The sequence below is a fragment of the Mya arenaria genome, chromosome 2 (genome assembly GCF_026914265.1).
Source record: "Mya arenaria isolate MELC-2E11 chromosome 2, ASM2691426v1".
Classification (NCBI taxonomy): domain Eukaryota; kingdom Metazoa; phylum Mollusca; class Bivalvia; order Myida; family Myidae; genus Mya; species Mya arenaria.
Genome location: NC_069123.1, coordinates 7,940,057 through 8,001,586, shown reverse-complemented (window position 1 = coordinate 8,001,586; position 61,530 = coordinate 7,940,057). Strand labels below are relative to the sequence as shown.

Genomic DNA, 61,530 nt, shown 5'->3' with positions numbered 1-61,530 from the left:
GCTTTAGTAATGATTGGTTTAGACTGATTTAATAATTGGAGTGCTTACAATTTATAAATTTTCATATGACATATGATAAACAATGTCCAGAACTGCAAGGAATCACGTTCATTTATATACACAATATATACACAATAACTTGATGTATAACTTCGTCTTCAAATGAGGATATTTAAGTTATGCTTGTTAGGCACAAACGAGACGCACCGACTCGAGACTCTTTGCTACATTAAAAAAGAGTCTTAAGTGCCTGAACTGTTTAAAGCTGCACCCTCACAGATTGAACGTTTTGACAACTTTATTATTTTTTGTCTTGGAACGAGCGAATTTTTTGCGATAATCCATGGAAAGCGTTTAAAAAAGACTGCTGACAAAAAATTGGATCGCAGATTTTTATATTTAATATAAAAAATTGATGTGTTATGCATTTTTCTTAAACCGTTAGTAGCGGTTTAGGCCATAAAACATTAATTTCCGAACGGAAATATGAAAGCAATCTTATATCATTGGTTTGCAAATATTTATGCAAAAATTTGCTCTTTCCAAGACAAAAAATAAAAAAGTTGTAAAATTGGTAAATCTGTGAGAGTGCAGCTTTAATTTACAGAAACGCATAAAACATTTCTTTTTTGCCCGTAATATCTTGTACCTTAGGTCTGTTAATGTGAAAGTATAATATTTGGCTTTGAATGCCTTTCGGTAAACATCTGAATATATAAAACATTTTAAAGTCCACAAGATAATATTGAAATAAATAAAACAACCGCGTGATAGATAGACCATGTCGTCACTCCTCTATTGTAATCAAAAGCTTGATGTATTGTAACCACCTTGTTGCTATGGGTTTGCAGCTGCTTTATTATTAACATAAATAAGAAAATAAACAAAACATGCCCTTAGCAAACCTTCAAAATGAAAACAGATAAAAGATCCATTTGTGTTCGATTTTTAATATATATTTCAAATTAAACAATTTTATTGATAAATGGCTAAGACTGATAGAAAGATTGGATTGTGAACTATTTACAAACTAACAAATGACATACGAAAAATATCGTCCACACAAACAACAAAGAAAAGTAAAAACTTCGAGAATCATAATATAAATCTGAACTTAATGTTACTGAACACCATATCAATATGAATTCATCTACTTTCTTATTTCAATGACAAGTTCATTCCACAAGGTCTCAAGCTTATTCCCGTTCTCAGATTCGGGATACTTCTGCGACCATTTATCTCGCAGAAGCCTAAGAACTTGAAGTCGGTCCACATTTAGTCCATCCATCAGAAGAACAATAATCAGCTTTTTTTGGATGCCACAGATTCAACCAACGCAATGATTATGCCATACTCGCACCACATGTCAGTAAGATATTCGTTGTCAATAAAGCGTGCCTTTCCTTTAGGGGCAGAACTATTGGCGTCATTTGAAAACGTTTTTTTAACAACAGGTTGTTTTTTAAGACGGTGTGCTTTCCAATACAGCATGCATCTATCAATGTTATACACTTGTATGTGTATTTTGGTCGTAATCACCCATTTTTCAGAATCCCAGAAAGGAATATGCACGATCCAATTAAGACAAGTTTAAGTAACATATAGTTTTGTTGACTGAGATTCCAAATAATTAGTTTACTGGCAGAAGTGTAAGTTTGTTTCCTGCAATTGATAACAGTATAAAGTAATCACTTTCCAAATCACAGAGGCCACAAATGGTCCAATTATCAAACTAATGCCCGAATTTGTCATGTTTTAACCCCTTTAATACATTTTTTTTGTAAGTTTACTAATGTTATTTTAAAAGTTAATCTCCACTGCAGTTGTAAATTTCTTTTACATTTTAGCTTGGCCACAATGAGTAAATTTGTTCTCAAACGGAAAGATAGTTTCAAAGAATGTCGAGTCGGAAAAACAACAACAACAATGTGCTGTCAAATCGTTGTTTTCCATCAATTTCATTATTTGTGACCATTATAACGTTTACTGTAAACTTGAGCATTCTACAACAAGTATATCTGAATTGTTTCTTATATCACAATATTAATATAAATTATCTCTTTGAAGTGTTAAATCAATTTCAGCATGATTGCCAGAAAGGTCAACGGATCTTAAATTGTAACTGTCCTTTGGACTTGACGGATTTTTTTATGGCCTATTGAAGTAATGTATACAGATAAGGTTAAAAGAACAATAAAACAAGATTTTTATCTTAGTCTTCGATATTTTTTTGCCGTTTATTCAAGGCTATATTTGACAAGAATAAGCAGTTGCTGGGACTAATACGTTGTGAAAAAATCAAGCATTAGGTAATGATATATGATATGCTGTTATCACTGTCAACCCATCTAATTCTGATATATTATCAAACGAATTAAGCTATAACAGCAGATACTTTGTTTGAAATGAATGTTTTAAAAAGAAAAAACATGTGATAAATTTTAAAGGGACTGTACACCAGATTGGCACCAATAAAGTTTTTTTTCTCTAACGAATCTTTGGACAATCCACTGTGCTACGAAGGCTTACCCTACGCAGTTGGAATATTTAAGCAATATACCTAGCTTGGTAATATCACGTGATAACATCGACTAGCCAATAACGCATAAGGAATGAATTATAATAGGTGACATACCTAGTAATCTTTTTTAATGAAAAAAATACGAAAAAACTGCGAAATATAAATAAATTGTTAACTATGTTGTATTAAAGTTAGAAAATTTCAGTGCATTGGACACATTGATACCAAGTTTATGTCAGTTTCCGACAATTTTATCCTTTTTTTGTCGCTATTTCATCATACCGAGTACAGCCCCTTTAACATGAACATTATTTCATTAAACTGCTTGTTTACGGGCATATCTGGAAATTTGATAAACTTGAATGTATGCTATCTCTTTGAATGCTCTATTTGAACCTCTGAATTGAATTGTCTTGATCAATTATCTCAATATTTTCATGGTGTGCATGAATTAGACTGAATAAATGTGATGAATTCGATTACCATTTTGGGACAACCACAACAACAACATCAAAATCAACAACAACAACAAGAACACGCGTGAATTCAATATTGTTATAATGATCGTGTTGTTAATAATTAATCTAGAGCTTGTATCATTTGACCATTAAATTAAAAAAAAAAACAGCCGAACTCCGTTTGCTCGAATTCGCTTGGCTCGAATTCTTCGTTGGGTCGAACTTAATGTAAAGAATCGATTTCTTTTAACTGAAGGTAAAATCCCGCTTAATCCGAAATTTTCGAGGCTTGAGGTATTTTCGTTGGTCCCTTGAAAATTGAGCAAACGGTGATCGACTGTATAAGTTTTAATTTCTGTGTTCGTGATATAAAATTTTGATAACAAATGAAGAAAAAAATCCACCCAATTATTTAGTCGATCATCCAAGGCGATGAGGTATTTATACAATATTTTTATTGTTGAGGTAATGTCAGTGACGTGCACAAGTAAAGCACTTTAGATAATAATGGCCTCAGGCTAGTATCCTGACCGGAATACGTACGGTCGTTATCATTCGCCTGTGGCATTTATACTTGCAATACGATTCGTTCTACTTTATAACCAATATTGTTATTCGTTCTACATTATAACCACTTCTGTTTAATGCTTCTGACTGTATATATAGCCAGTGAAGCCATCATCCCTTCATTGATGAATTGATTAATTGTGTTACCACTACAAATAGAGTGTTTTTTAGCCTGACTATTATAACGTTAAAGTAAGCTGATCGCAGTTTACCTGTAGTTGTGCATTAAAGTTCTGCTGGTTTTATAAATAAAGTAGCATACAGATATTATGGCGAGTGAAATCAAAACCTTATTTGAAGGGAAATGGACGCATACGAAAAGTGAGAAGTTTGAGGAATATCTTACCGCTATTGGTATGTTATTTGCATTCGAATATTTCACTATAATGTTATAAAGCATACATATTTATTAATGAAGCCACAATTGTAAAAATTATTACTATCTTCTTAGTTTTCTAAGTCATAAACATTCCTTTTTAAATTTAGGATTAATAACAGTTTTAGGTGAACACGCTGTATGCATGAACGCAGGAAGGCACGCTTGTAATTGTCCAAATAATTGCTATGGGGTAAATGGAAAAGAAATCTGATCCTGCATTCATAGAGCATGAACACATACACAACCATAAAAACACGATTTGTCTGTAATAGTAGTAGAGGATATTTGTGTTAATCTGACATTTAATGAGCTGTATAGATTAAATACATATTTTTTCGTACTCATTATTCATATTCAGTCATTCACCTGGGTTTCAGGTATAGGTTACCTCAAAAGGAAGATGGCAATGTCCCTGAGCCCAACAATAACAATATCGGTAGATGGCGAGGAGATTTCAGTCAATATATCGGCCGGGCCTAAGGGAAATGAGTCCAAGTTTAGACTGGGTCAAGAGTTCACGGTTGGAGGAGAGATGGAGGGACAGGTGAATACATTAAAAAAGATACATGTAAATGACAAAACATGTATGTTACATTATTTAAGTCCATTTCGATATATTTTTGCTCGCTTGTGAAAGTGAATGACTAAATTATACAAACGTCTTTTCGACGTCTGTCCAATTAAAGTATAAAACAGTATCGCTGTACGTAAGACAAAGCTCCTGGTGGAGATTGAGGCTTGCATAATTAACATATGCATTTGACTCATTCTTAATGTTCAACAAGAAAAACCATTGATTCGAAGCATCAAAGGGCGCATGAAGTGTATGATAATGTGTATATGCTGAATTTGTTTGTTTTCTTTTATTTTATCAATAAAAAAGTATTATAACCGTTCCATGTTTATTTAACCGTTTTTAACAGTATCATTATTTATTCGTTACTCAGTGTTGCATGCAACTTATATTTACACTTACATACGAAACGTACTTTGAAGTGGTGCACAGAATGCATTCATCTTTTTATGATCGAATCAAGTCTTAGCCAACACTTCTTCGAAGGGGGGTAACTGCCGTGTCGTTACATGAAACACCAGACACCAGAAATGTTGTCTGCTACGCTTTTTCGATTTATAAATACACATGTAAATATAAATGATGCCGTCATTGTTTTAGGGCAAATTACACCAATTCAGAAGTGTCTACTCATTGCAACATGCCTTTTTTCTTTTAAATGACACATGACAGAGAATCAAAGCATGGTTATACCATCTCAAACCTTTTGCTACTTTCCATAATTATTTTTAAAGTTGAGTAGTTTGTAACTTCAAAACCATTCTGAACATGCTGGATCTACTTGATCTTAATAAGATTGGTTAACACATTCGGAACTCCTCGGCCATTTTTATCGAAAACAACCTCGGATGTATTTGGACGGTTCACATACTCAAAAAGCGGTACATTTAAGTCCGCTGCAAGTAGAGCGCGTAGTAATTTTATTTGTAATCTTATACTTCATTGGTAATCAATTTAGACTAAGATCAATAAATACAACTCTAAAACACTACATTTTATTAATGCTATGATTAAAAAAAATAAACACTACTTCAACTGATGTACCGAGGTTGTTTTCGATAAAAAAAATCCGAGGAGTTCCGAATGTAGTTAACATTTTCACCGAATTGTTGGTATACCTACACCGGATTTTGTCACTTTATCGATTACACAGTGGTTACGTTAAACTATTTTTTTTCACAAGAAACGTTACTTTTTTCTAACTTTTTTTTTAAACTTAAGTACACATGTGGAACTTATAATATAGTGCTGGGGATCCTGAAGCACTGTTAATCATTGGTATTTTGCGTGCAAATTAGCCAACTGCCTATAGAATATTATAGGAAATTTATTTAGTAGGTTGTGGCCTTTAAAATATACCATCATAACAAGGGGACACGCTGTTAAACATATTGGTCAACTTGTTTGTGTGTTCTCTTTCAGCGTCCTAAAGGAACAACAAGCAACTCTTTATTATATTTACAATGTTTTTTTCTGGAATTCAAAACATTTCATCATTAAACTTCGAAAAAAATGATACACGATTGATTATCATTTTTTACGAAAAGCTCTGCCTTCAATATACAACCGTAGATGAGCGTTTCATAACACATTGTTTATGGGGGGGGGGGGGGTGTCTTCCAAATACAGCCTGGTTTTTATACTTATATTGTATTACATCCGTGTTGTATTTTAATTTTCTACTAAACACCGTCATACGTCTATGATTTAGTACGATTATCATTGCTAAGTCACAGAAATTAGCATAATGTAACCATAGTTATAAAACCATATAAACATTGTGAATGATTTTAATCAGAAATGTGACCAAACTATGTTCAGTTTCGCACATTGTACGTTATTATTTCACTTACGATAATAGCACTTCGTTCTTTTCAGGCAATAGCAACATTTGAGGCAGGGAAACTGTCCGTGAACATAACCCCTAAAGATTCATCAAAGAAGAAACAAACTGTCACGAGAGAAATCGTTGATGGAGGGTTAGTGCAGGTAAGTCATAATTGTGTACTAATTCATGACCGCTTCAACACATTGAATTGCAAGGTATCATTTAATAAGCACCAATTCCTGTTTTTAATGAACAGCATTTCATGTGCCTTATACGATATTGCGGAAATTGTACGCAAAATACAAATACTGATTTGTTTTACCAGAAACTCCTCTTTGAAACAAGGAGTGTTTTATAAATAGAATGTCATGAACTAATTATATATATGCATATGATATTTGCTTGTCCATGCAGTGTCCATTCTTTTATTGATACATTTTCGTTTAATGCCCTTTTGGTTATAAATCCTTAAAGTTGAAAGAGAGAATGTGTACTGATCGTAATTGTGCCTCTGAAATTCGCTAAAACAGACTTTAAGCGATCTAAATAACGATGAAAGCAGACATATAGCGATAACAATAAACTTTAAGCAGTCTTAAGCAGACTTTAAGTGACCTCATATGCGATAAAGGCAGATTTCCACCGATTTAATATGTGAGAAAAGCAGATAACGAATCCAATATGTGAGGAAAGCAGATTTTAACCGATCTTATATTTGAGAAAAGCAAATTTAAACCGAATTAATAGACTTTAAGCAATCTTATATGAAAAAATGCACATTTAAACCGATCTAATATACGAGGAAAGAAGATTTAAACCGATCTTATATGCGAGGAAAGCAGATTTTAACCGATCTTACATGCCAGGAAAGCAGATTTTAACCGATCTAATATACAAGGAAAGCAGATTTTAACCGATCTTACATGCGAGGAAAGCAGATTTTAACCAATCTAATATTCGAGGAAAGCAGATTTAAACCGAAATAATAAGCTATGAAAGCAGACTTTAAGCGATCTTATATGAAATAAAAGCAGATCTTAATCAATCTTACATGCGAGGAGAGCAGATTTTAACCGATCTTACATGCGAGGAAAGCAGATTTTAACCGATCTCATATACGAGGAAAGCAAATTTAAACCGAATTAATAAGCTATGAAAGCAGACTTTAAGCGATCTTATATGAAATAATAGCAGATCTTAATCAATCTTATATGTGAGGAAAGGAGATTTAAAACGATCTGATATGCGTGGAAAGCAGATTTAGACCGATCAATTATGCGAGAGGAAAGTGGGCTTTAATCGATCTAATATTCGAGGAAAGCAGGTTTTAACCGATCTTATATGCAAACAAAGCAAATTTTAACCGATATGATATGCGAGGAAAGCAGATTTTAACCGATCTTATTGCGAAGAAAGCCGACTTAAACGATTAGATATGCGAGGAAGGCATGCAGGCTTACATTGATGATGAATGCAAGCTTAAGTCGATTTAAAATGCGATGAATGCAGGCTTTAGTCGATTTAAAATGCGATGAAAGCAGGCTTTAGTCGATTTAAAATGCGATGAAAGCAGGCCTAATATGCGCGGAAAGCGGGCTTTAACCAATCTTATACGCGAGAGGGAAGCAGGATTTAATCGATCTAAAATGCGATGAACGCAGGCTTTAGCCGATCTTATATGCGAGGAAAGTTGACCTTAACCGATTAAAAATACCGATTAAACATTGTATCTTACTACCATTAAATCTCTATTTCAGACGATGGAAGTAGACGGAGTTATATGCAAGCGCTTCTTTAAAAGGAGTTAGAATGATAATTAGTGGTCCTTAATTCGAAAGATCTGAAATGAAATATGCGGGCCTAAAACGAGGAACATTCGTAACAAATCGGAAAAGCAGTCAGGGAGAATCAGTTGGTCTCGTAATATTTGCTCTACGGTTGTAAATTGTGGTCTTCTGTTATATCATTTCTATATCATTGACGTTATGTTGACATTTTCATATAAGTATGTTGTTGTTAAAGTATTTTCTGTCAGATTGTTTCAGGGTATGTAACCATTTTTAATAAACTTATGATTCTGTTGTTTTTGTTCAAATAGTTTATAGTACCCTGATGAAGAGAGAAATACTACACTACCGTTTAAGAATGGTTTGATGATATGGTCATTTTGTCAATTTTACATTGTATTTTGTGCCTCAAGTGGAAATAGAACTATTGATATGCCAATATAAACATAAGGAAAAAACAGTAATTGTGAAGAATGGTCGATTTTATGAAAATTTGCATTTCAGATCCAGGGGGCGGGGGGCATTTCAGTTAAGATCTTAGTCGATTTAAAGGGACTGTACACCAGATTGGCACCAATTGTTTTAATTCATTCAAGTCGTTATTAGTACTACTGAAGGAGAACGTCATATATTTGTCAGTTATATAATGTTTATGAAAATCTGTTGAAGTATTAAGCGTAAGTTTATTTGTTAATATATTTTTAGTGATATTTTGAAGAAAGCAGGTTTGTGTGTAAAGCTAGGTTATTGAACTTATGTGATAGTAAATGCATGGATCATAGATATATTCTTACGCACCCTGTCCTACCTTCCATAGACTCTCAATCGTGTCGAAAAAGTAATCAGTGTAAAGCCGAACAATATAGATGGTTCATTATATCAGTAAATGAACACATTCTGACAAATCTATTGTAGTGCCTTTACAGAACAATGTAAGCGTGTGCAGGCATCCGCACCATATAAATGTCTGAATATTAGAAAAATTGTCATTGACATACGGTGCTAACACCGCATCGCCGCAGTGATAAACAAATACGGTGTTACGGTGCTAATTTCACGTACATTGTAATTGTTCATTTAATCAGTACTTCAACACATTCTGACAAATTTACTGTAGTGCATTTACAACGCTCTTGGAGACTTTACCCTCAATCATGTTTTTACCAACCTGATCATTTATAATTCTATAATTTTACCTAAAGGGGCACGCCCGACAGTCCAAATAAAAAATCGTAAAAAAGAACAATATGGCACATTTTGTGCAAACCAATGGGTTTTCGTTGCTGTGGCGCGCAGTGTGATCAGCTTAAGGCGACGTGGTTGAGCATTTCTTGCCATAGATCGCGCATGTTAACTCTTAAGCCGCGCTCCAATGCTTTTTCATGCCTGGAATGACAACAGTTAAGATGCAACTGCTTTCCATAGAAAACACACAGGTGTTATGACTAGAACGAACAAGCAACACCAAAATCTAACATTATAAACGTTCAATTTAGAGGGTGTGCATGTGTGTTTTCGGGATAGTGAAATGCCATCAATGAATAAAGTATATAAGTCCGCCGGGCATTCTATTTTTAAAAACATGTCAACCGTGTATTTTTTCAGGTATTTAACTAAAATACTGAGGAGGAAAAAGAACGACATCTTTTCTACAAGTTTAACTGAGAAATTTGGCGTATCGGGCCTCTTGAAATTTATAAAGCAATCATTTTGGTTGACTTAAAACGAAACACATATACATTGAACGGAATGGATGCCTGTCGAACTAAAACTCTTATTCAACGTTCAGGTTTATACCAGTCTGAACATGTACGGTCTTTATTATAATTCTAGAGATGTTTGGTGCTCTGTGGCTTTCATGTAAATATGACGGGAAATAGAGTAAACAAATGAGGACCATTCGCTGTAAAGTCGGAAACCGTTTTAGAAAGTGCGGGTGGGACCATTTATGATATTGTCGATTTATCTAATAAACATGTTTAAATGAAGTATGACTTTGATAACATTTGTTATTCAAACAACTTCACTGAACGTTTCATTTTAATTTATAACTATGTGTATATTTAAATGTGGCAAATTGCAGTCATCGTTTTGCAGAGTAAATGTTTTGTGTACAGGTGTATCTAGTCGCAAAATAAAGGGTATTTAATAACATTATATCTTAATATCCAAACAAAAATGTTCTATTAAATATGCAAATGTTAATACATTCGTCAACTTGTTAATCACATTCATTGATAATTTGTTCCCAGTTAATCGAAGTTCGACATCAATGCATACATACATCGACTCCATATATCACTATGTGACTCACTAACTAAGTTACAAAATGCATACAGTATAATTGTTTTAGATGTACACCACCTCAATAATATGATCTGTTTAAGTACTTTGACATCAACTATAGGTTAAATTGCATTTATAATAAAAGAAATGTAGTTAAGGACCCATAATTATAAATATTGCTGTAATTACTTTATTATGCAAAAATAGAATGAATCAAGTATAATATGCATGAGCACAATCTTTAGACAATGTTTAAAGAATACATGTACATGTATAAGAAAACAGCAATTAAACATCATTAACGTTCAGGTTCAGTTGTGAAAAACCTCATTACATGTGGACATTCAGGACATCACTATAAGCATCTGTCCTGTTTGCCTCCAGTGCATCAAACACGTCATAATAAACGGCAGATTTTTGGAATGTTTTAAAGAAGTCACCAGCTTCCAGAGTATTTGCAACCCCACTCTGCAAACCTACCAGGCAAACGTTGATGCCCATTTTCTTGTATACGTTAGTCACCTGTTGCAGAACCGCGAGGCCAGCCATGTCAACATAATCGACGGAGGATAGGTCAATCAAAACTGTCTCGACTTTTTCACTTTTAATTCCAGCTGCTGCTTCTAGATCAACACATGTGATAGCACCATTCACTTCTTCTTTTGATTCCACGACATCATTATTTACATCGACTGTTTGATCAGTTGCTTTTGGGTTAACAGTGATTTTCTTGTTTGGGTTGGTGATGTGTTTATAGATTTGAGCTTTAATTCTCTCAGCTGTAGCGAAATACAGATTCGTGGGAACTTTAAAAATTCTCAGGTTCGATTTTTTCTCGTATCCTCGTGCATTAGCATTGACTAGGATATCTTCATTTGATGCCCGTGCATATATCTTACCGATGGCATAATGATCTCGAAGAATAACAAGTAAAATGGAAATCCCTACTCCAGCCACGATTCCATAATTCAAGTCAACAAGAAGGCTAACGGAGTTTGTCACAACCCAGATAACGAAGTCGTATTTGTTAATTTTCCAAATAAGTGGCAAGTTTTTGTACTGCAACAAAAGATCCTTCATGGCTATGATGATCATGGATGCTAGCACCGATAAAGGAAGTGACACAAATAACTGTCCTATAACCAAAATAACAAGCAGTATAAACACAGATGTAGGTATGGCATTTAGTGTGGTTCTGGCCCCGAGGGTACTTAGAATCATTGTTCGTGGAAGAGCAGTTGCAGAGGGAAAACTATGAAAGAATCCTGACACAAAATTACTTGCCCCGTAGGCAAATAGTTCCTGGTTATCGTCAATAGGAATTCCGTGTTTGTTGGCACATAACCTCGCCATGGAGATGCTCATTGTGAGGGACAGGATTGCCATAACAAAAGCGTCACTGACGAAACTTCCGGCATTCCGTAACCATGGCAGAGCTGGTCGGGTAAAACCACTCGGTATCTCACCGGCAACTTTCACACCAAATACGTCTTTGAAGTTTGCAAAATGAGATATTATTGTAACGGAAATAACGACGATGAGATCGATTGGAACGGGAATTTTCATCTTGTCTTTGAACCTTTCGTTGATGCAAATTTTTACAAATAACAAAGTTAACATACACACAATTGCAATTATAACTTCTGTAACGTTTGTTTGTGCAATTTTACTGAAAAGGTCTATGTACATTCGAACTAGCTTCCCAGCGCCTTCAAACGTTTGCACTTTAATCCCAAATACTTTCGGTATTTGACTTGATGCAATGTGAAAAGCCGCGGCAGTTGTAAACCCCCCAACAAACGAAACAGAGAAGCATGTTGTGATGACACCAAGTTTGAGAAGACTCATACCCATCATGATTAATCCTGCAAGAAGACAGCAAGCCATCGATGTCTTGATCTTTACCTCCATAAGTTCGTCGTCAGTCGGTATAGATTCGTTAGCAGCCCGACGAGCGGCAGTAAAAGCGTCTGCCTCGCGATCAACTACTGTGGCGGTGAGCAGTGCCATTATGGCGTTGGAACCGATAGATATGTGAGGGGATGTTCCAAATATCATGTAAACGAGAACAGAGAAGAATGTACTGTAAAGGCCATGGATCGGTCGTAAAGAAGCTAAAATACCGAGGGCCATTGCCAATGGTAGATGCAGGAAACTGACTGTCAATCCTGCGATGAAATCGCCAAGGATGTATTCCTTTATTCTATATTTTCTAGCAAAAACAATTACCGGAAAGTAGGAGAATACGATTCCGATTATGTCCGCAACTGTACATGTGCAGTTCGTCTTGAGTGTCCGAACAATACTGAACTTCGGACGGTCTGGGATGGGGTAGGTTCGATCGTAGTCATCTTGTGTGTAAACCTGCCGAGACAACTGCAGCTTACTCCTGATAATATTGGTGTTCCTCTCGTCGAATGAAGCCTTAATGAAAGTAGATAATGACATGGTATACGCTTATGTTTTTGATTCAGAACAAGTTAATCAAGTAACACTATTTTAACACCTGATTGCGAGAATGTTATAAAAATATGAAGGAATTATACAATAGAACGTAACGGTGCTTGTCCAGCAGTCAAATATTAATTTAAATATGACATGTTTTAGATGCACACGAACCAAAGATAGACAGACACTCAACGATAGAAACACTCATTACATGCATATTGCTGGCAGTTGTATAAAGATTTAAGAAAGCAATATTTGTAAACATATTATATTTCTAGATGTATTGCAGTATTTAAACAAACATGTTATTGTAAACATTTGCTTTCTCAATTCTGGCTGTTGAATGCAAATTGATATAGATATCTTCCGCCATTGGATTCTATACTGAAAACCTTCTCAAGCGCGAAGGGTTATTTGGTTTTGCCTTATGTAAAGGGTATAACAAAGGGTATAATACTAGGTAAAACTTGCAAGATGTTCACCGGCGGTTTACCGAGTTCATTTGATTTATGCATCATCAGGGCCGGCATTTACTTGAAAACAAAAATGTATACAGCAAAATAACATATTCACTTAAAATTGACTTTAGGGGAGCTTAAAACGTATTATGCATAGTGATACCTAAGGCCGAGTTATTGATACCAAACTAGTTTAAGTTTTGGTTTCAATGGTTTCGTCGGATCGAAAACCTGTTTCTCAAGTTTTCGGATAGCACGAACCGACGAAACTGTTCCCGGAGGAGGTTTCGATAGTTTAAAAAGCCTTTTTCGGTTTTCTTAAAACAAACGTTAAGACTGGTTTTCATTTTATTTGAAACGTCCTAGGTCAACGTGTGCGATTGAGTACATATAAGCTAGTTGACTACCAGTGAACTTCCTGTTTCGCTGACTGACCGCTGCATTTCTAAATACAGATTTCTTATGTATGCATTTGTTATATGCCTTTGTTGCATCGTGTGTTTCTCGTAAAGTATCTGTTAGGCATGGGTCCTTGTGCATCTAATCAGGGTCATAGTCCTTGTTTTTGAACTTATGATATATCAATTGAAGAACTGATTGGTAGTTATGTATGTCAAAGTTGCGTCTCAAATACAGTGAATGGTATCAGAAATACTGTGAGAGATTTACTCACCCTTTTAAAATCCATTCTGCTGTGTCTTTAGATTGTACACTTTATGCACAAAGCAAACTACTTAACTTTGCTAAATACAGTATTTCATATTCCAGTATATGTATTAACATGATCGTATCATACTATTTTCACTCACAGCTAAAACATCTCAATGTACGCTACAGTACTTTTGTTAATCTCCTGCCAGTAAAGCTTAGTTATAAAAGTGTGTTTATTTTTTGTATCCTAATGCGCATGGTTAATTTAGTACATCTGTTGAATAAATGAACTCTATCTTATAAAAAGAGCCACTATCTTAAATCAGTACTCCAGTACGTTTGAAGAGCTATGAAGAGTGTTTAACACGAATTGAGTTTTTTCGATCGTGCTAGATCATGATATGTTTTAGCCTTGAGGCAACAATCCAGTATCATAATGATGTGGAAATTGTTGTAACACGTGCGTGAAATTTCTGACATGCTAAGGCACTGTTCGTTGATGTTTTAGTTTTATGAGAAACTCTACGATACACGAATGGTTTTAATTATAGATTCGTTTTACACTGAAAATTTGCCTCGTTTTTTATTTGCCTTTCAAATACGATATATTAATGTTTTATATGGTTGTCTCATATGTTTGGTCATGATTTGCATATTACATTCAACTGTTGTTACCATGCCATGTGTTTTTAACGATGATCTTTTTTCATGTTCGCACAGCAAATGTTCTGTTCTTTTTTGTTCCTGTTTTGTTGAAGTTTGGAAGGATGATCAGTCAACAATAACGATGATGCTAATCGTTAAATGAACGGTTTGGCTGTAGGAACGTTTTACAATAACGGAAATAAATCATTGTTAAATTAAAGAAAAATGTAAAGAAGCTTCAGAGGTGCCCTAAATATTTAACAAAAAGAAAATTGGCTGCCGTTGTTGGATGATTGGTAAATTAAGCGACACGTCAGATAACGGTAAATCAAAGCGTTTATAACGCTGAAACGCTTTCTGCCTGCTACGTTTTATGAGTATAGTCATGTAGTTGTAAAACAAATTAACATAAACATTTTAAGATAGTGTATGCATGCTCATGAATTCCTTCGCAAATACATAAAGATTTTTTTATGCTGGAACTCATGCATGGAATATCATTTAAAAAAGTATGGATTAATACGCAATTGCATTTGAAACCTGCTCAAAATCATTGCACAGCCACGGATAAAGCATTTAGGCATTTTTAGCTCACCAATGCACGAAATGCTCAAGGTAAGCTATTGTGATCGGTCTTTGTCCGTCGTCCGTCCGTCAGTCCGTCCGTCCGTCAACAATTACTTAAAAAATATTTACACTGAAACAACCTGGGCAAATTCAATGAAACTTCACAGGAAGCTTCCTTGGGTATCCCTCTACAAAAATACAACAAGGGGTCACGATTGGTCAACAACAACAGCAACAAGAACAAAATGGCTGACTTCCTGTTTTGCTTTAAAAAAAAGTCTCCTCTGAAACTGCCTGGCCAAATTAAATGAAACTTTACGGAAGCTTCCTTGGGTGACCCTCTACAAAAATACAACAAGGGGTCATGATTGATCAACAGCAACAACAACTACATCAACAAAATGGCCAACTGCCTGTTTTGCTTTAAAAAACATCTCCTCTAAAAATACCAGTCCAAATTCAATTAAACTTTACAGGAAGCTTCCTTGGGTGACCCTCTACAAAAATACAACAAGGGGTCACGATTGACGAACAACAACAACAGCATCAACAAAATGGCCAACTTCCTGTTTTGCTTTCAAAAAACATCCCATCTGAAACTTCAACTCCAAATTTAATGAAACTTCACAGCTTCCTGTAAAGTGACCCTCTACAAAAATACAACAAGGGGTTACGATTGATCAACAACAACAACAACAACAACAACAAAATGGCCAACTTCCTGTTTTGCTTTAAAAAAACCTCTCCTCTAGAACATCAGTCCAAATTTAATGAAACTTTACAGCAAGCTTCCTTGGGTAACCTTCTACAAAAATATAACAAGGGGTCGCGATTGATTAACAACAACAACAACAATCTGGTCAACTTCCTGTTTTGCTTTAAAAAACATCTACTCTGAAACTACCAGGCCAAATTCACTGAAACTTTACATGAAGTTTCATTGCATGACCCTCTACAACAATACTACAAGGCATTGAGATTGTTCAACAAAAACAACAACAAAATGGCCGACTTACTGTTTTGCTTTTTAAAAACAATCTCTGAAACTACCAGGCCAATTTCAATGAAACTTTACAGGTAGCTTCATTGCATACCCTTTACACATATAAAACAAGGCATCGTCATCAGTAAAGATATGTTTAAATTGCAACATTTTTATTAATTCTTTATCATAGAGCTTTTGCTTAGGTGAGCGTTTTAGGGCCATCATGGCCCTCTTGTTAGTAAAATCTACTGTACCTCAAACATGACTGAGTCGTATTTAATTTACTACAAGGGTATGCTCGCAAACCAAATGCATCCAGCAACATGCGTTGGACAAGTTAATAAAGTTTGTTTAAAGCTGCACTCTCACAGATTTACCGTTTTTACAACTTTTGTATTTTTTGTCTTGCCGATTTAAGGCTATTTTAAACTATTTTGATTATAATATGAATAACAATCAACAAAAAGTCTATTTTTAACTGATAGTATCTAGATCACCGCCAACGGTCAAACTGTAAACACAGATATAAACATGTATTTATGTTGATTCAGTACGCGTTCATTTTGAAATATATTTGCGAATTCCGCTTTTTTATTGTTTTTTTTTCAATTGTCTATATTATTAGGATATTCGCACTATTTGTATCCGCACAACATATTATGAATACTAACGACAACGCTACATTTAGCAAGCTCCTCATGCAGAACGCAGCTCCCCGTGGCTATTAGAGCAAGTTGGTAATTAGGTTTTTGACCATCGCAGTCATAACAGCGTTTGGGTTGATACGCCCGTGTGCGCATATATACGTGAAATGTTCAAATGTCATGTCGATCTGACGATGGTATATTCCGTTATATGGTTATAAAAGTATGCAGAGCTAGCGGCCTTACAGTCTGATACTAAAACGAAAGTTACTTTAAACAAGCTGTTATAAATAAGCAAATGAACGAACAACTCCGCAACGTGGAAGTCAACTAGATTTTGAAAGTTTTTTTTCCAGCATATCACATTTGCGTTCTTTTGCTCACTCGAACCTTAAAACCAATCACGCGCAAATATTGGGAATACTACCCGTATAATAAGAGGTAAACAAGTGGTGAGAGAAAGAAAATCTGAGTATTAAAGTATCTCAGTATCTGAGTGCTAAAGAAGCACGACCGTAATTCAATTTTGCACCGAAACACTGGCAATTTATAACGCCTCAACAGCGGCTTCGAAACCAGTGTTTGTCACCGCGTCGTTCTTGCGAGGGTAATTTAATACTAGACTTAATTCTGCGACTGAAGATTAACCAACGCAAACTATACATGTATGGATGCTTTGTGGGATTAAGAGCCTGCATGTTCAGTAGTTAGTTCATCGCGATACGTAACTATATTTGATAAATCGCTGATGGCGGCAGTCAATTTCTTTGAATTCGATCGACAGGTCATATAGGTTGCACTTGATTTCAAATACACATAATTGATTGCAGCGGAGTTAAAGCCACGTTAAAAAAATCGTTACGGCCCCTTCAATCCGAGTTAATACAACTGTACCACCCCAGCGCAAGTGTGTAATTTGAATCACGAGAGTAGAGCATGGGTGCTTTGTATCATGTTGTCAAGAACAAAAAATACGCGGTATTAGTTTAACACGTTGCAGTTTATCCACATGATAGTTATTTTCTCTTGTCTTGTTCCCGTCCCGGTTTGAGAGTTGTACAAAATAAAACAAAGAAAAAAATGTCTTGCATGTTGAAATATAACGTAAACAACAATGGCTTGCCAAAATGGATATTTTGAAAGTACTTCACTGTTTAGTTTCATTTATATTCGTTAACTAATCTGGCCCCAATATCACGAAAATACTCAAGTCAAATCTCAAGCTCAGTCTCAACTCATTTAACTATATTATAGCATCATATAATTCAAAATTGTAAATGTTTTACCCTTTTTTTAAAATCGCATTCTCTCATTTATTATGTTGATAAAAAAATGGTCAATATTTTATAGAAAACAAAATTGAGAGCAAAAATTGTACTTGAGTCCAGTTTATTATTTTTGAGTTTTACTTAAATGCATTTTGTGCTGCATAATTTTTTTTTATTATATTGAGCAATCATTTTAATCAACATAATGCATGTAAGTATGTGCTTTTAAAAATAGTAAAACATTAGTATTTTTAATAATGTCATACTGTTGTGCGGAAAAATGAGTTGAGATTGAGGTTGAGATTTGACTTAAGTGTTTTCGTGATATTGGGGCCAGGTGTTATCGACGGAGACCGTAGCTCAAGGAGCATACCACTTATTCAGCACAAAATCCTTTCTTTGTTTGTAATAATCTCGGCTATATGTCATAATACCATAGTCTCTTCTAACAGATATATGGAAAATAAGGTGAAGTTTTTAACAATAATTACATGATTATGATTATAACACATAATCATATAAAAATTGTGTTCACTAAATGAAGCGATTCTATTGGTCAATACAAAATTTATTTCAATCAATATCCCAAAAAGGCAACCGTTTTCAGTATAATATATCAACATTACAATGAGGCAAGCATATCAGATAAATGTTAGATGATAAAGATTTTTAAATTGTCGAACAGAAAGCTAAAAGCTACCTAATGTAATGTCTCTCGTTTGTCACTTATTGAAGCTCTTTATACAGTAATTTGATTAAGATATTATAATATAATTGTGATTGTTCAAACAATGTCACTGTAAACAATTTCCAATTTAATAAACAAGGTGTATCTTAATATGTTGACAACCTTATAGTTATTTTCCGTATACATCCAACCTGTTGATATCATGCATGTTGAAAGTTTGTTTTAAATTAATGAAAGTACGACACCACAATATGTTTTCACGTAACTGGTTCTTTAATGCATACACCTTTGTTTTAGATATAATGGAGTTAAATAGACATACATAATATCATGTGAACAATTGTTTTGTCAGAATTACAGAACCCTTAGTTTAAAATCTGTTTATAATATATTTAGTACAGCTATGACCGCAACTGTAATATTTTTGCCTTGAGTTCATTATACAAATACATAGAAAATTACGGACTGAATGCATGAGCAAAAAAACCGGCACTATTTGATTTTTTGTTAGAAATAGAAGTCCAGTTGTGATTATACTCTGATGTGATTATTACATTACATTTTTCAGAACATTATAATTTAGATTCTGTCATGTTTGCCTCCAGCGCATCAAACACGTCATAATAAACCGCAGATTTTGGGAACGTTTTAAAGAAGTCACCAGCTTTCAGAGTATCCGCAACGTCAATCTGCACACCTGCCAAACACACGTTGATCCCCATATCCTTATATACGTTGGTCACTTGTTGCAGAACTCCGAGCCCAGCCATGTCAATATAATGGACAGAGGATAGGTCAATCACGACTGTCTCAATCTTGTCGCTTTTCAAGCAGGCTGCTGATTCCATGTTAACATTTATGGTAGAACGATTGTCTTTGCCGTCAACTTGTCCCTTAGATTCCACGAAACCATACTTAACGTTGACTGATTGATCTGTTGCATTTGGGTTTACAGTGATTTTCTTGTTTGGGTTAGTGATGTGTTTGTAGATTTGAGCTTTGATTCTTTCAGCGGTGGCGAAATACAAATTGGTAGGAACTTTAAAAATCCTCAGGCTCGAGGTTTGCTCGACTCCTCGTGCATGTATTAGTATGTCTTCGTTCGATGCCCGTGCAACTATTTTACCGCTCGCACACTGATCTCGAAGGATAATAAGGAATATGGAGATTCCAACCCCAGCGAGTATCCCATAATTCAAATCAACAAGGATACTTACGGAATTTGTAACACTCCAGATAACGAAATCGATTTTGTTAATTCTCCAAATGCGAGGCAAGTTTCTGTACTGTAACAGAAGATCCTTCATGGATATGATGATCATAGCTGCCATCAACGATAAAGGAAGAGACACGAATAACTGTCCTATGAACATAATTACAAGAAGAATGAACACTGATGTTGGTATGGCATTTAGTGTGGTTTTGGCCCCGAGGGTACTTAGAATCATTGTCCTTGGCGGAGCAGTTGCGGAAGGAAAACTGTGAAAAAATCCCGACACGAAATTACTTGCCCCGTAAGCAAAAAGTTCCTGGTTATCGTCAATGACAACTCCGTGTTTGTTTGCACATAGCTTCGCTAATGAGATGCTCATTGTAAGTGATAGGATCGCCATAACAAAAGCGTCACTAGCAAACCTTCCAGCATTCCGTAACCATGGCAGAGCTGGCGGGTTAAAACCACTCGGTATCTCACCGGCAACTTTCACACCAAATACGTCTTTGAAGTTTGCAAAATGAGATATTATAGTACCGACAATTGCTACGATGAGATCTATTGGAACTGGTATCTTCATCTTGTCCTTGAACTTTTCGTTGATGCAAATTTTTACTAATAACAAAGTAAACATACACACAATTGCAATTATAAACTCTGCAGCGTTTGTTTGTGCAATATTACAGAACAAGTCAATGTACATTCGAAATAGCTTCCCAGCACCTTCAAACGTCTGTACATTAATCCCAAATACTTTCGGAACTTGACTTGACGCAACGTGAAAAGCCACAGCAGTTGTAAACCCTCCAACAAACGAAACAGACAAGTATGTAGTGATTACACCAAACTTTAGAAGACCCATACACATCAGGATAAGCCCTACAAGAAAACAGCAAGCCATCGATGTCCCAAGTTTAATCTCCATAATTTCGTCATCAGTCGGCATAGATTCGTTAGCAGCTTGTCGAGCGGCAGTAAATATGTCCGCTTCACGTTCAATTACAGTGGCTGTGAGAAGGGCCATAACGGCGTTCGTACCGAAAGATATTTGAGGGGAAGTTCCAAATATCATGTAGACGAGAACAGAGAAGAACGTAGTGTAGAGGCCATGGATCGGTCGCAATGAAGCTAAAATACCGAGGGCCATTGCCTGTGGCAGATGCATGAAACTTACAGTCAATCCTGCAAGGAAATCGCCAAGGATGGATTCCTTTATTCTGTATTTTTTAGCAAAATCAATCACCGGGAAGTAAGACAATATAGTTTTAAGAATATCTGCTGCGGTACATGTGCATTTGTTTTTGATTGTCCGAACAATACTAAACTCTTGTCGGGCTGGGGCGGGATAGGCTCGATCGTAATCATCTAGTGTGTAAACATGTCGAGACAACTGCAGGTTTTGTCGATTAGCAGTGGTCTTCTTGTCATCGCCGGAAGTCATCATGAGGTGTTCCTGGAAAAAAGTTTATTGGGGAGTAGAAAATGATATTGAGATCTGATTATTATTAAATGCACAACAAGTAGATCAAGTAACATTCTGGATTAATAGGTAAAAAACATGCTTTCTAGAGTGTATGAAGTATTTTGTAAATAACACTATAAAAATGTCAGATACAGGGGTAAAACATATAGCAAATGTTACATCTTTTCGGTAGGCGCAAGAATCAAGATCTTTCCGATAGGCGCAAGAATCAATATCTTTCCGATAGGCGCAAGAATCAAGATCTTTCCGATAGGCGCAAGAATCAAGATCTTTCAGAATAAAGACATAACAAACATAATGACATTAAACTCCCAGCAAACATTTTATATCGGCCCGATGTCGGGCCGATATGGAACACTTTATCGGCCCAACATCGGCATTTACATCGGGACGATGACGGATGTGCAACACGGTTCGACATCGGGCCGATGTCGGCATATTGTAAAAAGCCGACATTTAGCGAGCATGATGTCGAGATTCTATTTCGTCCTATTCTCATACAGCTGGATTGCCATGCTCAATGACAACAGAACATGATAGTTAAACACAATATTTTGTCTTGGTTTGTCTTCAGAGAGAAACATAATAATGCGATGAAAACCTACCAAAAACCTACAGGCATATTATATACTCAAAAATTCCTACATAAGAAAATAAACTATTTGATCTTACAAATTTTTATTATCATTGCTTAAAATATTCAAACAATAGGGTTACCACAGTGTGTGGATAAAACCCGTGAACAGTTTTATCAAAATGTACAAGTGATGATAAACAGCCATGCCATAATACACATAGACTGTCATTGTATAAATAAACAAACAAAATAAGACTTAAAATAAGAGTTATTTCATTGAACAATACTTAAGGTAAAGCTCCTGCATTAAACATTAAGGGTTTTTAACATAAGATTGTGAATTTTCATCCTGGTGTTCCAAGAAGCACTCATCCATCTGCGCCTGCCTCATTTCCTCTTTATTTCCCTTCCACCATCTCTGTCCGATGCTGTCCTCATTCAGGCGGCATATGTCTTTCGTACCTCTACCGTGAGAAACGACGGAATTTCACGACAGCCTCTGGAATAAGTGCATGTACTATTAATACAGAGATAGAGATAAGTTTTGGGTTTTTGTTAAATGTGAATTATTTTTTCTGTTGTTTGTATAAAATTTGCCTTCATCCCTTCGTATATTTCTTGGCGATCATATACTTGAACTATGCTTGAAAACAAAGGTTAAGAACGGTATATACCTGTAGATATGGTGCAAGTGTTGGGGGATCTTGTAGTTACTGTTGTGATGCTTGCAGAATAGTCCTGCCATTGCCACTGTCACTTTTAAAGGCCTTGGTGGTGGTGTCACTGACATTTATTCATCATCATCCGATTACAAATGTAAAACACTCTTTCCCTGAAAATGCATCACATTTTGTTACAGTAACAAATGCATTTATCGGTTATCCTGATCATTTATCCACTTTAGGTAAATTTAAAAGTTGGCATAGTCAACTTGCTTTTTCTTAAGTGTGAAATAGCCTAAATCACCTACTTTTTATCAATACTTTCCATCTAAATTCATGAACCGAATGATGTATCATAAATTAATTTGCTGCACAAAATTAACATATATATGCAGACACATTATCCTGACAGACTAAAGGTTACTAACATAGTATGAAAATGTTCAATATTAATGGTTACATAGCTACGTAAAGACATACCTCCCCTATGATCACCTTTATTCCTCATTTTCAGAATCTCAATTTGCAGTTGTCCGCTCTCTGCAACTTCGATCTTTCCACATTATACGATACTGTAAAACAAAATGTGTGTCAATTATGATTCACAATTGATAACAAAATGTTCTTTTTAAATTTGTCTACAATGGAAGCAGATAAATTAATCGTTCAAACCAAACTAAATCATCAATGTAATACTTTGCTTTTGTGTGCAAATGATTTCGCATGCTACCTTAATGTTGATTTTAATGGAACTGATAAACAACAAAAAGAACTAGTCACGAAAATATATTACACGAATTTCTTTCCAACATATTTACTCGAAATAAAAGGATTTATTACTTTCGAAAATAAAAATATAAAAAGAATAGAAGTATAATCATACCTTATATTCACGCGCTCAACAACGATTCAAACAGTTCTTACCACTGATGAAAAAACAAAAAGTATGACTATACTTTCAACTTATCTTTGAAATTGCACAAATACGCAGTGAATACTTAACTAAATATATTCGTAGATAATTATCAAATAAACATGAACTGAATCTTTTAATTACAGAATTATTTAAAAATAACCATATAAACTTAAATTCGTTTTATTATTTAATGATAATGAATTTAAATATCTATTAATCGCAAGGGGAATGAACTGCTAGTGAAAGGTGCAACATATGTATTGCTCTCCCTTGAAGCAATACTACGTATACATCGGGCCAATATCGGCCCGATATTGGCATATTTATAAAACTTTGTTTGTCTAAAAAATAAAAGCTATTGTTTATGTAATTATTTTTAATTCAGTAAAATCTAAACCGTATAGTATTATTACGCATACAATGTTTCAGTCAATATGCCCATATTTCGGGCCGATATCGGCAAACACTGGCCGCTATTCCGATATTCAGCCGACATCGGCCCGATATGGTCATGTTTGCTGGGCTGATCTACAAAATGAATGGATTATTGACAAAAGCGGGGGTAACAGCCTCGTCAGGGTCGGTAGAAGTTATATGCCCAACATAATTGTATCAAAAAGAGCGAAGTTAACAACCTCGGTCACTATCTATATGAATCTGACTATTTCTAGTGCGCAGTAGGCTAAAGTAGTCCAAAGATCAAGGTATAATATGTTCATCTATAGTTAAGTTTACTTTTAACCATGTTCTAGTTAAATATAAGTGCGTTTTCAGTGTAATTGTCATTCAAGAACAACTTATATTTTATTCTATTTCGTCACTGTTCGTCATTTCACTGTTGCATATTGCATGTATCTTATAAAGGTCGGTTTTGAATTAATTTGCCCTATCATATAATAAACATGTCTTAGCCATATTCAAGTAAGAAATAAATCATAAATCTGCCTTAAATTTTGAAAGTTATTCCAATAATTTTAAAAATTAATATCATGTGAAGAAATCTTGGTTTATTTAACTGTATGCTTGTGAACATTCATTTTTATGATAGGCAAATTCATTTAGTCCGTTGCCTAGCTCCTTTGTATGCTTTATGAAGGACAGGTGTTGTATTTAATACTGGTCTTAATTGGATCTAAGCGCGGTGTAGCTAATCGGATTGCTTAATATAAATAACGGACCTGTACAGTAAATGGAGTCAATGAAGTATGACCATAAGATTGACTTAAGTTGCATATTGAACACCACACCAGCACAAACATGAAGACAAAAACTGTTACAAGGCCAAACCTATCGCATCCACTATTAAACTGATTTCAATTGGTGAATTTAATATTTGTATGTATTTATACTGAAGTTAAGACGCTATTGATACACATATTTAGTTTTCAAACAACGGATTTGATCTCATAAAACAATGAAAAGTTCAGGGGCATGCAAAGTAGTCTAGAACGCAATCACATGCACAATGTTAGAGCCGACATTATTCAAAGTAAAGACATCCGGAATAAGCAAACACAATCAAAGCAATTTAATCGCGAAACTCGACGAAAAAGTTCAATGAAAGAACCACTACATTCTTTTTTATTGTTTATAACTCCCCCTCCGGAAAAATAAAAGAAAAAAATAAAGAGCCAATCAGAATAAATTTCAAACACACTGACCCATACAATAATACTGCAGCAAATACCAATTAAAAGTGAAAGTACATTTCGCAGTTAATAAATATATACTTTTAAGTTTAAATAATGCACCAATGTATCTGATGGATGCTTTAGTCTTGCCATCTTTATCTCGAATGCAGAGAAAAACGAGAGTCTGACTCACCCTTTCATTATCCATTTTGCTTTGGCTGTAAGTGATCTCAGACGACATGTATATACGCTACATGTATGTGTTGTTGTCCAATATCTATAACAGCCAGCTTTACATTGGCTCTGTACAGTTTTCCTCTTGTATCAATTTGTCTCAATATTGACATTCACAGCTGATTAAACATCGATGAAGACTGCAATACATTTGTTTACCTTCTGCCAGTAAAGTATAGTTATAAATCCGTGTTATTTGTTTCCTGGTGTTCATGATTTAAGATGTATATAAGTTGATGGACGGTGACCTTTCAATAGTTTAATGATTATAACTTTAAGTAAAGCTGCTAGCTTGAAACACAGCACTCCAGAATGTTTGTGACGTTAAAAGTGTTATTAACTAATTGACTTTAATATCCGCACTTCTTAATTACTTCCGATATTATAATAATCCAGTAACAACAATCCGAGAAGTTGTTTTTTATGTGTTTGGACAATGTCTTAATACTTGTGTACAAATCCAATATCTGGCACTTATTCCTAACACGTTGGTGCCACAGGTTAGTTGACACAGTCCATCAGCTAGTATGTTTGATGGAGGATTGGAGCAGTTAACGTTCTTTATCAATTAATTGAGTTGTATTACTTTCTGTATCATAATCAATAAAGTTTTAATTCAGCACCGACTATTTGATGTACTTGATTTTTTGTGTAGGAAATAATTCAACACATTTATACTGTGGGTAATCTGGTATCTACGGAAGTCCTGGAGGGACATTTGTTAGTTATTGTTTATTGATAATAAAATTTTACTTATTACTTCTAATTAGTAATTTATAACTTATAACTGATATCTTATTCCTAATTCCAATGTACTCTATATGGCGGGAAGTCTTGTTTCGCAGACGGTGCATTTATGAATAGGTCAACAATGAATGAATATGACAAGGGATGTATATATTATTCACATTTTCATGATTTTAATACTTTTAAATGCAATTGAAAGACTGATGTTTATGTTAACATTCTCTACATTTTCTTCAAGTTTGACAAATATTATTTTAGAAAACTAAGACGCTAGATTGCTATTAGGATAACTTTGTTTAAATCAGAGCAGACATCTCCTGGCCTACTGGCTCACAATTAACCTTGGTCATCAATAATATGTCCAAGATTGATAAGGATTAGATGATCGAATGTTTAAAAATAAATAATTATCAACTATGGCAATTTAGATTATAAATCAAGATGCATGCACACATGAACTGTTTGGGCACTAGTTACGTCCAGAAAGCGTCATAGAGTTTAACCCCGTTTAACTTTAACGCCCTAAATGCCCTAAAATGAAAAGAAAAAGATCATATTTTTTTAATATGTTGCTGCACTAGTTTAAACGGATTTTTTAACGAATGGGATAACATATGCGCGTGAATAACAGAAACAACTGAAACATTCGTAACTCCTCGGCCATTTTATCGAAAACAACCTCGGATGTATTTGGACGGTTTACATACTTAAAAAGACGTTTAAGTCCGCTGCAAGTAGATCGCGTATTAATTTTATTTAGCAGTTAAACTTTATGACTTAACTCTTGGAAATCTTAATTATGTATGCAATAATATACTTCACTGACAATCAATTTAAACTTGGATCAATAAAAACAATTCTAAAACACTATATTTCATAAATGATATAATTCAAAAATTTACGAACTACTTCAACTGATGTACCGGCATACATCCGAGGTTGTTTTCGAAAAAAATGGCCGAGGAGTTCCGAATGCAACTGAAAGTAACTAATGCAGGTTGTGCGTAACCTTCAATTAATCAACTCACAGCATACTTACTTCCCTGTGTTAAAAATAACAATGTTTAAAACATTGTCGAAAAATCAATATACAAACAGTTTTATAATACCAGTAAGTTATGTTCTTTGCTGAACAAGTTGTCCGCATGGTGAACTTTTATGACAGTTGCTTGTCCGTTGCCTATCCAGGGTCGTGCTGTCTGTCAGTTGCCTATCCAGGGTCGTGCTGTCTGTCAGTTTCCTATCCAGGGTCGTGCTGTCTGTCCGTTACCTATCCAGGGTTGTGCTGTCTGTCCGCTTCCTATCCAGGGTCGTGCTGTCTGTCCGTTGCATATCCAGGGTCGTGCTGTCTGTCAGTTGCCTATCCAGGGTCGTGCTGTCTGTCAAGTGCCTATCCAGGGTCGTGCTGTATGTCCGTTGCCTATCCAGGGTCGTGCTGTCTGTCAGTTGCCTATCCAGGGTCGTGCTGTCTGTTAGTTGCCTATCAAGGGTCGTGCTGTCTGTCCGTTGCCTATCCAGGGTCGTGCTGTCTGTCCGTTGCCTATCCATGGTCGTGCTGTCTGTCCGTTGCCTATCCAGGGTCGTGCTGTCTGTCCGTTGCCTATCCAGGGTCGTGCTGTCTGTCCGTTGCCTATCCATGGTCGTGCTGTCTGTCGGTTGCCTATCCAGGTCGTGCTGTCTGTTCGCTGCCTATCCTGGGTCGTGCTGTCTGTCCGTTACTTATCCAGGGTCGTGCTGTCTGTCCGCTGCCTATCCAGGTCATGCTGTCTGTCCGTTGCTTATCCAGGGTCGTGCTGTCTGTTGCCTATCCAGGTTCGTGCTGTCTGTGCGTTGCCTGTCCAGGTTCATGCTGTCTGTCCGTTGCCTATCCAGGGTCGTGCTGTCTGTCCGTTGCCTATCCAGGGTCGTGCTGTCTGTCCGTTGCTTATCCAGGGTCGTGCTGTCTGTCCGCTGCCTATCCAGGGTCGTGCTGTCTGTCCGTTACCTATCCAGGGTCGTGCTGTCTGTCCGTTACCTATCCAGGGTCGTGCTGTCTGTCCGTTGCCTATCCTGTGTCATGCTGTCTGTCCGTTGCCTATCCAGGGTTGTCTGTCCGTTACCTATCCAGGGTCGTGCTGTCTGTCCGTTGCCTATCCAGGGTCGTGCTGTCTGTCCGTTTCTTATCCAGGGTCGTGCTGTCTGTCCGCTGCCTATCCAGGGTCGTGCTGTCTGTCCATTACTTATCCAGGGTCGTGCTGTCTGTCCGTTACCTATCCAGGGTCGTGCTGTCTGTCCGTTGCCTATCCAGGGTCGTTCTGTCTGTCCGTTGCCTATCCTGGGTCGTGCTGTCTGTCCGTTGACTATCCAGGGTCGTGCTGTCTGTCAGTTGCCTATCCAGGGTCGTGCTGTCTGTCCGTTGCCTATCCAGGGTCGTGCTGTCTGTCCGTTACCTTTGCCTTTCCAGGGTCGTGCTGTCTGTCAGTTGCCTATCCAGGGTCGTGTTGTCTGACAGTTGCCTATCCAGGGTCGTTCTGTCTGTCCGTTGCCTATCCATGGTCGTGCTGTCTGTCCGTTGCCTATCCATGGTCGTGCTGTCTGTCCGTTGCCTATCCAGGGTCGTGCTGTCTGTCCGTTGCCTATCCAGGGTCGTGCTGTCTGTCCGTTGCCTATCCTGGGTCGTGCTGTCTGTCCGTTGCCTATCCAGGGTCGTGCTGTCTGTCCGCTGCCTATCCAGGGTCGTGCTGTCCGTCCGTAACCTATCCAGGGTCGTGCTGTTTGTCAGTTGCCTATCCAGGGTCGTGCTGTCTGTCCGTTGCCTATCCAGGGTCGTGCTGTCTGTCCGTTGCCTAACCGGGGTCGTTCTGTCTGTCCGTTACCTATCCAGGGTCGTGCTGTCTGTCAGTTGCCTATCCAGGGTCGTGCTGTCTGTCAGTTGCCTATCCAGGGTCGTGCTGTCTGTCCGTTGCCTATCCTGGTCGTGCTGTTTGTCCGTTGCATTTCCAGGGTCGTGCTGTCTGTCCGTTGCCTATCCTGGGTCGTGCTGTCTGTCCGTTGCCTATCCTGGGTCGTGCTGTCTGTCCGTTGCCTATCCTGGGTCGTGCTGTCTGTCCGTTGCCTATCCTGGGTCGTGCTGTCTGTCAGTTGCCTATCCAGGGTCGTGCTGTCTGTTCGTTACCTATCCAGGGTCGTGCTGTCTGTCCGTTGCCTATCCAGGGTCGTGCTGTCTGTTCGTTGCCTATCCAGGGTCGTGCTGTCTGTGCGTTGCATATCCAGGGTCGTGCTGTCTGTTCGTTGCCTATCCAGGGTCGTGCTGTCTGTGCGTTGCCTATCCAGGGTCGTGCTGTCTGTCAGTTGCCTATCCAGGATCGTGCTGTCTGTCAAAAGCTTGTTTGTAACCATTCTTGATCTTAAATTTGGGAAGCAATTATGATCATTGTAAGGCAGCGAATTTGGCCAAATTGTAAGTATATTTTTTTTTTCAAATCAGAGATGACTGTTAGGTCAAGAGATAGGAACGGCTATAAGACTTCGAAGTTTGAATTTAGCCCTATTCAGGCAAATCTGCATGCTAGCAGTTAGGTGTTTTAAGTAATAAAAAAGCCATATTTAGCGTTGGTTACACTAATCGTCTAAAGCATTTTATTGAGTCAGCCGTATGACCTTTGGACACAGTGTAAAATTATTTGTACGTTTTAATCTGAACATTTTAACTGAATGTCCTACTGAAATGCTACAGTAAATGTTTTACAGTATAATCTTCTTTATAAATATATATCAGCTAATGTTTCTTAACTTGATTGTACTGATAGTTTAGTAACATGCGATTCAACTAATTACACGTTAACAACAATTTGTAGCTGTTTTCTTAAGCACGTTTGGGTATTTTATAATTCCTGCTCATACAGATAGCTCCTGAGGATCCAGTTTCAGACAGTAAGCCAGTTCAATGACGTATGTACAGCTCTATTGACGAGCAGCGTTCATTTCTTCGAAAAGATTTAAATCATCAGCAACATTTTTTTTCTTCCACCGTACAGTTCTGGAACGCCATACAAAGCATCGGGTTTACCACACTGAAGTTCGTTATTTATCGTATGTTTACGTATGTTGTATAATTTCCACTGTTGTTCTATCCGGTCCAATTTCGCTTGCAGGACATCTATGTGACAAAATTGTAAACATTCTAGGTGAATAGGATTTATTGCATTGTATTGTTTCTACCACAATTTCGTTAATCGTTCAGTTTATTTATCGTTATCTACACCTGGACGTTTTAGGTTTACCAACCAGACTTGTTCTTGGTTCGCAGTGCTTTTCCAATACATGAGACTTTTGATTTCAGCCATTTCAGTTGGACATCCAAGTCGCAGCAAAGGTTGTATAAAACTTCGATTTTAAATACCAAAATATTATCGGAGAATCCTTAGGGCAAACATGATATTCTTGATTGTTTCCAAATGATAATTTGCAATGCATTTCGGATCGGACGTGCCACAACCTCTAACCACATTATTCGGCGTCTGTATCCGTCCATTGCTTCGTGAGTGCATATACAAAAAGGCTTCAGTTAATCATACCTATCTACATGCCAAACAAAGTTAAGACCACGCGGATAATACCGTTTTCTAGACAGCCTATGAGCTTTATGTAAAGAAAGACCTTCAGGATCGACTTCTTTCATCAATCTCATATAGTTGTTGCTTTAAACTCATATTTTATGGTAATGTGTTAAACGCCGCAACACATTACGGTAGCCAATGCATTATCCACTAAGTTAAATTTCTTTCCTAATTAGGTCTTCCGGGTCTTGTTGCGGTGTATTGACATTTTTACGACCATGCAAGTTGTTTGCCTCCAGTATGCGATTTAAATGTCTAATACTCATTTTAAGGCTGAGTCGACTACACAAAGGAAGAAGAATTTAAGATTTAAGAACAAAAAGCGTAATCCAGGGTAAATGTACTCTTTTGAAGTTTTGACGGTGCATTGTAATCGACTTTCCGATGGCAAAAGAGATGGTACTACAGCTCAAGAAGGCCCTTTTTTCAGCATCAAAACTACAAACGTAGTCAAAATAACAACCCTCCGAAGCATTGTTCAGTTATCTGCAAATAAAAACAAGATTCACATAATTGGCGACGTACACAATCAAAGGATATATGGATAATTGATATTCTACATAATTCTAATGTTAACTTCTAGACCCTTGGGTCATATAACCGTCCCCTTCATTTCACCTATATAAATCCTGACTCTAGCCATTTATAAGGGATTCTATCCACTTATAAAATCATAGAACCACACTCATGGATTTTTTAATCATTTATACCATTATATTCATTAAAAGGGTTGATTTGAATCACTGTTAAAAGCTATAAATCAGGTAACTTATTGGGTTTATCTTTTAATATGAAATACAATATCCTATTTCAAGCTTCATGCGTCCTTTTAAAGCAAAGTGGTAAACGGATTATTCAGGATGGAATTGACAGCTGCAATTATAGGCATACTCGTATGAACGTTTACATTTTCTTACATAATAATGTCATTTTAAAAGAGAAAATCCTATTAATAAAAACATAAATAACATATGATATTTTGTCCGCACAATTACTAATATTGTCCTTACCTCTTATTGAATGCACCGTTTGCGCAACAATATTTTCCGTTGTTCAAAGAGTACATTATAAGTTATAAAATATAAGTAATAAGTTATAAATCTCAAATGAAAAACAATAATTTTACCAATAAATAATTATAAACAAATGTCCCTCGAGGTCTTCCGTGGGTACCTACACGCTGATGCCAAAATCAGATACCCGGCAGCCAACTGCAAAACCTTACTCTAACCCTTACGCTGATAAGACTGTTTGTTTTGTTAAGGTTTATACTTAAATACTGTTTAACTATATATTGAAAACATGAGATAAATTATAGTTTGAATCGGTATGACATATTCCATACAAACTGAAATATAACTTATAATGGCTTTTTAAGCCGACTATATATTCATAATACAGTGCTTGAAATCACGCATTTTACTGTTATTGCTTTAACGAGTTTCTTTGTTTAAGCTATAGAATGCATAAGTCGAAATTATCAAAGTTTCGTTATTTTGCTATATGTTCGTGTAAATTGAGCTTCAGATTAGTTTAGTGTCATAGTTTGACTAATAAGTTATTCATGTAGTACATTTGCTTTTATTTTTCACTATTTCGCTTTATATTCGTGTGAATTAAACTTCAGATTCTTGTCTGTGTCCTAGTTTCACTATTTCGCTTTATATTCGTGTGAATTAAACTTCAGATTATTGTTAGTGTCCTAGTTTCACTATTTCGCTTTATATTCGTGTGAATTGAATTTCAGGTTATTTCAGTGTCATAGTTTGATATGTATGTGTGTGAATTGAATTAGTTAATTAGGATTATAAGTATCTTCCGTGGCCGAGAGTGTAAGATAGGTTCATCCCAACCCGAGCGTAGGGTGTTTTCCGGAAACGAGGTTTACCCTGCGTGAGGGTTGGGATGAACCTATTTTATACGAGCGGCTATGGAAGATGCTTTTTCTCCCACCTCAGTTAAAAAAAATAAAGTAAAATTGTATTTTTTTCGCTGGAACTCTTTTGTGCGTAGTGAAAATGAATGCGTATAGATATGTGATAATTCGTGGTTGTCATTGATATGCGCGCAGTGACTTAGATTATGTTAATAGTCAAATCGTTCTTGAAATAGTTCTGAGTAGAGTGCAGCATTATTTCTTGAATGGAGCATGGAAACTTTTTTATGGTGCCATTTGAAGCGAGAAATAATTAAGTAGGAATCTAAATATTGCCACAAGACAACGTTTCCATTATGCTACAAACGATGGTCTTCAACAAGGGAGTTAATTGTTTGATGACAATAAAAATGGAGTTCCATATGGGTACCATATGGGTACTTGTTTTATCTCTGTCCGTGGGAAAGATAAGAATTTCTCCCACCTCAGATAAGTAGATCCAATAATTTAACCATGCTGGAAATTCTTATCTTGCCCACGGGCGAAGATAAAACGCCCGTATGGAACTCCTTTTTAATGGTGACCACATTGTAATTACCTCCCTTGTTGAAGACTGTCGTCTGTAGCATCATGGAAATCTTGTCTTGTGGCAATATTTAGAACGCTAATTAAGTATTTCTCGCTTTAAATGTCACCATAAAACAGTAATAACACACCTTTCAAGAAATAATGCTTCACTCTCCTTAGAACTATTTAAAGACCGATTTGACTATTAACATAATCTGAATCAATGCGCGCATATCCATGAAACCACAAATTATCCATACGCAATTTTCTTCACTAAGCACAAAAGAGTTCCTGCAAAAAATACATTTTTACTTAATTTTTTTTTTACTGAGGTGGGAGAAAAAGCATCTACCATAGCCGCTCGTGTAAGATAGGTTCATCCCGACCCTCGCGCTGGGTGTTTTGCGGAAACTCGGTAAACCTCGTTTTCGCAAAACACCTTACGCTCGGGTCGGAATGAACCTATCTTACACTCTCGGCCATGGAAGATACTTATATTCTAGCATGGTCAAACTTTTGGATCTACTTATCTGAGGTTGGAGAAATAATTATACTACAACTAGTATGTACCGAGTACTACTTCTTACGTAAATTCCACAGACTCTCAACTGATAAACTCAACTCAACTCAAGTAGAACACAACGACGCTGTTCCCCAGTTCAATGTGTTATTCAGTTACTACAATATACATAGTTCGAGCAAAACTATTGAGGACGATCTGGCTAATTCCAGTCCGTCTCAAAACCCGCCTCTAGTCCATCTCCAAAACGGACTGTCGATACAGAAAAAACATCCTGCTTTATAGATGATTTAAAGCAGGTCAAATCGTGACAATCCAGATTGCACAACACATATTTTTGACAAGACTTAACAGCAACTTAAGCCAAAACGTGAATTTAATGATACATTTCATGAATTATTATACTACCATATACGTATATATGCCATAACATGTCTACCTACTAAATTTGCGTGCGTTCCCATAATTCCCAGTTACTATCACCCCCTGAACATGACCATTCCAATTATACATTGATTATACGTATGGCATAAATATTATAAAATCTTTGCTTTTTTAGTATATGTATCAACAAACTAAAAATTGAACTGTTGGACTGTTGTTTTACTAATAGTATTATAAATCATTTAAGAGTCGCGTTATTCGACATACTACAACTTCTACTACTACAATGTTTGGAGGCGGCCGTCGTAAAACATCTAGCAGGCGCAACCATGGATACACCGATTCATTATACACAGTGTGCTTTGCTATATTAAACTAGTTAGGTGTGGGAGTCTAATTATCACCAATAGTGTCGTAATCCATTTGACCTCGCACCTTCCAGTAATCATCATGTAATGTTATCACGTACTATCTTATCATTGCGTCATTCATCATCTCCACCACCTCCTCAAACATTCGGAGTTCTTCGGGTTTTTTTTATCGAAAACAACCTCGGATGTATATGGAAGATTTACAATGTCAGAAATCGGTACACTTTAACTACACTGCAAGTAGATCGCGTAGTAATTTCAATTTAACAGTTAAACCTAATGACTTATCTTTTGGAATCTTAATTACGTCTGCAATAAAACACTTCACTAGCAATCAATTTAAACTTAGATAAACAAATACAAGCTATACACTACATTTAATTAATACTATAATTCAAAATTATACGATATACTTATACTGATGTTCCGGCCGAGGTTGTTTTCGATTAAAATGGCCCAGGAGTTCCGAAAGCTCCCCAAAATTGCCCCACGTCTATACCTCTGTCACTTCTAGTCAGCCTGTAAGAGACACATTTAAAAAGTAAACTAATTATTTAAAACTATACGCATTGTTCTCCATAATCATATCAGTAAAACGTTTAATGTTTACATCTTAAAAGTACGGCTTTTGAGGTATGGCAAAATGTTGAAGTCTGTATAAGGGCGTCTTCGAATCTTACAAGATGTAGGTAAGTGACATACTGAATATCAAACATAGTTTCATAGTTTACTCAACTTCAAAAGTATAAATCTTAAGTGTCAGTGTGTGTATACCACGTGATAAATTGCGTGTAAGATAGTATTCCTCACAGAGTGTCCCTCTCCTATGCTCATGAATCAAATGCAGTAAACAGTGTTAATTATGTTTTCATTGTTTTTTTTCGATGGCATGATAACTGTTCTCAGAGAAAATGTCCTTTAAAAAGGTCATGTTTTTATGAGAATGACCTATGGCTAGGATGATACAAAAACCATTCAGTTGTGCTTTGTTTGACTAAGTAATGTATGCTTATAAGTGAAATACAGGTCAAGTAACCCTGGTTGCTGATCAAGGCAGGGTAGCAGGGGATGAGCTATTAATTTGATAATAAGGACATGCATGCTTGAGTTTAGGTGGTGACCAATGAATTCTCTTAATGCACAAGCCAATTGTAGCCACTGCCCTCAGGTCTGGGTGTATACCGGGCTTAGCCGGGGAAATGGGCCGTGTTTTTTTACTTTCCATATGGTCCCGCAGTGCTGGGTGACTGCGGTGGTTTTGTCTTCGCGCCAAGTTTAGCGGAATGGGCCTTATCTAGAGTCTCTGGGGTGCGGGGGACATTTGGTGGGGATTTTACCATCAGTTTGTCCCCGCAGGGCCGGGGTTTTACCCGGGCTTGGCTGGACCGTAAGTCAAAGTCCCCGCTATTCCCCGGACTTAGCGGGGGGGGGACCGTGACTACAATTGACTGGTGTATAAAGTCTGTAGTGGCATCAAGAATGACATTTGTTAATGTGTAAGTTTATTGATACTCGCCTGGGACCCCTGGATTGAAAGTCAAGTGTGTTACAACTAGACCACGGATCATCCAAAAATGACAATGTGGTGTGGTGGTGGTGTGTATGCCTATCAATACTCGCACTAAGGCAAAGCCCATTCGTTGAGGGCTCGGATAAGATTGCTGGTCGTTTAAGGTTGTTGGAGCATAGTACACAAACAGGATTGACAGTAAAGTGTGTTACAACTAGACCACGGATCCGACCAAAATGACCATTTTCCCCAAAGTGGAATTCATGTGCACCGCGGAATAAAGAAACACCTGCAAGCGGTGATATCATCGAACAATTCACTGCGTTTACCATTGGCCACAAACCTAGAATTTATTCAGTTAAATTTTGCATTCTGATTGGTTAAAATGAAATATATATTATTATAACTTTGTTTTTCAATAGAAAGTTATCGAAAAGAATATGCATAATAAAATTGTTAAACTTACGAACGAGCGATTTCAATCATTAATATCGCTATGATTTTTTATCTCTGATTTAAATAGAGACAAAAAGGGAAACAACTGTGTAGGGAGTCAACAGGGGAACATACAACAGTTCACGGCGGTGGTAAACTGCGACACTTAAATATGTTTTTGAACCCTGTGGGGATCTCAATTTTTTAAAAACAATATTAAATAATATATTGCCCGGAGCAGTTTCAAGTCAAGTCAAGTCAATATTTGTTTATTGTCTGATTCAATATAATATTTGAAACATAGACTATGAATAGCCTTTTACCGACATAATACACCCGCATTGGCATTCTACAGCACTGGTGATAGTGCCCGGAGCAGTTCACGCATACCATTGCGGCCGAGCACCGCATTGCACCTTGGTCTGCCACCCCCACTCACCCAACCCGCCATTTTTTTTATTCCAAAACAACTGCCAATACACCCGCATTGGCATTCTACAGCACTGGGGAAAGTGCCCGGAGCATTTGCCGCACAGCATTGCGACCGAGCACCGTAATGCATCCTGGTCTGCCGCCCACACTCACCAACCCGCCATTTTTCCCGAAAAACACTACCAATACACCCGCATTGGCATTCTACAGCACTGGGGAAAGTGCTCGGAGCAGTTTACGGACAGCATTACGACCGAGCACCGCACTGCACCCTGTTCTGCAGCCTCCGCTCACTGGGTAACCATTCTCGTCGTATTAGGGGTACAATTCAGTATTCGGGGTCATTTCTGTGTGTAAACCGTTCAAGGGAATGTTCGCGTTGCTTTAGAATGCAACGCTGGTTGCATTTGCAATGTAATCTGGAATATTAAAATAGGAGATCGTCTGACCATCCTCAATGTATTAAGGGTGCACTTCAGTATAAGGAGTCATTGCTGTTCGTATTCTGTCCAGGGGACTGTCCGCATTGCTTTAGAATGCAATTCTGGCTGCATGAGCAATGTTTTACGGAATAAAAATGAGGGTCGGGTGGCCATCCTCAGCGTATTATGGGTGTTAATCAGTATTCGGGGTCATTGCTGTTCGTAAACTGTTCAGGTGACTTTCCTCGTTGCTTTAGAATGCAACTTTGGCTGCATGAGCAATATAATCTTGAATAAAATAAATGGGGGTCGGTTGACAATCCTGAGCGTATAAGGGGTGTTATTCAGTATTCGGCGTCATTGCTTTGCGTAAAGCGGTCAGTGGATTGTCCGCGTTACTTTAGAATGCATCTCTAGCTGCTTGAGCAATGTAATATGGAATAAAAATAGGTGTCGGGTGACCATCCTCAGGATATTAGGAAAGTCATTCAGTATTTAGGGTCATTGCTGTGCGTGCACTCCTCAAGAGACTATCCGCGTTGCTTTAGAATACAACTCCGTCTGCATATGAAATGTATTTCGGAAAAAATGGGGTCGGGTGACCATCCAAAGCGTATTAGCGGTGTTATTCAGAATTTGGGGTCATTGCTGTGCGTTAACTGTTCAAGGGACTATCCGCGTTGCTTTAGAATACAACTCCGTCTGCATATGAAATGTATTTCGGAAAAAAATGGGGTCGGGTGACCATCCAAAGCGTATTAGCGGTGTTATTCAGAATTTGGGGTCATTGCTGTGCGTTAACTGTTCAGGGGACTATCCGCGTTGCTTTAGAATACAACTCCGTCTGCATATGAAATGTATTTCGGAAAAATGGGGTCGGGTGACCATCCAAAGCGTATTAGCGGCTTTATTCAGAATTTGGGGTCATTGCTGTGCGTTAACTGTTCAGGGGACTGTCCGCGTTGCTTAATAACTTTGTCTGTATGAGCAAAGTAATCCGAAATAAAAACATTGGGGTCGGGCTACCGTCTTCAGTGTGTTAGGGGTGTAATTCAGTATTCTGTGTCTATGCTGTGCTTAAACTATTCAGGGAACTGTCCGCGTTGCTTAAGAATGATACTCTGGCTGCATGTGCAATGTAACACGGAATAAAAAATGGGGGTCTGGTGACCATCCTCATCGTATCAGGGGTAAAATTCAGTAGTCGGGGTCATTGCTGTGCGTAAACTATTCAGAGGACTGTTCGCTTTGTTTTAGAATGCAACGCTGGCTGCATGAGCAATGTAACACGGAATAATAAATGAGGTTCGGGTGACCATCCTCATCGTATTAGGGGTGTTATTCAGTATTCGGTGTCATTGATGTGCGTAAACTGTTCAGGGGACATTTTGCATTGCTTAAGAATGCAACGCCGGCTACATGAGCAATGAAATCCGGAAAGAAAGTGGGTTCAGGTTACCATCCTCCGCGTATTAGGAGTGTACTTCAGTATTCGGGGTCATTGCTGTGCGTGAACTGTTTAGGGGACTGTCCGCGTTACCTTAGATTGCAAATCTGGCTTCATGAGCAACGTAATCCTATATAAACAATTATGGGTCGGGTGACCATCCTCAGCGTATTAAGGGTGTAATTCAGTATTCGGGGTCATTGTTGTGTGTAAACTGTTCAGGGAACAGCTTTAGAGTGCAACTCTAGCTGCATGAGCAATGTATTCCGGCAAGTCAGGGTGCAATGCGGTTCCCGGTCGCAATGCAGTGCGTGAACTGCTCAAGGGACTACCCTCAGTGCTTCAGAATGTCAATGCGGGTGCATTGGCAGTGAAATCCGAACCGAAAAAAATGGCGGGGTAAGCGGGGGCGGCAGGTCAGGGTGTAATGCAGTGCTTCAGAGTGGTGGTCGGCCGGTGACACTCCGCAGAGCGTATCTCGGTCGAAATTCAGTATTCGGGGTTCAAAATGTGCCTAAAATGTTCTGGTTATTGTCCGCATGGCTTTTGATTCCAGCTCTAAGTGTGTTGGAGCTGTTATTCGGAAACAATGGCGGTCGGGTGACCGTCCGTAGAGCGTATCTCGGTCGGAATTCAGAATTCGTGGTTCAGGATGTGCGTAAAGTATTCCGCTTGGCTTTAGATTGTAACAACTCTGCATGTGTTTTTACTGTAATCAGAAAAAAATAGTGGTCGGGTGACCCTTCAAAGTAGGTGCAGATAAGCTATGTTGATAAGTTCTATGATTAAACATCTGTGCAATATAGTTTAGTTAGGTTTTATAAGCATGTGTTTGTTTCTACGCCGACCCTTATATTAAAACCCAGACCCTGATTGTAAAAGTTTCTGTTCTTCGGAGAAAAAGGTCGATGTTTTGTGATGTTTTGTGATAATTATTGTGTTGTTGGCGTATTTTTTATATTTTGTTTGTACCGTGAAGACGCTTAAATGTTATTTTATAGATCACTTCAGTCAACCTTGACTTAGACAAAAAAAATACTGTTTTAGGTGATTTCATGGTATTCAGACACTGCTTTGCCAAGAAATAGAAAAATCCCGCACTTCTTACCCTATTCATTTGAAAGTGTAAATTGGGAACGAACATTAAATATATAATAGCCTGAGTATTGGTCTGATTATGTAGCTACTATTTTGCGTATATGCATTATCACTATTGACAACTCCCAATAATAGTGTGCGTTATTAGTACGGTTCAAATTATTTTAAATTTAAAACCTCATCAGGGCCCAATATCACGAAAATACTTAAGTACAATCTCAAACTCAGTCTCAACACGTTATACCACATAGCATCAAAATTTATTGAAAAACATTATGTTTTTTACAGTTTTATAAGCACATTCTATGATAGAATATGCTGATAAAAGCCTTTGATCAAATTCCAAGGGAAATCTATTCTACAGCCAAAAAATGGATATGAGTACAATTCTGTATTCTTTATAAAATACTCAAGTATTTTTTTTGCTCTAGAATTAGTTTTCTTTGAAATATTGAAAATATCTTTTTATCAACAAATTCTATAAGAAAATATGTTTTTAAAAAGTATAAAACATGAAAGATTTTGTAGAAAATTATGCTTTTATATGGTGACATGAGTTGAGACTGAGTTTGAGATTTGACTTAAGTATTTTTGTGATATTGGGGCCAGGTCTTCTTCAACAGCGTTCAAACGATCACTAAATCCGTTCCATTAGAAATACTTATAAATAATGCTTAGCGTTGTTGGCTAGCGTATAAACTGTGCTGATTTGTAAGGAAGTATACCTATTTCAAAAGGTAATAGTATTTGCAAAAATGAAACTATGATAGCCTTATAAAGCTTTAAAAGCCAAATTGCCATTGAATGGCTCAACTCTATAAAAACTAAGCAACGTCGAACTACCGCATTGTTTTCGTTTGGTAACCGACTTGTATTGTGTACATTAAAGGAACCCGACACCAGATAGTCTCAAAAATTACAAATACAGTATTTCCTCAAAACAAGCCTAAACTTCTCCCAACGGACTAGTATGAGTCCGATAATACATCATTGTACGTGATTAAAAGAACATTTCGTCACTTTGTCAGCTGATTTTACCCGTTCAAAATAGCGCATAATGATATGCCCCGGCATATTATAATATTTATTATTGTTAAAGTTTAAAGAGTTTATCTTACCTGTAAACGTCCTATGTAAATATATCCATATTTTAATCTGAGTGACTTTGTCGGTAGCGAAAACAAAATAGAACTAGCCACGCCCCTAAGATATAGGCGCGCTAGCCCTAGTTGAGCTTCGCCCCGACTGTTAGCATATCCATTGTAAGGCACTTAAGATGACTATTTTTTGCCTTCCTCGAATATTAATTGTTTATTGTTAATCAGATTATTAGATTCTACTAGTAATGTTATTGTGTGTTGTCATGATTAAGACATGAGATAACATTTTACTTAATTCAAACCTTGTTATAGCGGTATTTCACAGCTAATCAACGGCTTATCCACAAATATTCATTTATTCATATTTAAACACTGGCACTTCCTTGTTTGGGTCGCCATTTTTGCTAAGATTCTCGGGAGTTCTGGTGCCAGTAGTGACCTCGATACGCTCTAGCTAGCATACTTTCACTTTCGAAAAATAACACTTTAATGATGTTTTCACGGCAGGTGATGAGGGTTTTATTCTTTCTTATGTTTGGTGTCATGACCGATGAAATATCTCGCCTTTATACTGTTTCATTAAGTAGAAACTTCGATTCCAAAATATTCCAAAGTTGTCGATTCATTTTGGCCGCCATCTTGGATTTCACTTGGCTGTCAGCCAATTGGCCCAACTTTTTGACCGCATGCCCCAATTTGTGGGACGTCGCCCAAATTTGCCCACTTTTGCCCACAAATGCCCTATTATTCGGGTACGCCCATCTGAGACAGTATATAAGGGCCGGATTTTTCATATGGAAAAAAGAGTCGATTCACAGAATTTAACTGTAAGGCCATTTTACGCCATTTCTCGCCATTTTCCTGAAAATAGACATAAATAACCATTTTAAAAGCATTAATATACAGGCGAGCTATAAGAATAAACATATTTTAGATTGCATAGAATTATTTGCAAGTAAATACACATTTCACGAGGATAAATAGAGCAAAATAACACTTTGCTTACCTGATGCTATATTTAGACTGCTATTTTCGCACATGTTCGCCTGCCGTGCCAGTTGCCAAGATTTAAACGATTGTTTTGCTGTAACCGCGACATTGTCACAATTTGCTGTTGATTGCTACATACGCCGTGTGATTTCTCATCGTTGTTCGTGTATAAGCGTTATTAGAAACGCAAATAAATCCGATTAATTCAACAACGTGTTTCTTCACCTTTCACCCTAATCCAAGTGCAGGGTGCACTAACTACCGAAAAGATAGAAGCGAACGTATACGAAAATCCTCTTTTAAGCGAAGGCTGAGCAAAGTGCTTACGGAACCACTATCTCAGAACAACCCTAGCGTCAGCCGGGGTCGTAACAATAATGGTGTCCCAGTTTATAGTATGTTACATATTCCGACGCTTTTACTGGGATTTACGTGGTAGACAAACTCAGTAAATTTCGAATTGAAGAAAATACGCAAAAACTGCCGAACATGATATGTATCACTAACCGCGTATAATTCAATTTTGAGATAAATTTCTAAAGCCAATGTCCTTGAATCGGGAGCCTGATTTCTCGATTCCTGTCACATGACTGTCCCATTTTCGCGCCAAGCTAAACAGTCCACGACAACTCTTTAAATTATTACAACTTTGTTATTTAATATCTTTTCATATTGAAATTATGAAATAAGGTTAAGATAGTAACATTGGTTAAACTAGTTTCCGTTCCTTTAAAAACATCCTGGAAGACCTTGATAAAATCTTGCTTCCGGTGTTGTTATTTTTCTGTATGCTATTAAATGACGTAAAAAGTGTTATTGATGACACATGATTAAAGAATAATACCTTTAACATTAAAATAATTTGATAGATTATGAAGGTAACACGTTACTGTGGTTTATGTGCAGAACATCAGTAATAAATAAACCAACATTTACATTATTTTGTACTTTTCCTACAGTACCTTTAAAAGCCCCATGGTTTGTCCAGACTACATCATAAATAATTGCATGCATTCTACCCCTCTCTAATTTCTAATTTCAACTATGCAGCCCTGCAAGCAAATTGAAAACCTGAGAAGCCAATGTTTGTATATCTATAGAACGCGACATACCCTATGTACATTAAACACTGATGATTATCTTTTGCGCACAAAGGGAGTTAGTATTGCATTTTTCGCGCATGGCTTTGGAGGATACCAAACTGCAGAAAACATATTTACAACTGTGATTTTGATTAATGACAAAAGGAGTAAATGCCAATGCCGATCAGACAAACAGCCAGACAAACACAGTCCAAATAAATATTAAAGGGACTTGACACCAGATGGTCCCAAAATCGGCAAATACATTATTTTCTTGAAACATGTCTAGAATTGTCAAAACTATATAGTATGAGATCATACATCTCTTTACATGATTAAAAGAATATTTTGTCGCTGTCTCAGCTGAATTTACTCGTTTAAAAATAGCGCACAACGGTTTCCCAGCTTATAGTGTGTAAGTTTTGCATGTGAAGGCCACGTGCTTAGTACAGATACATATACCGACCATTTTTAATGTGTCGTTAGCGATGTATTACATCAGTAAGTAAGATTCAATTGTTGTACACATCGATATCAACTGTATGAAAGTTTTTAACAATTTTCTTTTTTCTTGTTCTTTTATCATATGGTGTCTTGTCCCTTTAAACTACTTTATAAAAACATATGTGTTAGTTCTCGCTTCAGAAAGTAAGTGAGGACAGAGACCTCTGCGACTACAGAAGCACAAACTGCCGTTATGATCCGTCACATAAGTTTTGGTTTAGACGACCCTTTTCATTGACAGCAATGAATATGTAACACTGTAACTGCCCACTAGCTCCGGCATGCGCAGGAATTTACAGTTGAACCCCGTTGGCTCGACTTCGCGTGGCTCGAGTTCCTCGATGCAAGGGAGCGATTTATATTTACCGAATGTAATCATTCCCGCTTGGCTCGAATAACACGAGGCTCGAGGTATATTGGCCTATCCCTGGTAGTTCGAGCCAACGGGTTTCGACTGTATAACTAATATCCATTAAGTCATTTTAAAATTAGTGATCTCGAATGATCTTGGATGCTTTGCGATAGTTAAAGCCCCTTCAGCAGCAACGCCAAGTCGCCATTTCCGGAACCATTCGGAACTTCTCGGCCATTTTTATCGAAAACAACCTCGGATATATGCCGGTATATCAGTAGAAATAGTTCGTAATTTTTTTAATTATATCATTAATTAAATTTAGTGTTTAAGCTTGTATTTATTGATCTATGTTTAAATTGATTGCCAGTGAAGTGTATTATTACAAACATTATTAAGATTCCCAAGACATAAGTTTAACTGCTAAATTAAATTACTACGCGATCTACTTGCAGCGGACTTAAACATTTAATTAGATTATAAACACATGCGTGTGTTTATCGCAAATAAATGCGCAGTAAAAGGCGCAACAAAAGACGGCGACAAAAAAGTCGTTAACTGTTCTTGACAGCAAATGATTACATATTCATTTATCATAATTCACCCGTCTTAAAAGCCCTTGATGGGGATATATGCGTAATTCCAGCCTCTAAACAAGACTTGATGCAGATAATACTCGGTATTGCACTGTCTCAACAAGCGAAGAAGCAGATATACACGGTATTGCATCGTCTCAACAAGCGAAGATGCAGATATACACGGTATTGCATCGTCTCAACAAGCGAAGATGCAGATATACACGGTATTGCATCGTCTCAACAAGCGAAGATGCAGATATACACGGTATTGCATCGTATCAACTAGCGAAGATGCAGATATACACGGTATTGCATCGTCTCAACAAGCGAAGATGCAGATATACACGGTATTGCATCGTCTCAACAAACGAAGATGCAGATATACACGGTATTGCATCGTCTCAACAAGCGAAGATGCAGATATACACGGTATGCACCATCTCAACAAACGAAGATGCAGATATACACGGTATTGCATCGTCTCAACAAGCGAAGATGCAGATATACACGGTATTGCATCGTCTCAACAAGCGAAGATGCAGATATACACGGTATTGCATCGTCTCAACAAGCGAAGATGCAGATATACACGGTATTGCATCGTCTCAACAAGCGAAGATACAGATATACACGGTATTGCATCGTCTCAACAAGCGAAGATGCAGATATACACGGTATTGCATCGTTTCAACAAGCGAAGATGCAGATATACACGGTATTTGCATCGTCTCAAAGATACAGATATACACGGTTTTCTATCGTCTCAACAAGCAAAGATGCAGATATACACGGTATTGCATCGTCTCAACAAGCGAAGATGCAGATATACACGGTATTGCATCGTCTCAACAAACGAAGATGCAGATATACACGGTATTGCATCGTCTCAACAAACGAAGATGCAGATATACACGGTATTGCATCGTCTCAACTAGCGAAGATGCAGATATACACGGTATTGCATCGTCTCAACTAGCGAAGATGCAGATATACACGGTATTGCATCGTCTCAACTAGCGAAGATGCAGATATACACGGAATGGCATCCACTAGAAATGCCTAGAACGATATATATTTATGGTATGCCACCCTGTCATAGAGCCTATATGCATATATATTTATGGTATGCCACCCTCTCATAGAGCCTATATGCATATATATTTATGGTATGCCACCCTCTCATAGAGCCTATATGCATATATATTTATGGTATGCCACCCTCTCATAGAGCCTATATGCATATATATTTATGGTATGCCACCCTCTCATAGAGCCTATATGCATATATATTTATGGTATGCCACCCTCTCATAGAGCCTATATGCAGATATATTTATGGTATGCCACCCTCTCATAGAGCCTATATGCATATATATTTATGGTATGCCACCCTCCCATAGAGCCTATATGCAGATATATTTATGGTATGCCACCCTCTCATAGAGCCTATATGCATATATATTTAGGGTATGCTACCCTCTCATAGAGCCTATATGCATATATATTTATGGTATGCCACCCTCTCATAGAGCCTATATGCAGATATATTTATGGTATGCCACCCTCTCATAGAGCCTATATGCAGATATATTTATGGTATGCCACCCTCTCATAGAGCCTATATGCATATATATTTATGGTATGCCACCTCTCATAGAGCCTATATGCATATATATTTATGGTATGCCACCCTCTCATAGAGCCTATATGCATATATATTTATGGTATGCCACCCTCTCATAGAGCCTATATGCATATATATTTATGGTATGCCACCCTCTCATAGAGCCTATATGCATATATATTTATGGTATGCCACCCTCTCATAGAGCCTATATGCATATATTTATGGTATGCCACCCTCTCATAGAGCCTATATGCAGATATATTTATGGTATGCCACCCTCTCATAGAGCCTATATGCATATATATTTATGGTATGCCACCCTCTCATAGAGCCTATATGCATATATATTTATGGTATGCCACCCTCTCATAGAGCCTATATGCATACATATTTATGGTATGCCACCCTCTCATAGAGCCTATATGCAGATATTTATGGTATGCCACCCTCTCATAGAGCCTATATGCATAAATACGCGGTAAGACACTCTCTCATAGAGCCTATATGCAGATATACGCGGTAAGACACCCTCTCATAGAGCCTATATGCAGATATACGCGGTAAGACACCCTCTCATAGAGCCTATATGCATATATATTTAGGGAATGCCACCCTCTCATAGAGCCTATATGCAGATATATTTATGGTATGCCACACTCTCATAGAGCCTATATGCATATATTTATGGTATGCCACCCTCTCATAGAGCCTATATGCATAAATACGCGGTAAGGCACTCTCTCATAGAGCCTATATGCAGATATACGCGGTAAGACACTCTCTCATAGAGCCTATATGCATATATATTTAGGGTATGCCACCCTCTCATAGAGCCTATATGCATATATATTTATGGTATGCCACCCTCTCATAGAGCCTATATGCATATATATTTATGGTATGCCACCCTCTCATAGAGCCTATATGCATATATATTTATGGTATGCCACCCTCTCATAGAGCCTATATGCATATATATTTATGGTATGCCACCCTCTCATAGAGCCTATATGCAGATATATTTATGGTATGCCACCCTCTCATAGAGCCTATATGCATATATATTTATGGTATGCCACCCTCTCATAGAGCCTATATGCATATATATATATGGTATGCCACCCTCTCATAGAGCCTATATGCATATATATTTATGGTATGCCACCCTCTCATAGAGCCTATATGCAGATATACGCGGTAAGACACTCTCTCATAGAGCCTATATGCAGATATACGCGGTAAGACACCCTCTCATAGAGCCTATATGCATATATATTTAGGGAATGCCACCCTCTCATAGAGCCTATATGCAGATATACGCGGTAAGACACTCTCTCACAGAGCCTATATGCAGATATACGCGGTAAGACACTCTCTCACAGAGCCTATATGCAGATATACGCGGTATGACACCCTCTCATAGAGCCTATATGCAGATATACGCGGTAAGACACTCTCTCACAGAGCCTATATGCAGATATACGCGGTAAGACACCCTCTCATAGAGCCTATATGCATATATATTTAGGGAATGCCACCCTCTCATAGAGCCTATATGCATATATATTTATGGTATGCCACCCTCTCATAGAGCCTATATGCATATATATTTATGGTATGCCACCCTCTCATAGAGCCTATATGCATATATATTTATGGTATGCCACCCTCTCATAGAGCCTATATGCATATATATTTATGGTATGCCACCCTCTCATAGAGCCTATATGCATATATATTTATGGTATGCCACCCTCTCATAGAGCCTATATGCATATATATTTATGGTATGCCACCCTCTCATAGAGCCTATATGCATATATATTTATGGTATGCCACCCTCTCATAGAGCCTATATGCATATATATTTATGGTATGCCACCCTCTCATAGAGCCTATATGCATATATATTTATGGTATGCCACCCTCTCATAGAGCCTATATGCATATATATTTATGGTATGCCACCCTCTCATAGAGCCTATATGCATATATATTTATGGTATGACACCCTCTCATAGAGCCTATATGCATATATATTTATGGTATGCCACCCTCTCATAGAGCCTATATGCATATATATTTATGGTATGCCACCCTCTCATAGAGCCTATATGCATATATATTTATGGTATGCCACCCTCTCATAGAGCCTATATGCATATATATTTATGGTATGCCACCCTCTCATAGAGCCTATATGCATATATATTTATGGTATGCCACCCTCTCATAGAGCCTATATGCATATATTTATGGTATGCCACCCTCTCATAGAGCCTATATGCATATATTTATGGTATGCCACCCTCTCATAGAGCCTATATGCAGATATATTTATGGTATGCCACCCTCTCATAGAGCCTATATGCATATATATTTATGGTATGCCACCCTCTCATAGAGCCTATATGCATATATATTTATGGTATGCCACCCTCTCATAGAGCCTATATGCATATATTTATGGTATGCCACCCTCTAATAGAGCCTATATGCATATATTTATGGTATGCCACCCTCTCATAGAGCCTATATGCAGATATATTTAGGGAATGCCACCCTCTCACAGAGCCTATATGCAGATATACGCGGTAAGACACCCTCTCATAGAGCCTATATGCAGATATACGCGGTAAGACACCCTCTCACAGAGCCTATATGCAGATATACGCGGTAAGACACCCTCTCACAGAGCCTATATGCAGATATACGCGGTAAGACACCCTCTCATAGAGCCTATATGCAGATATACGCGGTAAGACACCCTCTCATAGAGCCTATACGCGGTAAGACACCCTCTCATAGAGCCTATACGCGGTAAGACACTCTCTCATAGAGCCTATATGCATATATACGCGGTAAGACACCCTCTCATAGAGCCTATATGCAGATATACGCGGTAAGACACTCTCTCATAGAGCCTATATGCAGATATACGCGGTAAGACACTCTCTCATAGAGCCTATATGCAGATATACGCGGTAAGACACCCTCTCATAGAGCCTATATGCATATATATTTATGGTATGCCACCCTCTCATAGAGCCTATATGCATATATATTTATGGTATGCCACCCTCTCATAGAGCCTATATGCATATATATTTATGGTATGCCACCCTCTCATAGAGCCTATATGCATATATATTTATGGTATGCCACCCTCTCATAGAGCCTATATGCATATATTTATGGTATGCCACCCTCTCATAGAGCCTATATGCATATATATTTATGGTATGCCACCCTCTCATAGAGCCTATATGCATATATATTTATGGTATGCCACCCTCTCATAGAGCCTATATGCATATATATTTATGGTATGCCACCCTCTCATAGAGCCTATATGCATATATATTTATGGTATGCCACCCTCTCATAGAGCCTATATGCATATATATTTATGGTATGCCACCCTCTCATAGAGCCTATATGCAGATATACGCGGTAAGACACTCTCTCACAGAGCCTATATGCAGATATACGCGGTAAGACACCCTCTCATAGAGCCTATATGCATATATATTTAGGGAATGCCACCCTCTCATAGAGCCTATATGCAGATATACGCGGTAAGACACTCTCTCACAGAGCCTATATGCAGATATACGCGGTAAGACACTCTCTCACAGAGCCTATATGCAGATATACGCGGTATGACACCCTCTCATAGAGCCTATATGCAGATATACGCGGTAAGACACTCTCTCATAGAGCCTATATGCAGATATACGCGGTAAGACACCCTCTCATAGAGCCTATATGCATATATATTTATGGTATGCCACCCTCTCATAGAGCCTATATGCATATATATTTATGGTATGCCACCCTCTCATAGAGCCTATATGCATATATATTTATGGTATGCCACCCTCTCATAGAGCCTATATGCATATATATTTATGGTATGCCACCCTCTCATAGAGCCTATATGCATATATATTTATGGTATGCCACCCTCTCATAGAGCCTATATGCATATATATTTATGGTATGCCACCCTCTCATAGAGCCTATATGCATATATATTTATGGTATGCCACCCTCTCATAGAGCCTATATGCATATATATTTATGGTATGCCACCCTCCCATAGAGCCTATATGCATATATATTTATGGTATGCCACCCTCTCATAGAGCCTATATGCATATATATTTATGGTATGCCACCCTCTCATAGAGCCTATATGCATATATATTTATGGTATGCCACCCTCTCATAGAGCCTATATGCATATATATTTATGGTATGCCACCCTCTCATAGAGCCTATATGCATATATATTTATGGTATGCCACCCTCTCATAGAGCCTATATGCATATATATTTATGGTATGCCACCCTCTCATAGAGCCTATATGCATATATATTTATGGTATGCCACCCTCTCATAGAGCCTATATGCATATATATTTATGGTATTCCACCCTCTCATAGAGCCTATATGCATATATTTATGGTATGCCACCCTCTCATAGAGCCTATATGCATATATATTTATGGTATGCCACCCTCTCATAGAGCCTATATGCATATATTTATGGTATGCCACCCTCTCATAGCTCCTATATGCAGATATATTTATGGTATGCCACCCTCTCATAGAGCCTATATGCATATATATTTATGGTATGCCACCCTCTCATAGAGCCTATATGCATATATATTTATGGTATGCCACCCTCTCATAGAGCCTATATGCATATATTTATGGTATGCCACCCTCTAATAGAGCCTATATGCATATATTTATGGTATGCCACCCTCTCATAGAGCCTATATGCAGATATATTTAGGGAATGCCACCCTCTCACAGAGCCTATATGCAGATATACGCGGTAAGACACCCTCTCATAGAGCCTATATGCAGATATACGCGGTAAGACACCCTCTCACAGAGCCTATATGCAGATATACGGGGTAAGACACCCTCTCATAGAGCCTATATGCAGATATACGCGGTAAGACACTCTCTCATAGAGCCTATATGCAGATATACGCGGTAAGACACCCTCTCATAGAGCCTATACGCGGTAAGACACCCTCTCATAGAGCCTATACGCGGTAAGACACTCTCTCATAGAGCCTATATGCATATATACGCTGTAAGACACCCTCTCATAGAGCCTATATGCAGATATACGCGGTAAGACACTCTCTCACAGAGCCTATATGCAGATATACGCGGTAGACACTCTCTCATAGAGCCTATATGCAGATATACGCGGTAAGACACCCTCTCATAGAGCCTATATGCAGATATACGCGGTAAGACACCCTCTCATAGAGCCTATATGCAGATATACGCGGTAAGACACCCTCTCATAGAGCCTATATGCAGATATACGCGGTAAGACACCCTCTCACAGAGCCTATATGCAGATATACGCGGTAAGACACTCTCTCATAGAGACTATATGCAGATATACGCGGTAAGACACTCTCTCATAGAGCCTATATGCAGATATACGCGGTAAGACACCCTCTCATAGAGCCTATACGCAGATATACGCGATAAGACACTCTCTCACAGAGCCTATATGCAGATATACGCGGTAAGACACTCTCTCACAGAGCCTATATGCAGATATACGCGGTAAGACACTCTCTCATAGAGCCTATATGCAGATATACGCGGTAAGACACCCTCTCATAGAGCCTATACGCGGTAAGACACCCTCTCATAGAGCCTATATGCAGATATACGCGGTAAGACACTCTCTCATAGAGCCTATATGCAGATATACGCGGTAAGACACCCTCTCATAGAGCCTATATGCAGATATACGCGGTAAGACACTCTCTCATAGAGCCTATACGCGGTAAGACACTCTCTCATAGAGCCTATATGCAGATATACGCGGTAAGACACCCTCTCATAGAGCCTATATGCAGATATACGCGGTAAGACACCCTCTCATAGAGCCTATATGCAGATATACGCGGTAAGACACCCTCTCACAGAGCCTATATGCAGATATACGCGGTAAGACACCCTCTCACAGAGCCTATATGCAGATATACGCGGTAAGACACCCTCTCACAGAGCCTATATGCAGATATACGCGATAAGACACCCTCTCATAGAGCCTATATGCAGATATACGCGTTAAGACACTCTCTCATAGAGCCTATATGCAGATATACGCGGTAAGACACCCTCTCATAGAGCCTATATGCAGATATACGCGGTAAGACACCCTCTCATAGAGCCTATATGCAGATATACGCGGTAGGACACTCTCTCATAGAGCCTATATGCAGATATACGCGGTAGGACACTCTCTCATAGAGCCTATATGCAGATATACGCGGTAAGACACCCTCTCACAGAGCCTATATGCAGATATACGCGGTAAGACACCCTCTCACAGAGCCTATATGCAGATATACGCGGTAAGACACCCTCTCACAGAGCCTATATGCAGATATACGCGGTAAGACACCCTCTCACAGAGCCTATATGCAGATATACGCGGTAAGACACCCTCTCATAGAGCCTATATGCAGATATACGCGTTAAGACACTCTCTCACAGAGCCTATATGCAGATATACGGCGGTAAGACACTCTCTCACAGAGCCTATATGCAGATATACGCGGTAGGACACTCTCTCATAGAGCCTATATGCAGATATACGCGGTAAGACACTCTCTCACAGAGCCTATATGCAGATATACGCGGTAGGACACTCTCTCATAGAGCCTATATGCAGATATACGCGGTAGGACACTCTCTCATAGAGCCTATATGCAGATATACTCGGTAAGACACCCTCTCATAGAGCCTATATGCAGATATACGCGGTAGGACACTCTCTCATAGAGCCTATATGCAGATATACGCGGTAAGACACCCTCTCATAGAGCCTATATGCAGATATACGCGGTAGGACACTCTCTCATAGAGCCTATATGCAGATATACGCGGTAAGACACCCTCTCATAGAGCCTATATGCAGATATACGCGGTAAGACACTCTCTCACAGAGCCTATATGCAGATATACGCGGTAAGACACCCTCTCATAGAGCCTATATGCAGATATACGCGATAGGACACTCTCTCATAGAGCCTATATGCAGATATACGCGGTAAGACACTCTCTCATAGAGCCTATATGCAGATATACGCGGTAAGACACTCTCTCATAGAGCCTATATGCAGATATACGCGGTAAGACACTCTCTCATAGAGCCTATATGCAGATATACGCGGTAAGACACTCTCTCATAGAGCCTATATGCAGATATACGCGGTAAGACACTCTCTCATAGAGCCTATATGCAGATATACGCGGTAAGACACTCTCTCATAGAGCCTATATGCAGATATACGCGGTAAGACACTCTCTCATAGAGCCTATACGCGGTAAGACACCCTCTCATAGAGCCTATATGCAGATATACGCGGTAAGACACCCTCTCATAGAGCCTATACGCGGTAAGACACCATCTCATAGAGCCTATATGCAGATATACGCGGTAAGACACCCTCTTATAGAGCCTATATGCAGATATACGCGGTATGCCACCCTTTCATACAGTCTATATCCAGATATATGCGGTATGCCACCCTCTCATAGAGCATATATGCAGATATATGCGGTATGCCACCCTCTCATAGAGCATATATGCAGATATACGCGGTAACACACTCTCTCATAGAGCCTATATGCAGATATACGCGGTAAGACACCCTCTCACAGAGCCTATATGCAGATATACGCGGTAAGACACCCTCTCATAGAGCCTATATGCAGATATACGCGGTAAGACACCCTCTCATAGAGCCTATATGCAGATATACGCGGTAAGACACCCTCTCATAGAGCCTATATGCAGATATACGCGGTAGGACACTCTCTCATAGAGCATATATGCAGATATACGCGGTAAGACACTCTCTCATAGAGCCTATATGCAGATATACGCGGTAAGACACCCTCTCACAGAGCCTATATGCAGATATACGCGGTAAGACACCCTCTCACAGAGCCTATATGCAGATATACGCGGTAAGACACTCTCTCATAGAGCCTATATGCAGATATACGCGGTAAGACACCCTCTCACAGAGCCTATATGCAGATGTACGCGTTAAGACACCCTCTCACAGAGCCTATATGCAGATGTACGCGTTAAGACACCCTCTCACAGAGCCTATATGCAGATGTACGCGGTAAGACACCCTCTCACAGAGCCTATATGCAGATATACGCGGTAAGACACTCTCTCATAGAGCCTATATGCAGATATACGCGGTATGCCACCCTCTCATAGAGCCTATATGCAGATATACGCGGTAAGACACCCTCTCATAGAGCCTATATGCAGATATACGCGGTAAGACACTCTCTCATAGAGCCTATATGCAGATATACGCGGTATGCCACCCTCTCATAGAGCCTATATGCAGATATACGCGGTAAGACACTCTCTCATAGAGCCTATACGCGGTAAGACACTCTCTCACAGAGCCTATATGCAGATATACGCGGTAAGACACTCTCTCATAGAGCCTATATGCAGATATACGCGGTAAGACACTCTCTCATAGAGCCTATATGCAGATATACGCGGTAAGACACCCTCTCATAGAGCCTATATGCAGATATACGCGGTAAGACACCCTCTCATAGAGCCTATATGCAGATATACGCGGTAAGACACCCTCTCATAGAGCCTATATGCAGATATACGCGGTAAGACACCCTCTCATAGAGCCTATATGCAGATATACGCGGTAAGACACCCTCTCATAGAGCATATATGCAGATATACGCGGTAAGACACTCTCTCATAGAGCCTATATGCAGATATACGCGGTAAGACACCCTCTCACAGAGCCTATATGCAGATATACGCGGTAAGACACCCTCTCACAGAGCATATATGCAGATATACGCGGTAAGACACTCTCTCATAGAGCCTATATGCAGATGTACGCGGTAAGACACCCTCTCACAGAGCCTATATGCAGATGTACGCGGTAAGACACCCTCTCACAGAGCCTATATGCAGATGTACGCGGTAAGACACCCTCTCACAGAGCCTATATGCAGATGTACGCGGTAAGACACCCTCTCACAGAGCCTATATGCAGATGTACGCGGTAAGACACCCTCTCACAGAGCCTATATGCAGATATACGCGGTAAGACACCCTCTCACAGAGCCTATATGCAGATGTACGCGGTAAGACACCCTCTCACAGAGCCTATATGCAGATATACGCGGTAAGACACTCTCTCATAGAGCCTATATGCAGATATACGCGGTATGCCACCCTCTCATAGAGCCTATATGCAGATATACGCGGTAAGACACCCTCTCATAGAGCCTATATGCAGATATACGCGGTATGCCACCCTCTCATAGAGCCTATATGCAGATATATGCGGTATGCCACCCTCTCATAGAGCCTATATGCAGATATACGCGGTAAGACACTCTCTCATAGAGCCTATACGCGGTAAGACACTCTCTCACAGAGCCTATATGCAGATATACGCGGTAAGACACTCTCTCACAGAGCCTATATGCAGATATACGCGGTAAGACACTCTCTCATAGAGCCTATATGCAGATATACGCGGTAAGACACCCTCTCATAGAGCCTATATGCAGATATACGCGGTAAGACACCCTCTCATAGAGCCTATATGCAGATATACGCGGTAAGACACCCTCTCATAGAGCCTATATGCAGATATACGCGGTAAGACACCCTCTCACAGAGCCTATATGCAGATGTACGCGGTAAGACACCCTCTCATAGAGCATATATGCAGATATACGCGGTAAGACACTCTCTCATAGAGCCTATATGCAGATATACGCGGTAAGACACCCTCTCACAGAGCCTATATGCAGATATACGCGGTAAGACACCCTCTCACAGAGCCTATATGCAGATATACGCGGTAAGACACCCTCTCATAGAGCCTATATGCAGATATACGCGGTAAGACACCCTCTCACAGAGCCTATATGCAGATATACGCGGTAAGACACCCTCTCACAGAGCCTATATGCAGATATAGGGGTAAGACACCCTCTCACAGAGCCTATATGCAGATATACGCGGTAAGACACCCTCTCATAGAGCCTATATGCAGATATACGCGGTAAGACACCCTCTCATAGAGCCTATATGCAGATATACGCGGTATGCCACCCTCTCATAGAGCCTATATGCAGATATACGCGGTAAGACACCCTCTCATAGAGCCTATATGCAGATATACGCGGTAAGACACTCTCTCATGGAGCCTATATGCAGATATACGCGGTATGCCACCCTCTCATAGAGCCTATATGCAGATATACGCGGTAAGACACTCTCTCATAGAGCCTATACGCGGTAAGACACTCTCTCACAGAGCCTATATGCAGATATACGCGGTAAGACACTCTCTCATAGAGCCTATATGCAGATATACGCGGTAAGACACTCTCTCATAGAGCCTATATGCAGATATACGCGGTAAGACACCCTCTCATAGAGCCTATATGCAGATATACGCGGTAAGACACCCTCTCATAGAGCCTATATGCAGATATACGCGGTAAGACACCCTCTCATAGAGCCTATATGCAGATATACGCGATAAGACACCCTCTCATAGAGCCTATATGCAGATATACGCGGTAAGACACCCTCTCATAGAGCCTATACGCGGTAAGACACCCTCTCATAGAGCCTATATGCAGATATATGAGGTATGCCACCCTCTCATACAGTCTATATCCAGATATTTGCGGTATGCCACCCTCTCATAGAGCCTATATGCAGATATATGTTTTATGCTATCCTATCAACAAGCATAGGTAAAAATATATACGTACGGTATTACATTCTCTAAACAAGCTAAGCTGCAAATAAATACTGGTTTTTAATCTTTAAACACGCTAAGATGCAAATATAAACGGTATGCCACTCTCCATACAAGCCTAGGTGCAAATATATACTCAAGATAAGGCCGTGCGGCTCGACACCGATTTGATTAGGTTTCCCACAGTATCTTTCATGTCAGTCCACACTTATAAGATGAGTTGATTCTTGGTTAAGATATGTTGACTCATGACTGGTATATTAGACAGGTTTGGGGGTAGGGGGTATTGCACTGAGAGCATTCGGAACTCCTCGGCCATTTTTATCGAAAACAACCTCGGATGTATTTTGACGGTTCACATATTCAAATAGCGGTTCGTTCAAGTCCGCTGCAAGTAGATCGCGTAGTAGTTTTATTTAGCAGTTTAACTTTATGACTTAACTCTTGGGAATCCTAATTATTTTTGCAATAATATACTTCACTGGCAATCAATTTAAACTTAGATCAATAAATACAACTCTAAAACACTACATTTAATTAATGATATAATTCAGAATTTACAAACTACTTCAACTGATGTACCGGCATACATCCGAGGTTATTTTTCGATAAAAATGGCCGAGCAGCTCCGAATGCAATGACAGCAGTTGCTGAATTAAATGTAGCGTCAATAAGTAAACGTCACTTTTTTCATCGATTTTATTGTACATGTATACATTTTACCGCAATCAAGTAATACGTGATTGAAAGGATATTCGTGCTTCTAACGAAGTGGTTGATTACTTATATAGTCAGAAACTCAGTTTGTTAATGAAGTCTTTCCTTTTACAAACTAAATTTCAAATCAGTTACATATACTCTACGTTTAAAATATATCGGTTTTCAAAATCAATTTGAAAACGCAATTGACATTGCAGCATTACTATACGGAAGCGAACGGGATTTATCATGGATATTCTGATAATTACTTCCCTTTGAAAAATATTAGTCATGTAATTCCAAACAAAACAAAGTCAAACAGATAAACAAACAAGGTTTGTTAGTTAAATCATAAATGAAACGTGAGAGCATTTAGCTGAAATGTAAAACGTATGCATATTTACTTTTTACATCTGACAACTTATAATATGGTATTATTAACTAATACAATATTGCGTTATTTAAAAAAGGGAAATTTGATGCTAACTAAAAGCTGCACTCTCACAGATTGACAGTTTTGACATTATTTGACATTTTTGTCTCAGAATCAGCTGATTTTGATATCAATGCTTTCAATTCAGTCATATAAGATAACTCACATTGAAACAGATCACAATTGTTTGCATAACTACCGCAAAACTCATTTTTCTTAAAGCGTTAGTATTTTTAAAACCCTTTTAGCCATAAAATATTAATTTTCGAATGTAAGGATTGAAAACTGCGATCTGGTCTTTTGTCAGCAATCTGGTATCACTGGTTAACAGACATTTTCACAAAAAAAATGCCTCATTCCAAGACAAAAAAATATAAAAGCCAAGATTGTCAATCTGTGAGAGTGCATCTTTAAAAATGTGTAGTATTCACTGCAACTTTAAGGAAAGCTCACTAACTTCCAGATTATAGGCAGTATTAGAAGGAGTTGACTTGTTGTTTGTTGCGGATACTCACATAGAAAGTTGAAGGTGTACTTTTAATTGACATTAATTGAACATTATCAGGTTATGTGCTGACATTCTAAACTTAACTTTATTGGCAGGATACTAAATAATTACGATCGAAAGAGGTGTGTAAGTCTTTGGCATGAGTACTGCCGCAACTAAGGTGCAAGACAGTCGGACTGCGGATGCTATATATGATAATTTTATAGGCCTTAGTTTCGCTTGTTAAATTGACATACCTTTGTAAAAGAAAATCCAATCTAATTTCCTTTCAACGCGTATGAAGTTTAAATTGCTAGGATTACAAACGTTAACACAACAATATTTTACTACGTACTTCTGTTGTTCAATAGCATGTTCATGTCGATTGAATTAATATTACGCGTTATTCATCGGCAACCTGTTATAATTTTGCAGATGGGCTATTTGTTTTGTGGGTTTGTTTTTTATTACTAGTATTAGTATTTTAGAATACCTAGAAGGTACACACTTATAGTTTGCCTTTTTACAGTTTTAGTAGAGATGAGGATGTTATCACTTAAATTAAAAACAAACTGAATTAATATGTGTACATTTTTTATTTGACAAATGTCATCTCATCATATGTTAGTGTTTTTTTTACATAAAATTTAAAAACAAACTTTTGAGAGTTTTTCACGTATACATAAAAATGTTCAACACAAGCATTGGCTTTAAATTGAAAACACATGACATATGCTTCTTAAATGTTTAAGGTCATATTATTTACCACGAGCATTTTATATACAGTGTTAAATCAGTACATCATGCATTTTCAACAGATTCAGTTTATGAATACATATAATTATATCTATATATATGATATATACAATAGTTTACTTTGCGTTAGCAAATAACGAATATCGTTAAAGCAGTTGAATTGACGATCATAACAGACTGTGACAACATTGAAGTCAGAACATGATATATCCAATATTTTGCTGTTTTTTTTGCAATATTGCATCCTTTAAAGAACACGATCTATATCGTTGAACACTTGTCTAAAGGATGAATACAAAATTTATGTCAAAATATTATAATTGTGTATGCGTCCTGTTTGCCTCCAATGCGTCAAAAACGTCATAATAAACAGCAGATCTTGGAAATGTTTTAAAGAAGTCCCCAGCTTCTAGCGTTTCAGCAACCCCACTTTGTATACCAGCCAGGAAAACATCGATGCCAATATCTTTGTAGACTTTTGTCACCTGCTGCAAGACCCCCAAGCCTGCCATGTCAACGTATTCAACAGAGGATAGGTCAATCAAAACTGTCTCGATTTTGTCGCTTTTGATTCCAGCTGATGCTTCTAATTCAACAGTTGTGGTAGAACCATTTTCTGTATGAGCAGCCTCTCCATTAGATTCCACGACACTATCCTTAACGTCGACGGATTGATCTGTTGCTTTTGGGTTAACCTTTATTTTCCTGTTTGGGTTGGTGATGTGTTTGTAGATTTGAGATTTGATTCTCTCAGCAGTGGCGAAATACAAATTGGTAGGAACTTTGAAAATTCTCAAGTTCGAGCTTTGCTTGCATCCTCGCACATTTACTAGTATATCCTCATTCGATGCCCGTGTTACTATTTTACCGCTGGCACACTGATCTCGAAGAATAACAAGGAATATGGAAATCCCTACTCCAGCGATGATTCCATAATTCAGATCAACTAAGATGCTTACGGAATTTGTCACAACCCAGATAACAAAATCGTATTTGTTAATTTTCCAAATGCGTGGCAAGTTTCTGTACTGCAGCAGAAGATCCTTCATGGATATAATGATCATAGCTGCGAGTACCGATAAAGGAAGGGACACAAACAACTGTCCTATCACTAAAATTACAAGAAGTATGAACACAGATGTTGGTATGGCGTTTAGCGTGGTTCTGGCCCCGAGGGAACTTAGAATCATTGTCCTTGGTGGAGCAGTTGCGGAGGGGAAACTGTGAAAAAATCCTGACACGAAGTTACTTGCCCCGTAGGCAAAAAGTTCTTGGTTATCGTCAATAGGAATTCCATGTTTGTTGGCACACAACTTCGCCATGGAAATGCTCATTGCAAGTGACAGGATCGCCATAACAAAAGCGTCACTAGCAAAACTTCCAACATTCTGTAACCTTGGAAGACCTGGCGATGTAAAACCGGTCGGTATCTCACCGGCAACTTTTACGTCAAATACTTCTTTGAAGTTTGCAAAATGAGATATTATCGTTCCCAGTATTACTACGATAAGATCAATCGGGACAGGCATTTTCATTTTGTCTTTGAACCGTTCATTGATGCAAATTTTCACCAATAGCAAAGTTATCATACACAGAAGTGCAATAATAATCTCTGCAGCATTTGTCTGTGCAATTTTACTGAACAAGTCTATGTACATTCGAACTAGCTTGCCGGCGCCTGCGAAAGTTTGTACTTTAATCCCGAATACCTTTGGCACTTGGCTGGACGCAATATGTACGGCAGCGGCAGTTGTAAACCCTCCCACGAACGACACCGACAAGTATGTAGTGATGACACCAAGCTTGAGAAGACCCATACCCATTAGGATAAGCCCTACCACAAAACAGCAAGCCATCGAGGTTCCAATCTTAACCTCCATAATTTCGTCTTCGGTTGGCATGGATTCGTTAGCAGCCTGTCTAGCAGCAGTAAATGCATCCGCTTCCCGCTCAACCACTGTGGCGGTAAGAAGTGCCATTACGGCGTTTGTTCCATTGGAAATGTAAGGAGAAGTACCAAAAATCATGTAGACGACAACAGCAAAGAATGTGCTGTATAGGCCGTGGATCGGTCGCAAAGAAGCTAAAATACCAAAGCCCATCGCCATTGGCAGATGCAAGAAACTGACAGTCAAGCCTGCAAGGAAATCGCCAAGGATATATTCCTTCAACCTGTACTTTCTTGCAAAGTCAACCA

The 61,530-nt window shown here is 38.1% G+C and overlaps 5 protein-coding genes and 1 long non-coding RNA gene across 7 annotated transcripts in view; 1 reads left to right on the top strand and 5 right to left on the bottom strand.

Annotated features, from left to right (window-relative positions):
* The first annotated feature begins 3,660 nt into the window (after positions 1 to 3,660).
* On the top strand, positions 3,661 to 8,402 carry LOC128222570 (myelin P2 protein-like). Its single transcript, XM_052931649.1, has 4 exons — positions 3,661 to 3,900; positions 4,303 to 4,469; positions 6,378 to 6,488; positions 8,085 to 8,402. Exons 1-4 carry the CDS (start codon positions 3,816 to 3,818, stop codon positions 8,133 to 8,135), a joined length of 414 nt encoding a protein of 137 aa, XP_052787609.1. The 5' UTR covers positions 3,661 to 3,815; the 3' UTR covers positions 8,136 to 8,402.
* Positions 8,403 to 9,950: 1,548 nt separating this feature from the next.
* Positions 9,951 to 14,314, bottom strand: LOC128246693 (sulfate transporter-like). Its single transcript, XM_052965049.1, has 2 exons — positions 13,980 to 14,314; positions 9,951 to 12,824 (listed from the first exon to the last, which is right to left on the bottom strand). Exons 1-2 carry the CDS (start codon positions 13,992 to 13,994, stop codon positions 10,731 to 10,733), a joined length of 2,109 nt encoding a protein of 702 aa, XP_052821009.1. The 5' UTR covers positions 13,995 to 14,314; the 3' UTR covers positions 9,951 to 10,730.
* A 4,354-nt stretch (positions 14,315 to 18,668) lies between these two features.
* Positions 18,669 to 26,084, bottom strand: LOC128246323 (sulfate transporter-like). Of its 2 annotated transcripts, none has more exons than XM_052964517.1 (2): positions 25,430 to 26,084; positions 18,669 to 21,420 (listed from the first exon to the last, which is right to left on the bottom strand). In XM_052964517.1, exons 1-2 carry the CDS (start codon positions 25,475 to 25,477, stop codon positions 19,327 to 19,329), a joined length of 2,142 nt encoding a protein of 713 aa, XP_052820477.1. In that variant the 5' UTR covers positions 25,478 to 26,084; the 3' UTR covers positions 18,669 to 19,326. The 2 variants fall into 2 exon arrangements, with proteins under 2 accessions (XP_052820477.1, XP_052820482.1); XM_052964522.1 differs by having other exon boundaries at positions 25,630 to 26,084.
* LOC128246338 (uncharacterized) lies at positions 22,442 to 23,278 on the bottom strand. Its single transcript, XR_008263242.1, has 3 exons — positions 23,170 to 23,278; positions 22,702 to 22,859; positions 22,442 to 22,526 (listed from the first exon to the last, which is right to left on the bottom strand). It is a non-coding gene; the product is annotated as an uncharacterized LOC128246338 (long non-coding RNA).
* A 1,399-nt stretch (positions 26,085 to 27,483) lies between the features above and the next one.
* LOC128205848 (serine-rich adhesin for platelets-like) lies at positions 27,484 to 27,855 on the bottom strand. The gene has a single exon (XM_052907862.1). It carries the CDS (start codon positions 27,853 to 27,855, stop codon positions 27,484 to 27,486), a length of 372 nt encoding a protein of 123 aa, XP_052763822.1.
* A 31,299-nt stretch (positions 27,856 to 59,154) lies between these two features.
* Positions 59,155 to 61,530, bottom strand: part of LOC128225233 (sulfate transporter-like) — a 12,034-nt gene continuing 9,658 nt past the window's right edge. The window contains exon 2 of the mRNA XM_052935327.1: positions 59,155 to 61,530. This exon is cut by the window's right edge and continues 211 nt beyond it. Within this exon, the coding sequence (XP_052791287.1) occupies positions 59,648 to 61,530 (1,883 nt within the window). The 3' untranslated portion in view covers positions 59,155 to 59,647.

What these genes read in the sequence shown, in the direction of transcription:
- LOC128246323 (XM_052964517.1), bottom strand. Translation starts at nt 25,477, where the DNA reads ATGTCGTCTGAGATCACTTACAGCCAAAGCAAAATGGATAATGAAAGG. An exon ending in GCAAAATGGATAATGAAAGG is followed by an intron (nt 21,421 to 25,429) that starts GTGAGTCAGACT and finishes ACTTTTTTCCAG; the next exon opens with GAACACCTCATGATGACTTC.
- LOC128205848 (XM_052907862.1), bottom strand. Translation starts at nt 27,855, where the DNA reads ATGGATAGGCAACGGACAGACAGCACGACCCTGGATAGGCAACGGACA.
- LOC128222570 (XM_052931649.1), top strand. Translation starts at nt 3,816, where the DNA reads ATGGCGAGTGAAATCAAAACCTTATTTGAAGGGAAATGGACGCATACG. An exon ending in GGAATATCTTACCGCTATTG is followed by an intron (nt 3,901 to 4,302) that starts GTATGTTATTTG and finishes CCTGGGTTTCAG; the next exon opens with GTATAGGTTACCTCAAAAGG. An exon ending in TTGATGGAGGGTTAGTGCAG is followed by an intron (nt 6,489 to 8,084) that starts GTAAGTCATAAT and finishes TCTCTATTTCAG; the next exon opens with ACGATGGAAGTAGACGGAGT.